This window comes from Nymphalis io, chromosome 20, assembly GCF_905147045.1.
Source record: "Nymphalis io chromosome 20, ilAglIoxx1.1, whole genome shotgun sequence".
In the NCBI taxonomy this organism is placed as follows: Eukaryota; Metazoa; Arthropoda; class Insecta; order Lepidoptera; family Nymphalidae; genus Nymphalis; species Nymphalis io.
Window position 1 is genome coordinate 10,625,542 of NC_065907.1, and position 72,089 is coordinate 10,697,630.

The 72,089-nt window shown below is 36.7% G+C and overlaps 2 protein-coding genes across 2 annotated transcripts in view; one reads left to right on the plus strand and one right to left on the minus strand.

Moving 5' to 3' along the window:
- Window positions 1-317: 317 nt before the first annotated feature.
- Window positions 318-21,050, minus strand: LOC126776408 (homeobox protein Hox-D8-like). Its single transcript, XM_050498907.1, has 3 exons — window positions 20,603-21,050; window positions 1,775-1,950; window positions 318-443 (listed from the first exon to the last, which is right to left on the minus strand). The coding sequence occupies exons 1-3, from the start codon at window positions 21,048-21,050 to the stop codon at window positions 318-320; spliced, it is 750 nt and encodes a 249-aa protein (XP_050354864.1).
- A 21,328-nt stretch (window positions 21,051-42,378) lies between these two features.
- Window positions 42,379-72,089, plus strand: part of LOC126776352 (homeobox protein mls-2) — an 88,113-nt gene continuing 58,402 nt past the window's right edge. Inside the window, exons 1-3 of the mRNA XM_050498814.1 lie at window positions 42,379-42,637; window positions 53,773-54,716; window positions 70,939-71,171. Coding sequence (XP_050354771.1) covers window positions 53,924-54,716; window positions 70,939-71,171 — 1,026 coding nt within the window. The 5' untranslated portion in view covers window positions 42,379-42,637; window positions 53,773-53,923. The remainder of the gene's footprint in view (window positions 42,638-53,772; window positions 54,717-70,938; window positions 71,172-72,089) is intronic.

Below are 72,089 nucleotides of genomic sequence, written 5' to 3' on the forward strand. Positions count from 1 at the left end.
CTTACTATTTACTTTATTGTATACCACAAAGAGAAAAGTAAGGTATTTGCATTTGTTATGAAATTGTTTTAAGAGTTTCATTTAATATTATCAGCGACTAATATTCTACATTTTTATTATTTATTTATTTTTCTAATATCAATTGCTATCTAATTGCTTTAGCACAAACGGTACGCAATATTGCATCTTTTTTTTGTCATACCCAAATTATTTTAAGTGAAGAGTTTAATTTGTTGTTCTTTATTGACGCTTTTGATGGGATCCAAAGATAACAAAAAAGTTCATAATTTTGTAGTTTTTTTATTTATTTAGTTATATCAGTCTTCATCGGCTATTTGCACTTCGTCATCAGATTCATCAGCTGTGGGTGGACTGCCAGCGTCCGCTGCTTCGGGTGTCGTGCGTCTCCATTTCGCTCGTCGATTTTGAAACCATGTTTTTACCTAAAAACAAATTTACTTCTATAATATTTAATTTATTATATCCATATAACAGTTGAGCTTATCACTAGTAGAGATAATAATTAAGGCACGAGTAAATAAAGTAGCAATAACGTAACTGTCAATATTTAATAATGTTTTAAATATTAATCCATAATTAATATTATGCTTAAACTAATAGGCCACTAATTTTAAATGTCTTTAATGTAGGGGCGTTGATGGCAGAGGTTTAGTATACCTAATAAAGTAGTATCCTTCATTGAACATCAAAATTTCTTAGTACCAAATTTCGTCTAAATCAATTCAATGGCTTAGCCGTGAAAGCGTAACAAACAGACAGACGAAGTTACTTTCGATTTATAGTATTAATATGGATAGCAATCCGGGTAACATATCAAGATATATTTGCATATTAATCCTCAGTACAATTCATTCATATTTAGAATATGTAAAAAAAATTGATCGAATCCGGGGAAACACGTATTATCTTGTATTTAATTTGTTTAAATCTTAATCTAATAAAATAATAACTTAATATAATAAAAATTGAATGTTGAAATAATGTTGCTGTAGTGGTTGTATAGATGTACTAATTAAGCTGACCCGAGAGCTGGTTTTTTTTTCTTAATAGGAAGGCGTACGAGCAAATGGGCCACCTGATGATAAGTGGTCACCAACGCCTATAGACATTGGCATTGTAAGAAATGATAATCATCGTATACATCACCAATGGGACACCAACCTTGGGAACTAAGATGTTATGTTCCTTGTGCCTGTAATTACACTGGCTCACTCACCCTCCAAACCGGAACACAACAATACCAAGTACTGCTGTTTTGCGGTAGAATATCTGATTAGTGGGTGGTACCTACCCAGACGAGCTTTCACAAAGCCCTACCACCAGTAAATAGCTGGAATCGTGATTCAACAAAAAATACTAGCAAGAAGATTAAGAAAAACTACTAATATATCTATTTTCCTCTCCAATTAAGCGTTTATCTTGTATAAGGGATATGAACGACAATGGCTCGACGACTTTGACAGCACTATGCCTGTGTACCGTTGAGTAAATTTTTTACAAGTTAACATAATTTTTTCCTGTCCGTCTGTTTGTTCGGAGTAATCTTCAAAAAGTAAAATTTAATAATGTTAATAATATAAGGAGTGGATGTGTATATATACACCGAAATTGGTGGAGTCTATTAAAAGTTATTACAACTTAAAGTTGCCGTATACATTAATTTCATGTATAATACAAAAACGCGGAAAAAATCGCGGGGCAATGTTAATATATTCATTAAACTACTCAGATATATAGTACGTGTAATGCGAACCTGTCGATCGCTAAGTCTTAATGAGGCAGCTAGCGCTCTACGCTCGTCAGGACTGAGGTATTTGCTGGCGCCGAAACGACGCTCCAAGGCGCCGGTCTGAGCTGCACTAAACCTCACTTGCCCACCCTTCCGTCGCCCCCCTACTCCCCACCAGGGGCTACAGCATGAAGGTGGAACTGTAACAAATATTCATATGAACATCTCATTTTTTTTTAAATAACAATACCTTGTTATTGATCGGACAGCAATCAATTTTTTTTTGGAGTTCACGACTTCTCTAAGATTTTTTTTGGCCAAGAAGGAATACTTACATTTGCGCTTAAATGAATGTATGAATGTTCGTAACAATGTAGATCACTCTTATACAACCAGAGAGAGTAACAGAGATTATATAAAGTCAATGCCTTTTTTATTGCTGGAAAAACGCATTACGCCTTTCCCCCCTGGGAACAATGGGGGGGTAAGTAGAGTTCACCGGTATCCGACGCACCGAGTGCGCCCCGAACATCGGAATACCCACTAAAAAACCAGCGTACCCTTTCCTTCTTAACGAGGAGCGACACGAGATCGCTAAGTGCCACAAACATATTTGTAGCTTGGTTATTAATTAATTTGAATCTATTAAAAAAAAATCGATACGATTGATTACATAACACAATAAATACATGATTATAATCGCATGGAGTTGGTTTTCATTGATTTCAGTACAGGATATATACATTTCGTTATATATAGTTGACAATTTATTTAATTTTACAGAATATAACGACAATTTATTGTAGCCTTTTAACCGCTTTAACGATTCGCGCCATCTTTTCGTATTGTATGTTAATGGTATGCTGATTCTGCGCACTAACCTACTATGTCTGGCTTAGACCAGACATAGTCCTTTACTGATTGAATCAGTTTCAAATTCATTGGATGAATTTTTGCTTATGAAAATATATAATAATAACCAAAAATAGCTAAAACGTTTTTCACGAATGAGTCATTATTATATACACTATATCACACTATATCATGAAATTAATTCATTATTGAAATAAAAATGATTCATTATTGTTATAAATTATACAAATACAAAAGGATTTTCTTTCGTCGATAGAGTATCTCAATAATTATCAGCTCAGGTATTCCCACAGTACTATCAGAAGCAATTTATTCAGTAAGAATGAATTAATCTAAATATAATTATTTTACGAGTTAAAAGTTTGTTATAAATATACACGTGTCAGCCCTAACCTCGGCAAAGCAGTTCTCAATTATCGATACACAATAAATATTGATAATCCAAATGAAAGTGCTCATTTCTAAAATGTAATAAAGTTATTTTATTCATTATGTACCTTTGATACAACGTAATACGGGCGATAAGTGATTGCAATTGATATTTTTTAATCGTTTTTGTACATTTAGATTGCCCTATTTATAAACTAAGATAGCTATCAGTATTTGATTGATGATACAATCGATTGATAATGTTACTTGTGTTTTTTATTACTTTAATATCTCGAAAATTCATTAAATCATATATAAAAATAATATTTTTCCTTATAAGTGAATTGTAAAGGCTTATAGAGAAAATAATCAGTTCAAATTGCGGATGACACGTTTGTTGATATGATTAATTACATAATACTTGTAATTTAAAAGTGATCGCGTAACAGTTTTGATTAATTATGTATTCATCAAGTTTTTTATATAATTTAAAGAGTATGCTCCTATCCTCGGCATTTTACGATTAGGTAATAAAAACAACAAAATAAATTAAAAACATTAAAAACAGATTATAACTAAAGAAGTGAAGTTCAAACCAAGGAATAGAATTCTGCTTATATACACTTGCAGATATTCATGTTTTATTAAATTTGTTATTACATACATTCGGAACGCGTTTACCTATCACCTAACATCCTAATTAATTAGGATAGGATGGAAACAGCTGAAGGAAGCTTGTGTGTCCCAAGACACGCTGATCATAGGAAAACTAACTTAAATGATAGATAATAAATAGATAATAAGTTAGATATAGTATGTAAAAAAGTATATTAGATCTAGTATCAGCAATACACATTTTTTTATAGAATAGGAAGGCGGACGAGCATATGGGCCACCTGATGGTAAGTGGTCATCAACGCCCATAGACATTGGCATTGTAAGAAATGTTAACCATCGCTTACATAGCCAATGCGCCACCAACCTTGGGAACTAAGATGTTATGTCCCTTGTGCCTGTAATTACACTGGCTCACTCACCCTTCAAACTGGAATACAACAATACCAAGTACTGCTTTTTTGCGGTAGAATATTTGATAAGTGAGTAGTATCTACCCAGACGGGCTTGCACAAAGCCCTACCAGTACATTCGGCACATCTGCATCTTCAATGAGGTAATCCCAATTGCAATAAATAGATAAGTTTATGTTTCTATTCTGTCGCAATAATGCAACGATGTAGAATCTTAGTTAATTGGACCAAATCGATTTCTATTGATCTGAACTTTAATCCACTATCAATAGACAGAACAAACACTGAAATGCTCGCCATCCATCAGCTTATATACTATAAAGCTATGCTCGCGTCATTTTGGAGTCACACTTTTAAGTCTATGTTGACTTGAAAACGTTTATAAGTTATATCACCGTATTCAAAAACATGACAAAATAAGTACCCGTAAGCAAGTCGGTATTCTTTTCTCTTAGCCGATACGCTCTTCGCAGAGCGGTCGTGGTCGTCATGAAGTAGTGGCTGATGTTATTCTTTTCAGGATGTTACACCTCTCTCCCTGTTAAGGCTCTCTTGCGAAGGTTGCAAAGAGCCATAGCGGTGAGGGTGATACGCGGATATCGTACGTCGTAGACGGCGGCGACACTTCTCGCGTGGAGGTGCTGCAAATCAGGACTCTCGCCCAGCAAGCACCGATTCGCAGGTGGGAGAAGGATCTGAGGTCCCCATCAGCAGGTCTGGCGAAAGTGGAGACGATCCGCCCCCAGTTGAGTCGCTGGGTAGCCAGAAAAGGCAGCACACTGACCTTCAGACTGACTCAGGTGCTTACCCGACATGGGTGCTTCAGTAAGTACCTGTACGGAATAGTCAGGCGGGTGATAACGCCCTCCTGCTACGATTGTGGTGCGCCTACAGACACGGCGTGCCACTCTCTGATGGATTGTGCCGCTTGGGGGCCTCAGCGCCTTTCCCTGGCGACCTTAATCGGCGGAGACCTCTCGCTGCCAAGCGTGATAAACGCCTTGCTTGGTAGCGAGAGGTGCTGGATGGAGATGGTATCCTTCTGCGAAAATGTCATGTCACAGAAGATATATTAAATAAAAAAAAATTCTTGTAATATATTATGTAGTACAATTTCATATCCCAGATTATAAATATCGCAAATATATAATCTCTAGTACGACTTTGCTCCCATTGGCCCAAGTAATTCAGTTAAGGCAATATATCGTATATTGACAATAATCCTTTCGAATCAAACTGATATTTTTTTATTTTTTTTAATATTTGCAAAGATAATAATATATATATGTTATCTATTTTATATATAAAACTACTTGATTTAGAAGATAAGTAAAAATATGAGTTGTCGTTTGACAAAGTTACTTATCGCGTTGTAATCAGGAAATAATCATTTATTGACTGTTGACATAAAACACAAGGTAACTGGCAATAAGCTGATCTAATTAATTACAAAACCAATAAATCCAATTATATCACGAGGTTCTTGTGTCTTTCGCTCATAAATATATGAGTGATAAAATGAGTTCATTTCCGTAAGTTGAATTTTATAAATAGCTGTTTTTTTTCCCTGGATTCACACAGAAGCAATTATTCCGTTTGCAATGGCACTTTTACTTTATGATAAGTCTTAAATGTTCAGGATGGAAGGCTATATAGTATGTAGAAATAGGGGAATATCTACGGCATTGGCCATGATCTGCTAAATTAAAAGAACGAATAACAGAAGTCACAAATGTACGTCAATCAATTACATTTTTTTAATTTTTAACATAATTTATTAAATTTATTTGTTGAAACTATGTACAGTAATTTTTTATAATATAAAAAATTAAAATTAAAAAAAATACACATTACTAATTTATAGCAACAACACGCCGTTTAAAAGATTGCCCTGTGGATTGTACCCAAGACGCTGGCACTATTGCCACTCTGCACCGCTATACTCAATCTTTGGGCTAAATAAACGCTAGCTCTTGGGTCACCAGATGTAGTCAATCAATTAAAAAATTGATGTATGTCTAATAACACAGGACTTCTTTGGTATGAAACTTGGACAATCTTTTATGATATGATTTAAATGTAAATCTGTTACGCATTTTGTTCGTAAAAACGAAACAAACAGAGATACTTGTCCGATACACGATCGGTCTACTGATGGTAGAGGTTTGTGCAAGCTGTCTGGGTAGGTACCACCCACTCATCAGATATTCTACCGCGAAACAGCAGTACTTGGCATTGTTGTGTTCTGGTTTGAACGGTGAGTTAGCCAGTGTAATTACAGACACAAGAAGAATAACATCTTAGTTCCCAAGGTTGGTGGCGCATTGGTGATGTAAGCGATGGTTAACATTTATTACAATGCCAATGTCTAAGGGCGTTGGTGAACACTTACCATATGCGTGTCCGCCTTCCTGTTCTATAAAAAATACAAAGTTTAATAATATTTGTAGATTCAAAGCATTCCTTAATTATAATCATCTATAATTATCTATTTTGATATGTATCAAAAAAAAAAAAAATTCCAATGTGTCATAAGCAATAGTTGACATTTCCACTGTATTTTTTAACTGCTTACGTTATAACAAACCTAATTATGAGTATTTCGATGCTAGATGGCGATAAGTTATCATTTAAAAAAATATATATATTGCTTGTGAAACTTCACTTATGTAGCTACGATAGACTACGATCTTATCTTAACATATTTAGTTCTATGTAATTGTTTTTAATTAATTGGAATTACTTGTATCAATTATTTCTCGAATAACATTATGCGGTCACGGTGATATAAAAATTTAAGTTAAAATACATATAAATAAAAAAAGCTTCCTACTTGTAACAAAAGTTATATTTTTCGCGTCACTAACTTTACATAAATAAAACGTTTATTCATATTAATTGTAAAGTAGTGTTGACCTTAAAATGTAGCTCTTAATTTTTTCAAATCGACTTGGAGTTTATTAAAAAAAATATTTTTTGTAATTAATAATTAGATTATAATGAGTTTTTATTTCAAATAAATGACTGAACCTTATTACTGTTAGAAAAATTATAATTATTTTATGTTATAGGTCAGCGAACGGACAAATAGGCCACCCGACGGTAAGTGGTCACCTATTATACACATTAGCGAAGTAAAAAATATTGACTATTCCTTAAACCGCCAATACGCCATCAACCTTAAGAACTGAGATTTTATGTCCCTTGTGTCTGTAGTTATACTGGCTCACTCACCTTTCAAAACGGAACGCAACAAAACTAAGTATTGCTGTGGAGCAATAGAATATCTAATGTTATCTACCCAGACGGACTTGCACAAAGTCCTACCACCCAGTGAAAAGTTATAACGATTTTTTTAAATTTCTATTTAATTTAAATAATTATATAAAACAAAGCGTTACACCCGAGATGGCCCAGTGGAATATGTGGACATGAAGCGGAAACCGTTGGATCAAACCTAGACAATATATTATATATGTTATATACATATTGATATATAATATAACTTAAATCCAACTATAAGTGTGAAAACTAGTAAATAACCATACTATTATATATAAAATGATGTATGTAAGTTATCAAGATAATCTAATAACATTTAATATTTTTAATGTTAGTATTATTTCTGTATCTCTTAAAATCAATTAGTTTTCATTGTCACAAATACTAATTATATTGAACACGAATTTACAATTACATTTTGATAAATTACACTTTCAAATTGTGATGTATTTCTTATTTATATATATTTTTTGTAAGTTATCAGATTATGATCGTCAACCAGACATAATTTATTATTTGTACAGCGATAATTTTGAATGGTTTACTTATCTTATGAGTAACATAGCCATTTACTTCCAAAATCGTTTAAATAGGTTTTTTTATATAGATTAGATTCTTTGATATTCAATTTACTTTATACGAAATTTGAAGTCAATACTGTACATATACAAGTGTGTAATCGTAATCTAAATATGCTTGCGGTGCTAGGTGGTATGCCAGTTAAACGGAGCAGTAGCTTGAATGCTAGTTAGCGACATGAGCAAGTAACGGCATGGTTTTACTAGTGGTAGGGTTTTGTGCAAGCCCGTCGGGGTAGGTACCACCCAATCATCAGATATTCTACCTCAAAACAGCAGTACTTGGTATTGTTGTGTTCCGGTTTGAAGGGTGAGTAAGCCAGTGTGATTACAGGCACAAGGGACATAACATATTAGTTCCCAAGATTGTTAGCGCGAAGTGCGATGTAAGCGATGGTTAACATTTTTTACAATGTCAATGTCCATGGACGTTGGTGACCGTTTAACATTAGGTGGCCTATATGCCGCCTACCTATACCATAAAAAGATGGTCTTGTGGCCGCAGATCCCGAGACCTAGGTTTAAACCCCTGGTCGGGTATTCAACTGTGCGTGCACTGGCATGTGTATATCTCATTATCCTCTATTCAAGTGGTCAGCCACCAATCACCAGCATTTTAAATCATGTACAATATTACATTAAATTAACATTACTACCGGTTTCGAATGTAGATTCTACCGAGGCCATCCGACAAGAAACTCAGTGGTTAGGCTTTTCTACCAATTAAATTACATTAATGGCATCATCATCATCATCCTTTTGTCGTCCAATCCTGGACATAGGTCTCTCCAATGGCACGCCATTAAGCTCAATCTCAGCTCTCAATCTGCATCCGCTGCCAGCCACCTTGCGTATATCGTCACTTCACCTAGCTGGAGGGCGTCCTACGCTACGTTTGCCAAGGCGTGGTCTAACATTAATGTAAAACAAGTAAATGATTATTGTTTGGGAACTCAAAAAAGTAAGGAACACACCACCACTGTATGCAAACTCCTTTATTCTCCTCAATTTTTATTCACACCGATACAAATCGCTACCGAGTATAAGGTCTAAGAAAAATAACTTGACAGCGCGATTTAACTGGCATACAGCGCCATCTATTATTGCCTTAAGGAACTAAAATAAAATTAATATATTAAATGAACAAGCTCTTATATATATAATATATCGAATCGAATATATATATCGAGGGTATTCTCTGAATATTCTCATATTGTGTTCGGTGAGATTATTGTATGTATAAGTCGTGCCATCTCTCCGATTGAACATCCCCCGCTCCCCGCAACGACCCCCTCCGGTGCCAGTTGTACTCGCCGCGTCCTCCGACGTCGGCTTGAGGAAACGGCCGGTGCTAGTTGCCAGGAGTCTGCCTGCTCAAGTGAAGAGAAGCGCACGAATAGATCCTGCACTTTTTTGGTTACCAAAAAATCCTGCAGGATCAACAAAACCAAGGAAAGCTGAAGAACAGAGATACCGGTGTGCACGGACCGAACTTCCGCTCGCGGGCGCTTAGCTGGGCCTCCCCTAGGGGTCTCACCTGGCTTGGTTGCACGCGCCGAGGTCGTGGTGCCCGTGCAGACACATCGAGAGCAGCAATCCGACACCACCATCATGTCTGAAGGGGGGGAGCCCCCCCCCCTTAGGCCAACGCAAGCGTTGCCGAGGCAGGTCCGGCATCGCGCGGTCAGTTGTTCGAAGAGACATCTTCGACAACTCGACCGTGCCTGTCGCCCTCACCCCCGCCGCCGCCCCGCGTATACGCATAATACACGCTGAGACCGGTGGAGAGGACGTCCACCGGGCTGCTGAAGCAGACTTCGCCGCCACTGTAGCTGAGTCTACAGCAGGCGCGGAAGGAGCCAAGCGCCCGAGACCGGACTCTTCGCCGGAGTCAATGGAAGGGGAGGACAAACGCCCCAAGACCGATGTTTCCACTGCATCACCGCCGTACGGATCGCCGCAGGATTCGGCATCCTCATCGCGCGCGGCATCGCCTACAACGGGCGAAGCAAGCGAAAAAGGACGGCCAAAGGAATTACCACCGTCGCGATCCCCCTCCCCGATGGAGGGGGGGTCGCAAGACACCTGGCCGCGTGACTCGACGAGCTACGCGGCACTGCCATCGACGGTCGAGGAGAGGACAGCCTCCCGTCCCACTTCACCGCAACCGGGGCCGTCAGGGGTCACCTATGCGGCGGCCGCTGCCGCTCCAGCGTCGCCCAGGAGTCGAGCCCCTGCACCGGTACCAGCCCCAAGAGCGACGCCTCGTTCTAGCTACCCGCCGATTACGGCGGAACGCCTACCGAACTGGACGAGGCACTTCGAGGTGCTTAAAAACAAACTAGGACACGCCCCGAACGCACGCCCTTTGGGAAAGGGAGTGCGCTTCTTGCCCGGATCCGCGGAGGAATTTCGGGTCATTCAGCGTCATCTGACTGAGGCTATGAACCAGGATAAGACTATATCCTGGTTCTGTTACAGCCCAGCCGCGGAACTGCCAACTAAGGTGGCCATTAGGGGGCTGCCACTCGACACACCCCCGGAAGAGGTGATCGCCGCCCTGCGCAGTTTAGGGTTCCCTGCGCAGAGCGCGAAGGCGATTCCAGGCGGAAGAGGTCGACATGGGTGCACCTACTTCGTCCAGCTGGTGCACCTGAAGGAGCAGGAGCTCACGTCTCTATACAAGACTACTGAGCTCCTGTGCATGCCCGGCCTGCTGATTGAAGCCTGGAGAGGCGCGAAGAGCCCTCCACAATGTCACCGCTGCCAGGCATTTGGCCACTCCTCGGCCAATTGCCACAGGCAACAAAAGTGCGTTCGCTGCGCCGGCGAACACCTGGCACGGGACTGCCCGAGACCTCTTTCTGAACCACCGACGTGCGCAAACTGCGCTAAGGCGCATACAGCAAAGGACCGGAGGTGCCCGGTCTTTAAGAAAGAAGCACGAAGGAGGGGCATTAACGTGCCCGCCCCTCACCCGAACGGACCGAGAGCACAGCCAAAGGGGGACAGGGAGCGTGTCCCCCTGGTAGCACCTAAGCAGGTGGTCGGTCGCCCTATCGTCGCAGAACCCAAAGCGACGATAGTAGTCGACCAGCGAACGAAGCAGCCACCTCCTGCGAAGAAAGCCACGGAGGTGCGAGCTAAGCTTGCGCCCCCAACAACACTGGCGCCTCCAGCCAACCAGCCGACGGCCAGGGACCAACCTATAAAGGTGCCTAGCAGAAATAGGAGAAGGAAGAGGGCAGCTAGGCCTCCCAGGACTGAGCCTGCGGCGGCATCGACGCCGCAGCCCAGGAAGGCAGCGACGGAGCCAAAGTCCGCTCCGGCTGCCGCCACGCGGCCGGTGGTGAGGCAAGAAGTGCCTCCCCCTGTGCAGATGACAACCTCGGCCAGTGCGAAAGGCCTGGACACCACCATCATCGTCCGGGTCTTCATGGAGGCACTGACGGCGATCCTGGTCGCCTATACACAGGGCCAGGACATAATACCTGCCATCTCAGCTGGAATAGCCGCTCTTGCGAAGCTCAATTCCAGCTGAGAATACTATATTGGAACCCAGGTGGCATACGTGGCCATATCCGGGAGCTGACCCTACTCGCCCAGTCGCAGGATATTCACGTAATCCTCCTGGGCGAGACGAAGCTCTCGGCTGAGATCGAGCTCCGAATCCCGAACTTCTTCGTGTATCGGCGAGATGAAGTCTCTCCCCGGGGCTGCCCATTCAGAGGAACTGCAGCCCTGGTGAGGAGGGATATTATACACGAAGAACTTGCACATGCACCTTTTGTGAGCCTACGTACGCAGGGGGTGCGTGTGCATGCTGGTGAGACGGAGCTGCTGCTGTATGCCGCCTACAAGCCACCCGGACAGGTTTTCTGCAGCACCGATGTCCAATCGCTTATCGACTCGCCGATGCCTACACTGATCGTGGGTGATCTGAACGCGAAGCACCACGCTTGGGGCTCGCGCGTCATCACCCAGGCGGGTAGGCAACTGCTTGAGGATAGCGAACGACAGGGTTACGGTGTGTTGGGTCCAGGAGCGCCGACCCACATACCGACTAACCCTTCGTACCAGCCGGACGTCCTGGACATCGTGCTGCACCACCGACTAGACGCACCCATCGATGTTGAGGTGAATTACGACCTCAACACACAGCACCTGCCGATTGTGGTCACAATCGCCCTCCAGCGCGACTTTACAGTGCCCCGCTCCCCTCGTTTGCGGGTCGACTGGGGGCGCTACTCCTCAGAGCTCTCGGAGTTTGAGCTCACGGTCCCGATCGCGACGACTGAAGATGTGGAAGGAGCTGCTTCTAAAATTTCTGAGGCGATCCAGAAAGCCAAAGAAGCAGCCACCTCTCAAGGAAGCACACCGAGAAGTCGTCAGGACCAGCTGCCGAGCTCGCTCCGAGTGAAACTGAGGAAGAAACGAGTTCTTCGCCGACTGTGGGCGCGAACGCGCTGCCCGAGGGTGAAGCGTGACCTCAATAGGATTGCAGAGGAAGTGTCGCGTGCGCTCGTGGCTCTCGAGGATGACTACTGGGAGGCCACCATCGATCGAGCATCCGAGCACGACACTACGTTGTACCACCTCTGCAAACAGCTTACCGGACATGACTCGCCTGTCTACCAGCTCCTAGATCGAGCGGGTAACAGAAGATATTCCGCCAGCGACAGAGCAGAGATCCTGGCGGAACATTTGGAGGGTCAATTCACCCCCAACCCACCGGACTTATCAAAGATCGATGTCGTCCATCATCACGCGGCGATCCAGAGGCAAGTGGAGGTATTCCTGTCGGCCCCAATCCCGCCGCTCCAGGGAGACGATTATATCTCTCTGTCCGAGCTGCGGAAGGCCGTCTTCCGATTACCGAAGAGGAAGGCGCCAGGCCCCGACGGAATTACCAACGCCGCGTTGATGCAGCTACCCACCAACTGCCTCGTAGCGCTCGCGAGTGCTTTTAACGGGATACTCCGGACCGGACACTTCCCCGAGGCGTGGAAGAGAGGGAAGGTTATCGCCCTCCCTAAACCCGGGAAGGATCGTCGCTTCCCGGCAAGCTATCGGCCTATCACGCTACTCTCGCACATCGCCAAGCTGTTCGAGCGTCTGTTGCTGCGGAGACTCGCGCCTCATCTGCCCCTGCGCGAGGAGCAGTTCGGATTCCGCAGCGACCATTCAACGACGCTCCAGCTGGCGAGAGTTCTTAGCCACTTAGCCAGTGAGCGAAACAAAGGGCATCCCACCGTCGGGGTCTTTCTCGACATGGAGAAGGCCTTCGACCGGGTGTGGCATGCCGGACTCCTGGCTAAGCTCTTGAACACCTCGGCGCCTCTCGCGTATGTGCGAGTAGTGGCGTCGTTTTTGGAAGGCCGAAGCTTCTATGTCTCGGTGGAAGGCGCGGACTCTCAGCCGCGCCCCATTCGAGCCGGAGTACCCCAGGGTAGCTGCCTGTCACCGCGTCTATACGCGGTGTACACGGACGACATCCCTACCCTCCGCGACCATCTGCGTGAGGGTGAAGAGGATGTGATGCTGGCCCTGTACGCGGACGACAGCGCATTCTTTTCGTCGTCCTACCACCAGATCGTCGCAATAAACAAGATGCAACGAGTGTTGGATCTTATACCGGATTGGCTAGACAAGTGGAGGATGGCTGTCAACGTCGATAAGACGGCCGCTCTGCTTGTCGGTGCTGACAAGCCGATGCGTCGGCTCACCTTTCGAGGCCAGGACGTGGGATGGCAGACCTCAGTCTGCTACCTGGGGTGTCACTTGGACCGCAGGCTGCGCATGATACCCACCGTTAACAAGGTGGTGAGTCATGCCGCGGCTGCCCGGTCTAAGCTGCACACCCTCTTCACGTCGCGGCTTCCACTAATGACCAGACTGAGGGTCTACGGTGCCTACGTCCGCTCGCGCCTGACGTATGCGGCCCCCGCCTGGTACGCACTCTGCTCAGCGTACCAGAAGCGGAGGATTCAGATCCAACAGAACCGATGCCTACGCTTGATTGTAGGAGCTCCGAGGTACGTCAGAAATGATGTCATCCATAGAGACACCAGGACGCCCACCGTGGAGGAGTTCGTCCGCAAGCTCGCTCGCTCGCTATTTGCTAAGGCAGATAGCAGTGCGAGCGTACACCTCCACGGTATAGCACCACTTCATGCCAGACCACCTGAGGGGCGTCCGTTACCTCGTGAGCTCCTATTGTCGCCGACCATCAGCGCCGATGCAGGCATCGGTGAAGAGGACGACGACGATCTGGAGACGCGGTAGGACGACATAACTAGTGAACAAGATTACCATTGAAGAAAGATAGCCACTGGGTCACAACGACCCTGGCCCTATGGGCCTAAATGAATCGACACGACGGATGAACCGTCGGGGAGGACCATCCCGGGTAGGGGGGGCAACCCCGAGGCCCGTACCCAGACTGGCCTAGGCCAGCCAGGAGGACCATTGATTGATTAAATGAACAAACATTCCGCCCACCAAGGACTTGTCCTTCAAGTTACAATAAACATACAATACAAAAATAACATACTTGGAAGGTGTAATAAGTAGCAAACTTAACTACAAAACTAACACAATCAACCAAACAGCTAGTACATAGAAGATATGACTCAAAAAATTGAGACATTCATTTAACTCATTTTAATTACAGTATTTCTTTACACACACAACAAAAGTAAAGTTAAGAAAAAAAAAATACAACTCAAAAAAAAATCTAATGAAAACAAAACGCAAAGAAAATAAAACTATAGTAACATAAACAAACATTGAATACATTGGAAATTATAACCGCCCACCGTGACAATATCATATTTATTTTGTTAAAACACTAACTTTATGAAGTGGACGTTTAATATATCCATTTTTACATTTTACGGCAACGACTCTTGTGATATCATCACGGCCAGGATGTTTTTTAACAATTTTTCCTAAGAGCCATTTAGAGGGTGGCAAAAAATCGTCTCTTAACACTACTACATCATTGATGTCAGGCTCTGGGTTTTTCTTATTCCACTTATATCTATTAGCTAAAGTTAACAAATATTCTTTCGACCACCTTTTCCAAAAATCGTTAACCATTTTTTGAGTTAAATGCCATCTTTCCAGACCAGTACATTTTTTATCAGAATAATCAAAATCAGTGGTGTCAGTGGAAGTAGGTCATTAATGTCGTCGCAAAGTATGGATAAAGGACGCGAGTTTAGACAAGCCTCCACCTGTGTCAGTACTGTAGATAATTCTTCGTAAGTCAGCGTGCTATCACCAATAACTTTACGTAAATGCGTTTTGACAGACCTTACACATGCCTCCCAGAGGCCTCCGAAATTTGGAGCATGAGGTGGAATAAAGTGCCACCTTGTATTCTCGAAGGTCAGCAAACGTGATATCTCACTCGGTAACTCAGAACGTGCGTTGTGGAACATTTCATTTAGTTGTTTCTCGGCTCCAACAAAATTTGTACCGTTGTCACTGTAAAGATCTTGACAGTGACCACGTCTCGAGACAAAGCGTCGAAAAGCAGCAATAAATGCCTTTGCACTCATATCCGTAACCACTTCTAAATGAATGGCCCGAGTAACCATGCAAATAAATAAACATATGTATGCTTTATATGACTTAGCACCTCGTCCAGGAGAAAATCTTATATTTATGGGACCAGCATAATCAACTCCAGCGGATTTGAATGCGTGCAATACATTTATTCGGTTTATATTTGAATTACGCAAATATGACCGTTTCACAATTTCGTTCTCGTCTTAATTGGATATCCATTCCACTTCGCCGGAATAAGCACATCCTGTCTATTCTGTACTGTGTGTTGTTTAACCCTGTTACACCCCCTTACTTGAAGGAGAAATTTTTATTTTTAGGGAATCCTGGGGAAGTTCTTCGTTCTGTGAAGAGATGGATTTTAAGGGTGCCTGAACATAAGTCATCTTTTTATAATAATTCTTTTACAGTTCAGGCTATTAATCTCTGGAATGACCTTCCTTTAAATCCATAGATATTTTTAAAAAACTTGTAAAAGATCACTTTTTGTCTCAAATGCCTCATCACCATTAATTTTTTTTATTTTTAATTTTTTTTTCTTTTTTTCTTGTTATGTTTGTGGACTTATCGTTTTTATCCGTTCTTATTGTTTATAGTATGTATTACATTTTTTTATTTTTTTTCTTCAGCCTTTTGCCGTCCACTGCTGGACGAAAGCCTTTTTTTTTTTTTTTTTCGGGGAGGAAAGGCATTTATACCTGGCGCCCGGTCCGGGGGGACCGGGACGGGTATGTGGGACTCACGGGGCAGAAGGCCACTACCCACCCAAAACCTCCCCGGATTTCCGCCAATCCGCAAGGCGGCGGGGTCACGGGAACGTTGTGACTTACAACCGCAACCCCGCCAGCGGTCGTCGCCATAAGGCGACCCATCTCGAGAGCGCGCCAGTATGTTAGGGCGCGCCTCCCTCCTCTCTGTGTCTCCGTCCTGTTACGTGACGGACTCCCCCGAGTCCGCCACTGGAGGCTGGGCGTCAGGGCTTGAAGCCCCGCGGCGGATCAACAGACTGGCTCCGCCGCCAACCACACCTTAACTCTGCGGCAGCGTCCGGCCTGCGAAGGCACGTCGCCGTCGAAGAGATCTCGTCCTTCGTTGCGGGAGCGAGTCCACGTCGTCCTCCCGCTCCCGCTCTGCCTCCTCCTTTTGCGACATGACGCATGCGCTGAACCGGGACACTGCCGCCCAGATCTCTTCGCTTCCGGCCATCTTCTCGACGACGGCCGGAAGCGACAGGTCTCCACCTACGGCCGTGGATAGGACCGCGCGAGGCTCCACCCAAGCCGGGCACTCTACGCGCGTGTGTTCCGCCGTATCCACGGCTCCTCCGCCACAATGGTGGCACTCCACCGTCGCCTCCCTACCGACCATCTCACACAGGTACCGGCCAAAACAACCGTACCGGTCAAAAGCTGTGTGAGGTGATACGTGGGTGGGCCATGCTTGCGCTCGACCCACTTCCTTAGCACCGGCCGAATGGCCGCAACGAGGTCCCGGCTAGCACCCGGGACACCCAGTCTCTCCGACCACTCGGCGAATACCCTTTCGCGGGCCTCCTCCCGCCATATCCGAACCTCACGTGGGTGGGGCCGGTTCTCCCCCTCCGCTCTCACTGCCGCCTTGATCCGCCAATAGACCCTCGAATTAGCTTCGGCCTCGAGGTCCCATGGCGGGCTTCCCGCGAGCAGGCACGCCGCGGTGTACGACACCGTGCGGTACGCCCGAGCCGCTCTGAGCGCCATCGCTCGCTGTGGACGTCGCAGCGAGGCGACGTTACGGGCGCTCAGAGCGTCCGTCCGTATCGGCGCCCCGTAGAGCGCCATCGAGCGCACGACGCCGGTGTACAGGCGCCTGCAGGAGCCTCCTGGCCCACCCACGTTCGGGAGGATCCTCCCTAGCGCCCCGGCTGCAGCCACCAACTTTGGGGCCAAGCGCCGGAAGTGCTCTTCGAACTTCCACCTGCCGTCGAGCACGATTCCCAGGTACTTCATAGTCGACCCGACGGCGATGGAAGTTCCGCCCACTGTTATCGCCGCCCCCGGAGGTGGCGCGTTCCGAGGCTTGTGAAAGACGAGGGCCTCGGATTTGTGTAGGGCCACCTCGAGGCCCAGCGCGCGGATTCGGTGGACCACGTGCGCCACCCCAGCCGTGGCGCGATAGGCCGCCTCCCGGTATGAACTGCCGCGGGCCGACACGAGGGTGTCGTCAGCGTAGCACGTGACGCTGACCCCCCGCAACGTGGCCCCACGCAGCACCCAGTCGTAGCTGATGCACCACAGGAGCGGTCCTAGTACCGACCCCTGCGGAACACCGCATGACAACGACCTGACGGCCCATCCGTCCGCAGTCGGGAAGGCCACCGCCCTGCCCGAGAAGTAATCGGCCACGGTACGCCGCAGGTAGCCCGGCACACCGTGGAACCGCAGGGCCTCCATCACCGTTTCCCAGGGCAGGGTGTTGAAGGCATTGGAAATATCCAGCGACACTGCCAACACAACCCCGCCCCGAGACACCTCCTCCTCGGCCAGGCCCCTCACCCTGGCGATCGCGTCGAGCGTCGAGCGGCCGGGACGGAACCCGTATTGCCGCTCGTCGAGTCCCGGCTCCATACTGCCGACGAGACGGGCAGCGAGCACCCGCTCGAAGAGCTTGCTCACCTCGTCGAGCAACACGATCGGGCGGTAGGCTGACGGCTGATCGGACGGACGCCCGTCCTTGCGGATCAGAACGAGCGTGCCCGTTTTCCACCGTCGCGGGAACCTACCCTGAGACAGGCATGCGGTGAAGAGGCGCCGCATGCTCTCGCCGAGTTCCTCCGACGCGATCTTCAGGGCTCGACCAGGGATTCCGTCGGGCCCAGGGGCTGTCTTTTTCGACCCTAGTCTGATGACAGCCGCCTGCAGTTCCGCTTCAGTGATCGGAATCACCGGTCCCCCGTCGAGCTGGACGAAAGCCTCCCCCATAGAACGCCAACCATCCCGTATACAATGTATTACATTGTATACTTGTAATTTTATATGTATTGATAATATAATTTATTTATTGATATATATTATGTGTATTTTATATTTACATTTATTTATTAGTTTGTTTTAATCATACATTAATATTATCTTATTTATTATTAGAGCACCACCTACCTCATGTCCTATGAGCTATCACTTACTCCGTTGGTTGCCTGGAAGAGATCGCTATGTATAAGGTCGCCAAAATTGTACGCTACTTTAATTTAGGCTGTATCCATGTTTTGTATTTTTTTTATCTCTTTGTGGTATACAATAAAGTATAAAGTAAAGTAGTTACTCTTTTCCAACATTTTAAATATAAAGTTATATCAAACAAATACAATTAAATTTATGTATATCCTACTTGAAACTCTATACTAACTTTACATGTTGCTATTGTAAGTAATCAAATTATGTAATTTAACTTAAAGTAACCAACGGTTCACGATTAAAATAATTATAAATAATAATAACATCAACTGATTTAAACAAGTCAATCAAAGACGTTTAAAAAGCAATTAATTATTCCGAGATAAAGATTTCAGGTAGGTACAAAATGATAACTAATATTAATTCACTAGTAAAACTCGTGTCTTTTGTCGTTTCGATTTTGTGTGTTATATAGTTATATATTATATATAATGGTTTACATAGCGTGATTAATTTTCTGATATAAAATAAGGAATCATTAGGATAGGATTCTTCAACACCAATTTCGTCGTTGTGTTTTTGGACAGACTATAACTGAATATAAAATAAAAACTGAAAATATTTAAATTAATTAAACAAAATTAGACCTTTGTTTTTTTTATTGTATTAAGTTGGTAGACGGGCAAATAGTCCTCCTGATGGTAAATACGTTGATGTACGAAATATTAACCACTCCGTACAACAACGCGCCACCAATTTTGGGAACTAAGATGCCATGTCCCTTATGCCTGTAGCTTTTTTTTTATAGAATAGGAAGATGGACTAGCATATGGGCCACCTGATGGTAAGTGGTCACCAACGCCCATAGACATTGGCGTTGTAAGAAATGTTCACCATCGCTTACATCAACAATGCGCTACCAACCTTGGGAACTAAGATGTTTTGCCTGTAATTACACTAGATCATTCACCCTTCAAACCGGAACACAACAACAGTATACATTGCTGTTTGGCGGTAGACCATCTAATGAGCGGGGATTACCTACCCAGACGGGCTCGGACAAAGCCCTACCACCAAGTAAAAAATGACGTCGAATTAATCATACGTAATCACTGGTCCCTGGCACCTTATATACGCATAGGGATTGATAATAAAACACATATTGTTTATTAATATGTAGGTTTAAATTGATCAATGTTCTATTGTAAACGAATATATATTTTATGGTTGATATTTTAATGATATCGGGGATATCTCAGTCAGTACACGTTGAGCTTAAACGAAGATATCTGATCAAGGAAAACTGATTTTTATGTGTAGAATATGTATTTATGAATTCATTCACCACTGACCAGGAGATGCATATCACGATGAAACATATACGTAACCTGCATCAATCGGATGAAATACTGCCGCATATGTCCACTAATATACAAATAACAGTTATTGAGTCTTTGCTTTTAAAAAAAAATATTTGTATCTAATATAGAATGATGACATAGTTGGAGTTAGTTTTATATAATAGTATCAATTAACAATTTTGAAGTGATGGGATCTATCCAAAGCTAAGCCCACCAGAAGAAAACGTTTTATTGACAACAAAAAACACACACGTTAATTTTGTTTGTATTTGTTTACATATCAATTTATTAAGGGCAAATCATATTTGAGTATCTTGAAAGTAATTCCCATTAATTTAAGCAATAATAGCATTAAATATAGTATTAAATAACACAATAAAACAAAAATAAGAAACATCCAATAAATGTCTTACAATGAGACCTTTTCTCTTTATTCTACCGCGTTGCTCTGATGATATTTTCATGTAGGTTTTCTCATGTTTACTTACACTGCTTAGCACGAGTTGATTTATAAATAAAATTACATCACGTAAAAGGTTTCGGATCCTAACAAATTAAGATGACATAATTAAACATTTTAACATTTGTTAATAAAGAACGAATGTCGGCTTAATTAATAAATACGATTTGAACTAACCTCTTTCGAATCCATATGGCTGTCGTAAACTATACGGACTCGATACGAATCTATTGACGGCCAGCTGGTTTCGCAATATCTGATCCGACTTCAACATGTGATCACTGTAGAAGTTCATTGGGTGTCTCGTGTCAATAGGGTATCCTGTTTTCATTCTATAAGTCGGCCATGGGACATTAGCCTTTATCGGTGTCGGTTGTAGAGGATATGTATTCCTTCTTTGTTCCAAATTCACTTTCATTTTCGTCAATTCGAGTTCCTTCTGAACTTCCGTAATAACGTTAAATTTTGTTTGCAGCTCGTCATGTTTACTCTGATTTTTTATTTCTTCTTTGTCACTACACCTCAGAGGTTCCTTTCGCTCATTGTTCAATTGTTTGTTAGTTTTTCTCGTGTCATTTAAAATGTCATCGATTAAAAACGATTTTTTCTGACGGCACGCGCACATATCAACGGTATACTTGGTACTGCCCAAATCATTATCAATCATATTGATAGAAGCGCTGTAATTGATAGCTACTTGTTTAATGGATATAACTAATCTATTCGTTACTGATAGGCAATGGTGTTGCGATTTATAAAATATCTGCAAGCAATTGTATGTCTTCTATTAATAGAATCAGGGTTGATTTTTACATGGACATAATCACTAGCATTATGTTAAGTTTTGTGACTTACGGTATTTATTGTTCGGGCTTTTAAGGTTGTATTGACAGGTAAAGATTAGGTCATTAGGCGTTGAAGTGTTGTAATGCACAGGATATACGTGGATTATTAAAGGCTGTCACTCGTGTTGTAAGTATTAGTGTTATCTTGAATAGACGAATTGGTATAGATTATGAGCAATATTTTAGTTGACATGGCTCAGTTGAGTGAACGAGTCAACTTTAATCGGAGATCTAAGGAGGCGCCACTGAAATTTTCATGCTTTATTTGTGTTTATAATTTATCTCGTACCCGGTAATGGAAAACATTATGTAGAAACGCGTGTGTCTGATGAAATACTGCTTCTTATTATGTATCACACTGGAGCCGTGGTGGAATAAGATAAGACCTTTTTGAGGTCCCAGCATCAAGACACTTACGATATGCTACTTTCTTCTTTTTAATTATATATTATTTTTGCTTTTGTTATATTTTATAATAAAGCGGGTTTACGACGGCACTTATTAGAATAGCAACACCACACAACGTGATGTATATCATGTAGGTTGGTCGGTTGTCAGACGTCAAGTGTGAAAAATATAAGACGGGTGCCTATTTTATTATGTAGCCGACTGATGGAAATATAAAATATAAAGGAGTATGTCAGTAGCACGTGTGATCGTTTGTCTAGCGTCCCCCTTGGTCTCTTGGTCTCTTGCTCTCAGGACAGCGCCAGCGCCGGACGTGCGCACTGACTGATTTAATAAAATCAACATATTGGACGACAATGGCGGTCATTAAAATGGCAATCCATTTGAATCCGCGACATATATATAGTTTATTTATTAATAATATACATATCAAATTACCGATTGAGTTGATTTTAATGACCCTTCAGACATTTTTCCTTGATTTTGATTACATAGAATATTCTTTTGTATTTGTAATTTAGATAAAATATTATTAGGAGTTTCTTATACTTCAAGGAGTAAGTTTATTAAAAAATCCCGAGAGTTAATAAAATTACCTTTGTAATTTAAAAATACAAAAAAGGGTTATTTCATTTTCTTTTTCTTCCTTTGTGTAACCTTTAAATTAGAAAATATATTGTCTTGATTCTAAAATATACTTTTGATATTCTTGGATAATAGTTAAGATTCATCTGAGATTTACTGGTAGTAGAGCTTTGTGCAAGCTCGTCTGGGTAGGTACCACTCACTCATCGGATATTCTACCGCAAAACAGCAGTACTTGGTATTGTTGTTTTCCGGTTTGAAGGGTGAGTGAGCCAGTGTAATTACAGGCACAAGGGACATAACATCTTAGTTCCCAAGGTTGGTGGCACCGGCGGTCTTTGGTAAAGATCTAAGCGTTTACACTGAGCTATCTCGTCTATATATGATATTTCATATATAAAAATCTGGTTATATTTTTATGGAAACACTGAATAATGTAAACGCATAAAGAGTTAAACGTTGCTTAAATGGTAACATTTTAATAAATTGTTTTTGTACGCAATAACAACGTCATGAATGCGGAATCCGTCTGCCTTGGCGAGGATTTGGTTTAACCACAGATGTAACATGTTTAGAGAACGCTAAATAAAAAAAGGGTATTCTGTATTTTATAGCTACATATTGACAAAAATACTATTTTTGGTGTTTCGCTTTTTTAATAGTTTATCATTTTAACGCAACTAATAATCTCTTCTTCTCCCTTAATGATATATAAGTTCATTTTATATTAATCTTTCTATCACATATGTATGTTAGTTAACCTACAAAATAAAAGTTACAAGTTATTACTTTGTTAGTAAACGAAAACCAAGACAAGATATACACTATGATTTTTTTCGAAACGTTGTTTTAAGATTCGCCGAATTTTGAGAAATTTATGTTTTATATATTTTTTTCTACTTTTGTTAAATTCAATTGTTATGTAAGCTCTGAAACTAAATATTAATTACTCTGTGTCCCCTCTAGTAGTATCTCTCAAACGGATTCCACTCGAAAAACAAAAGGGGTGAACTTGCAACCAACCTACCCTGTAATTAATGGCGGGAGTTTTTCTACCTTTTGTTACGGAAGGGCGGCTAATTGTCTCTAATTAATTGGGGCTGCGTATTTTTAACCCCCCGTCTTTATTCCCTTTGTCTATATACAGTTAGTGACTTTGGATATATATGATTATTATTTCACGCAGATGTTATCCATATTACATTTAGTTAAGGGTGATTTTCCCGTGATGTATAATTGTGATAATTTTCGTGGTGACGAGTTGTTATTCTTCAAACAAGGGTCGAAATGGTAGAGTTAGCTCCAATTCATGATTTAGGAGGCCTAATTGGATTTTTATTGTTTTGTTTGAATGTTTGTTTGTTTTTGATGGATTCAAAGTGCTGTATTGATAGCTTTCATTGTAAATAGTGAGGAATTGTGATTCTTATGATACGATTATCCGGTTTAAAGACTTAGATTTTATTGACGTTATTTAAAACGCTCGAATATTGTTTCAAATTCAACTTTTACGTTAGTCATTGTAAATATTTTAATTGGTACTAACATTATTGTCATTTACTGTGTTAATAACGGTAAAGAAAATTGTAAGAAAACTGATTGAACACAAATGAACCAAAATTTTCACATATATTTCTATTTACCTGCTTCAGCTACCAGAATAGTCTGAGGGCCAAGGCTAAGACAGAATGTCTTCCAGTTTTAAAAGTGCCTGCCTTCATTTACAGGCTATTTATTTGATGGAAACCTTAATTTTATCCAAAATAAGTAGCTATCGTTAAGTAGTTAAGGTATAAGAAGATCAGATTGAACAAACAATTAACTTGGTGCATTATTGTTGAGATAAGTAATAACGTAAGAACAAGATACCAACTATTTGACATTGGCGAAATGGTTCACGGGCTGCTTAGTGCTTAAATGATTCAGGACCCTTGGACTTAAGGGAAAATATTCCCATTTCCAGCACAAGTTATACGATTAAGAAGGGATATAGGAACGTTAGTGATAATTGAATAGTAATATCTATACATATGAACATAAAATTGAAGTGTATGTCTGTGATTTCAAAGTTAATAACTGTTTGAGAGTTAAACAACCGTTTTTTTTAAATTTTAGACTTATGCTGCTAGCAAATAATTTAAATATTTTGTGTGTATAATTCAAATAAGCATTATGTACGTTAAAATGGCACATTTTAAAGGATTTTCGTCACAAATCGAACCACGCTAGCGAAGTCGCGGGTTTTGCTAGTTAAAAACAATTCGTCTATTGGAGACCGAGGCTTGCAACATTAGCAGATATAATATGTACAGCGTAATAATGCGACATAGAATGACATGGAAATCTAATTACTTAAGCTAACAATTAATTAAGGTACACACAACACATGAAACTATATCATTATTTGTGGATACATATGCTGTAATGATCGGCAAAATATCTAAATTTGTAAGGAAATGTGATACTCACAACATTCGTACAAGGTACAAACACAAACTAATCACGGACTCCCGTTAGTCCGGTAAAGAACAACAGAAAGCTATCTTGTAAAAAAACATTTATAAGCGAACGTTTATAATATCCTTAGTACTTGTTATACAAATAACCCACGAAGGATAGTGGGTTCCAGTCTTGTACTAAAATAAAACTAATAACAAAATTGTTAGTACCTTTTTTAATGTTAATTTTACTTATAATGTTATATTATACATAAGCTTACCAGTTTGTAATCCATGTATTAATCTTATGTTTATATTTTCGTTTTAATAAATTCGTAATTGTATTATATTACATAAAAATTTTGTGAGTTTATAAATGACTAGTTTCCGCCAGCGGTTTCGAACGCATGTATTAGGTGCCTTATGTCATTTTTTGTATCCCTAAAAACGTGTATGCAAAACTTCATAATGACGGGTTGAGCGTAACAAACTCACTTTCACATATACAATATCAGTAAGGATAGCATTATATGGAAATAAAATAAAAATAAAACAAAAAATAAAATTTTAAACAATTACAAAAAAATAAAATAAAACAAAAGCTCGGTTCTTCACGGGTCAGGGCATTTTCTCTTCCGAACCGCAAGACTCTTTGACTATCAATAAGTGAGTGTATTGCTTTAAATATTGAATAAAGAAATTTGTGCAATAATAAGATAGTTATTTATTTACTGGTACGGACTAAGATTAGTGAACGTGTGCCTCTTCTTACACTGGCTCACTCACCTTTCAAACTGGAACACAATAATACTAAGAACTGCTATTTGGCGATGGAATATATGATGTGTGTGTTATACCTACCCAGACGGCCTTACACGAAGCCGTCATTAAATTATCTTTATGAATTCAATCTTGTTCATATATATTTTATACATGTTATAATACACATACATTTAAAGTATATAAAGTATCAATTAAATATTCGATATAAATTATAAACACAAATTAAGCACACGAAAACATAGTGGACTATGAACCCGCAATCTTCAGTTACAATTCACGTGTATATGGCCACAGGACCATCTCTCTTCGATTTCGCCATCATAAAGTATAGATAATTTAAAATTTAATTATTTATATGAACCTATTATCTTCATAAAATATAGCCAAAATTCCGATGTGACGTAATAAGCTATTGTTCATTGAGAACAAATAAAAAACCTCTCATTCATCAATTCCGAATAACATTGTCGAATAAGTTATCTAGTCTCGAAAGGAAAACAAATCGATTACTTTCATATTACACATTACATTAGCCAACATAAACAATTAAGAAATAGGAATGAAAAAAGGTTAAACTCCCAAATTAATTTATAACATTCTATATCCATTACGTATTTCATAGGGCATTGTTCCATCCTTATGAGCTTTAAAGAGCAATGGATGGCTAACAATTTATTGTTACAATTAAGTTACAATGCGGTGAACAGCGGGTGAGTCGATATAATGGGCGATTACTTAAGAGTCGGCTGACAGCCCTAAGGGATTATAGTGATTGATAAATTGTCATATCGATATCGATACTGTATATAATTATTTTTCATTTAAAAGTAAATATTTAAGAAGAAACCCTCGTGTTAACTATTCATCAAAAATATACTATATTTTTTGCTTTTAAAGTAGAACTTTGCTCATTAATTATTGCGGTCAGATATTTGGTGGAAAATGAAATATATAAGATACATCCGTTTCTTAAAAGTATATGCATAATGTATTAAATGTTCTCTTTTTGATACCTTTTTTTTATTTCTTTTTGTAATGAAAAAACGGATCATTATTTTACGAGATTTTTTTTATTGATAAAAGTAATACTATGTTATTACTGCTTATATTCTAATACTACAACTACTTATATCCTATCCTAATAAGTAGCGAAGGACGCCCTCCAGTCAGATGATTGGAAGCAGCGACGGTACACAACTGGATGTGAAAGGTGGAAAACGCTGGGAGCTTTGGTGCACTTGGAAGAGGCCTATGTCCAGCAGTGGTGTTTGGCTAATAATGATGATGATGTTAGTAATAGTATTTTTACTGCTGGTTTTTTTTATTTTTTTTTTAATGTAGGATAAAGTATCAGTCTTTAAATATTCCATAGCTAGGCTAAAGAGGTCTTCTCCTGTTGGATAGGAGGTACGGGGCTTGTCTCATCACGCACCTTCAATGGCTGATTGCAGGCTTATTCGCAATGTTTTCCGAGATGAATTTTATGTACTGTCACGGGGTTCCCGTGTGTTCGGAGTTCGTTCCACCAAGACCGTTACATTAATAAAACTCTTCATAAAGATTATAAAATTTACAAAATCAAAAAAAAATCAGGGAGTGGGCCGTTGACAGTATCTGGTCAATTAAGTTAACATGAATACAATACAATATTATAAGTGAGTAAGCTGTAAGTGAGCTGGCATCGGTTAAAATTAAGTGATAGATTTAAATAGATAAGCAGGATAGTGTAAACCCTGAACGCATTGTCACAATGAGTGAGCAAATAAATAAAAGCAGTGCGAAGCAAAAAGCACCAACAGCAACAGCAGGCCACAGGACAAGTAGCCTCTCCTTCATAAAACAGCAGAGCCTCCAACAGCTCCAAATCAGCAGCAATTCCTCGGTTGAGTCCACCGAACAATATTATATTACTTTGTATGCAATATACAAAGTATATATAAAATTTTAAAAAAATAAACACTTCCGGTGAACAAAACAACTTATTACCTATCTTGCATGAACACTAAGAAGGTCCTAAGAATGCTTTAGACACAAGTGCAAAGAAAAATAAGTTATTAAACCTAAGTAATAACCTAGACAATTATTGCTTAATTAGCAATAAAATAATATTAGAAAGCAAGAACTATATTTAAATTAATGAAACAAAGCTTTAAAGCAATTCGAATCACATTAGGATTCGACCCAGGTCACCTAGTACATTGACAAAGTCTATGTTCAGTTTTTGAATAAAATATGAAGAAAAAAGGCATTATATGACTTATATTGCACGTGGCACGGTTTTGATACAAAGACTGGAATTAAATGAAGAATTGATTAAATACTACTCAAATAACAAATAATATGCCTCGACTAAACGAATACAATGTGTTTTACTTACGGTTTGGTAACCCGAACCTGTCAAATAAGTTTTACAAAGTAGATGACGTAGGTAACCCTCCGTTAGTATAATTTTGTATATAATCTGAAAATAATTTAAAAACCAATATACGAAATGTACAAACAATATATTCAATACCAATAATCCACTATATTCAACGAATATACTTACGAAAAGGAATATATTTAATCATTTAAAACTGACAGGCGTTGGTAGGCGACCGGCGCCTGATCAACGATCCAAAGGACCCCCGAACGGCGAACAACGTAGTGCTGCCATCTCTCAAACAATATAGATAATAAATGTCGAAACAATGAATGCCGATTCCCTCGTGAGCTCCTACAGTCGCCGACCATCAGCGCCGATGCGGGCATCGGTGAAGAGGACGACGACGATCTGGAGACACGGTAGGACGACATCACCCGTGAATAATAGAATACCAATGAAGACAGCCGCTGGGTCACAACGACCCTGGCCCTATAGGCCAAAACGAAAGGACACGACGGATGAACCGTCGGGGAGGACCATCCCGGGTAGGGGGGGCAACCCCGAGGCCCGTACCCAGACTGGCCTAGGCCAGCCAGGAGGACCATTGATTGAATGCCGATTCGATAACCGTAATTTATTTTATAAACCGGTTAGATTAGGTAAAATAAATACAATATTTTAATAAAATTAAAATATTGAAAAATTAAAATTTTTAGGGTTATAGTACACATATTTAAAATCAATCCAAAGCGATAATAAAATAATAAGAACCGATAACAGTTCTAATAACTTTATAATTTTAAATAGCAAATATTATCATAATATCTTTATGAGCACGTCACTAAGACTATCTTGCAAAGCATTGTATTGATTTTGAGTCTATTTTTATTCGGACGGCCCACCTGGGTTGCATAAGCCGTCGAGTTCAGATGTCATCCAATATCAAGTGTACCCTCACATACAATAACGACGTATCAACATAGACGGGTTACATTCGTACAGATAATATGACATGTTCCCTTTATTGTGCTATTGGAATAACTACTTTATGACAATAGAGATATAGATAAATATCATATGTTATTGGTTTATATATTACAGTTGGGTTTTATGCAATGTATTATTCTTTGAGTACGTGCTTAAATGTTAAATGTTCTAATAGCTTGATCTTTTTATTTGTTTTGTTTTGGGTTCGAAGTTTCAATGGTGTGTCTTATGGAGTTGCAGTTTGTTGCTTATATCTTGGTTAACTGCCTCGTTGATCTAGTGGCTAGATGTAAGGCCGCGGAGGTCCTGGGTTTATATACCAGTTCGGGCCACTAAAAAAGTTATTGGGTTTTTCTGTCGAAAATTCTCAATGGCCCGGAGTCTGGAAATTACCCATCGGATTATGAGAGTTCGGGAAGAGAGCACCTCTATTTGTGCACACACTTGTGCACTATAATATGCCCTGCGCATTTGTGTAATCTCTCTTGCGCCGTGGCCAAAATCGGTCTGGAGGACCCCCTTATTAGTTAAAATTTTAAATTGTGAGGAAGTAATATACTCAGACGTAACCCAGTATATAAACTATTACTGTGCAAAGTTTCATTAAAATTAATTCAGTGTTTTTTGATTAAACCTTTTTTTAAAACACAGACATCATTAAATAGCAAGCTGCATTGGTTTTTTAGGAAGGAAGCTGATCAAAGTGGCCCTCTGGGTCTGAACATCCTAAGGTAAACTTAAAATTATTCTTTTCTCCTCTTGAGGAAGACTTATTTATTTATTTTTATTTAATTATTTTAAGGACCACTAGTAGCTACTACATGTTTTAATGACAAATGTAAAACAATTTAGTGAAAATAGCTAACATGTGAAGCTTTTTAAAGTAGCCACAACAATTACAATATTTGTTTTAAAAATACATTAACACATAATTATAGCAACATGAGTAGAAAGATTAAAAAAAAAAAAAAAAAGTCCAAATTGGTACAAATTAAAGATCATAAAAAAATAAACATGCACTTAATAAAATTAAAATTAATAACACAAATAGTTTGAAATTGATATAGGTACAAATTAAAATTAAATAATTCATTAAATTCATGCAAAGTTTACGTTACAAAAAAATTACTAAAAATATACTAATTAATACAAAATAAAATTAAGATAACATTATTTATTATTTATTTATTTTTTTATTATTTATTTGCATCTCTCAACAATTCTAGCGCCCGTTTACGATAAATCATGGCAGAGTCATTAAAAATATCTAGATCTTGACAAAAACCATTGTACAACCGTGATGATCTAGGCATTGGTGCATTACATCCTAATTTCGTTTTTGATATTCTGACATCAAAAGTGCCCAGAAAACTACGAACATTGCGCCTTGGAATACGATAGTATATCTTTTCAAGTAAGTAAGTACAGTCGATCTCGTTACGAATTATCTTAAATAGGAAAGAGAGATCTAATAATTGTCTGCGTACAGAGAGACTATCCATATTAAAGTCTTTCAAGAGCCAAGGTCCTAAGTGTGACCCTTGAGGAACCCCGGAGCAGGCTTTATATAGACTCGAGCTAAAACCTTTTAAGACAACAAATTGTTGTCTATTGTATAAATATGATTTGAACCACTCAAGCATATTACCATTGAATCCGTACTTGCTTAGTTTTAAGAGTAAAATATCGTGCGAAATTTTGTCGAAAGCCTTGGTTAAATCGGTATAAATTGCGTCAACTTGCTTGTGGTTATCAATAGCTGGCACAATGAATTGACTGTACGAAACAAGATTTGATGTTGTAGATCGACCCTTTATAAAGCCATGCTGGTTATTATTATTCATTTGCTTTACATGACATTCTAGATATGGGTAAACTATTGCTTCAAATACTTTGGCAAAAGTGGAAAGTATGGAAATCGGTCTATAATTCTCAATGCACTCACTACCCTTGGACTTATATACTGGTACGATCCTAGCTATTTTCCACTTATCGGGAAAAACACCTGAGCGAAGTGATTCGTTGTATAATAAATATAAAGGGAAACTTAGTACCCATGCACATTTAGAAATAAATATAGGAGGGATATTATCATAACCTGTCCCTTTAGTTGTATCAAGTCTTTATAAGTATTGATAAATCTGTCTTCTATCTGTCTTGACTTGTAACCTTTCCCAAAACGCTTTTCCAATGTAAACCATTTTACTGGTGGTAGGGCTTTGTGCAAGCTCGTCTGAGTAGGTACCACCCACTCATCATATATTCTAACGCAAAACAGCAGTACTTGGTATTGTTGTGTTCCAGTTTGAAGGGTGAGTGAGCCAGTGTAATTACAGTCACAAGGGATATAACATCTTAGTTTCCAAGGTTAGCGGTGCATTGGCGATGTAAGCGATGGTTAACATTTCTTACAAATCCAATGTCTATGGGCGACTTACCATCAGGTGGCCTATATGCTCAACTGCCTACCTATACTATAAAAAAACATTCGTAAACCACATTACCACTCGATTTCCTAAAGACGTTCTGTTTAAGCACCTAAAACGAGATGAATTATAAGCTCTACTTATCTACAAAAAGTGTTTCTTAAAACTAGTAGGGTAAACTTGAAAAACAAACTTTTTTATATTTCACATTGTAATTAATTATTTATGTACTTGTGGAAACTGTATTGGTCGATGTTTTATCTTCATATTTCTTTATGTAAATGTGTTATATTGTACTGTTTGTTTTCTAAATAAAATAAAATAAATATTTCTCTCAAATCGATAGAACCGTTTCCTAGACGCAAAAACATTTTATATATATACAAGAATTGCTCATTTAACATGATAAGATTATCTTTAAATATTTTAATTAAATTGAATTAACTCTGCGCATAAAAATGAACAATCCATTTGTCCGTCTTATAACGGTTTTAGAAACTAATAAGCTATCATTATAAATCCCATCGAACAGTAAAACGCCCCCACAATAGTAAATCAATGCACTCAAGCATAGATTATCGTAAAATAATAATATTGGTCGTAATGCAGGCCTTATTGTATAGGTAGGGTGAGTGGGCTCCGACTCAAATGTTTGAACGATTTTATTTCGCCCTATAAACTTGAACGGTTTTAGGCAAAAAACACAATTGCGATCACAATTGGTTCCGTAGTTTTAAAATAAATTAATGAATAAAATAAATATTATAAATATAAAAAATATGCCCATGTATGATGTAATCATGTAAGATGTTATTTATCAAACTGCATTCAAGTAAATATTTAAAAATAATTATATCGATTTTCTACGTAAATCATTATTATCCTTTTTTAAAATAACATAAAAATATGTTGATTTGATTACGGATAACTATACTGGTGGTAGGGCTTTGTGCAAGCTCGTCTGGGTAGGTACCACCCACTCATCAAATATTCTACCGCAAAACAGCAATACTTGATATTTTTGTGTTCCGTTTTGAAGGGTGAGTAAGCCAGTGTAATTACAGGCACAAGGGACATAAAATCTTAGTTCCCAAGGTTGGTGGCGCATTGGATATGTAAGCGATGGTTGACATTTCTTACAATGCCAATGTCTAAGAGAGTTGGTGACCACTTACCATCAGGTGGCCCATATGCTCGTCCGCCTTCCTATTCTATAAAAAAAAAAAAATATTATCGTGGTAGCTGTTTCGTGCGGTTTTACTTTCAAAAAAATACTGTTCCACCTCCGTGGGTCGTAGCTGCATGTAAGTCTTCTAGTCTAGTCTTAATAAAGACTATTTTTAATCGGATTGCCAGTTTCTGATAATAGCGCGCTCAATCAAACAAACAAGCATGTCAGCTTTGTATAATATACGTATTTTATTACCATTATAAAGAAAAATCGTGCATAATGTATTCTCTATATAATTTAGTAGGGGGCTTACGGTGATTATATTTTGCATGACGTTTTGGCGTCTGCCATGATAATATCGGATTGTTAACTACATTCAAATTCGACACCAACAACGCGAAAGTAATAAATATAATAAATATATAGTTATATACAAATATAATGTATATTTTGTTTGATTAAATTGACCTTTGTTGTGCTGTTGACATGTATGTTATAACCAAATAAATCCAAGAAGGTATCTCCTGCGATTCCGACACTATTTTGAACGAAATATAACTGATATTTTTTCAGCCACAGTACACGTTTATTATATAACTTTCAATGTTTTTTATAATGGATACTGAAAAACATACATTAAATACACTGAACAACATCAATTTTCCAACTTATATCTGTTTATAAAGAGGATTTTATTATTTTCTTAACGAACCCTGTTCGAAGCAAGGGTCGCACTAATTTTATAGCCCACTAGGCCGCTACCTGCATTCTTCATAAACGGCGACAGCCTTTTACTACCAATTAAGCTAAATGATCGATGGATTTTCCTGGTGATATTTTAAACCTTGTACATATGATAATAAGATACATTTCGTGAACATAATTATTTAATAGGTTGCCAGTTTATAAATATACAGACATGTAGAAAATATCATTAGACTATTTAGTCATTAAGCAAAATTTGCTTTTTTTTATAAAATAAAAAGTAGGGCTAGCAAATGGGCCACGTAATGGTAATTGATCACCTCGCCCATAAAAATTGACGCTGTAAGAAATATTAATCATCGCTTACATCGCCAGTGCGCCACCAACGTTGGGAACTAAGTTATATCCCTTATGCTTTTAGTTATATTGGCTCTCACCCTTTAAACAGGAACACAACAATACTAAGGATTGCTGTTTGGTGGTAAAATATCTGATGAGTGGGTGGTACCTACCCAGACGGGCTTGCATACAAACAAGTTAAATGACTCCTTAAAATGGCAATATCTGCTTTTGCCTTTTGGTTAAGCGGTTGGGCTTTGTCGGGTGTTTATCCATTAATCACTTATTCTACCATTTGTAATACCTTTCCACCAAAATATTATTTTAATATTTTTTTTATTTACACAAATAATTCTTACATATTTTAAAAACTCAATATACAAAGTCTTTTAGGTTAAATTATAATATCTTAATTTTGGTTCACTAATTTAACAAACAAAATAATTATATTAATTATTAGTTTTCGCTCGCGGTTTCGCCCCCGTTTTTGGATGGGAGTGCAGGTGTCACATATAAAAGGTATGTCCTATGTTCTTCTTTGAAGTTCAAGCCTCACACCAAACTTCATCAAAATCGGTACAGTGATTTAGCCATGAAAGCGTAACAAATAAACAGACAGACGTAGTTATTTTCGCATTTATAATATTAGTATAGATAATAAAACTTAAAGTTAATTATAATTGTATCACAAATATTATATATATATATATATATATATATATATATATATATATATATTATATATATATACAGTAACAGCCTGTTAATGTCCCACTGCTGGGCTAAGGCCTCCTCTCCCTTTTGAGGAGAAGGTTTGAGCTTATTCCACCACGCTGCTCCAATGCGGGTTGGTAGAATACACATGTGGCAGAATTTCAATGAAATTAGACACATGCAGGTTTCCTCACGATGTTTTCCTTCACCGTTAAGCACGAGATGAATTATAAACACAAATTAAGCACATGAAAATTCAGTGGTGCTTGCCCGGGTTTGAACCCACGACCATCGGTTAAGATTCACGCGTTCTTACCACTAGGCCATCTCGGCTTTTATTTTATATATATATATATATATATAATATTTAACAAGTCTTTCGTACGCGATGATCCCAAATCATGAAACCGAACAAAAACATCACGATGAAGATATCCTCGGTTACTTTTTACGCGAGTTTTTTGTCGAGAGGCGATTAAGAGACGGAATTTTTAATTGCTCGCTCTTAATTGTTCGAAAGGTTCATTTTGGACGTTTTAAAATAAGTTATGCGCTGTTTAGCCGGCGGCTAACGTTTTTTTTTTATGTTTTCATTCGGTTTGATAGACAGACATGTCAATAAAGGCATCAATATACCTTTATTACTCTATATATGAGATTTTTGTTAGGATGGAACAGATATATTTTTATCTGCTATAAAATCAGGAAGTTGGAAGAAGAAGAAAAAATAACAATTGCAGGGAAAAGATTGACAAACACAGCTCTCTCAAATAGAATGGAATGGAATGTAATAAGGAGTCCCTTGCCAAAGTTTGGCCAACAGACCAAGTTGTTAATGTTGACTCTTAATTAAGTCAAATGCATATTGTTTTCTATGTCATAGAAAAAAAATGTTTGAAGGGTTAGAGCGAAATGTTGATTTGTTGGCTTCGGTGGAATATGGATGGTATTTTCGTCGATTCTATGGGCCTATATTATAGATGCTTAATTTTAAACCATAGTATATATACTTACCTATAACTTCAACAAGCTCTTTACCAAAGTATGATCATTTTATTATAAAAAAAGACAAACATAGTTAGTTTTATTATATTAAAGTTAATTCATATTTATTCACACAATGTCATTGTTTCCGTGAGATGGCAATAATATGTACTTTTTATATTATGAGTGAGTAATAAAAGAACAAATCTCTATTGTTTCACGGTAAACTTGCTGAACCGATTTTGATGTTATTCGCAATGCAGAGTTTGAAGTCTAAGAAAGAACGTATTTTATTTCTTTATATAATACTCCATAAAAAGCTACTAAAAACTCATTAACGATCGTTTTCTTGTGAAATTAATGTTTTAATGTAAGAAGTGATGAGAGTCTGTCCATATGTTGCAATGTCACATAAATAAATAAACAAACACTTAGTAATTAATGTGATCACGTTTTAATTATAAGTCAAAGTCAAAATGTTTATTCAATATAGAAGCGTCACACTTGCCCATTGATTTTCAAAAGTCTATAACTGGTTGGAAACAAATACCACTGACCCGAGAAGAACCGGCGAAAGAAACTCAGCGGGACGTTTTTTATCAAATATCAGGTATGATTTACAATATTGTTACTAAAAATATGATATAATTTTATTTCAAAATGGAGGCAATCGTTATATTTCCATCATCTAAAAAGTAGTTTTCCTTTTTTAACAAAAGCGTGCATAAGCGATCCTACTAAATTTCACAATTGAATATATTTGAACGTTTCCTGGGATCCTGATGTTAAAGCGTTTACATACCACAATAGAGTTACTAACCTTGTGTCGGATAGTATAATACTGTTGGTATAAATACTGGTGGTAGGGCTTTGTGCAAGCCAGTCTGGGTAGGTACCACCTACTCATCAGATATTCTACCGCAAAACAGCAGTATTTGTCATTGTTGTGTTCCGGTTTGCCAGTGTGATTACAGGCACAAGGGCCAGAACGTCTTAGTTTCCAAGATTGGTGGTGCATTGGCGATGTAAGCGATGGTTAATATTTCTTACAATGCCACTATCTATCGGCGTGGGTGACCACTTACCATCAGGTGGCCCATATGCTCGTCCGCCAGCCTCTATTATAAAATAAAAAAGCATTAGTTATAAATTTCGACCACTCATTAATATGCTCGTCTCACCTCTGTTGTGCCGTCGACGTATATCCGTATGTACACTATATGTATTAACAATACTATTAACTTAAGTTATTTTTTATTGTCAATTTTATTGCCTCGTTAAGTGTCGGCTTCTCGGAACCCGAGTAGCATATTACCCATTACGTTCTGACGGAAACCGCATAATTATATGTTGAATTCATTAACAATACTACGTGCATATCAAACACACCTTGTATACAATAAGATATAACCTAAGCTGGATGATTAAGTTGAATTGAATTCCGCTTGCATTCTTAGAAGAGTAACTATTTAAATTTCTGAAATTGATACTGTGGTTGAGTGAGTGAGTGGATGAGTGTAATAGTTCGTTAAAACCCCTACTACTAGGCTTCCTTTTAAATGGCTTAGAGTTTATTTCATTGAACTAAACAGCGGTAAAAACATACGTAGCAGAATTTCATGTGACAAATGTATGTATGTTTTCTTACGGTATTTTTTTAGGGCAGATCACCACATCGATTAAATTCTAATTAATATAAATAAGGAAGGCACGTCAAAAGAAGATACTTTATATCTTAAAATCAGATTTAGACCCAGTTTAGGACATTGTATTCGCTACTGGGCGATAATTTTAAATTTAATCTGGTGATTGTATTATAACTTCTAAATTGGTGATAAGATTTTGTGCAAGCTCGTCTGGGTACCACTATCAAATATTCTACTGCAAAACTTAGGTACTACTGTTTTTTGTTGTGATCTGGTTTGAAGGGCGAGTGTGCCAGTGTAAATACAGTACGAGGGACATAACATTTTAGTTCTCAAAGTTAGTGGTGCACCGGCGATGTAAGGGATGGTTAATATTTCTCACAATGCCAATGTCTATGGGCAGTGGTAATAACATACCATCAGGGATCCCATTTGCCTGCCCACTATCTACTCTAAAAAAATTGCTCAATATTGTTTTACAGATGATTAAAATAGATTTAAATCATTAAACAATTTACAATTAATAATATAATTATATCAAATCGTAAGTACACTTTATTCTTTTTTAATATTTTTTTTATCATTTTTTATTTTTTGACATAATCAACGTTGGTATATAAAATTAAAATTGAGCGTATTACAGTTTATGTAATACGTGCCGTTTCAGTTTCTTAAAATAACTTGTTTGTTAAATGCGTAGATCGTAGCCTGTAGCACGTGGCGCTACGTCGTAGACCCAGGATTGGGTAATACTTTGCGTTACTTTATATTTAAACTTTCGTTTATTTATTTTGCACAATAAATTATTTTATAACGTTTTTAATATATTTTATCAATGAATATAATTTATAAGAACTCGTTGGAAATAGATCGCTCGCAGATTAAATATTTTTATTCTTTATTTATATAATATTTTATTTTAAATTCGAGTAAATAATATAAATGTTTTAAATATATTTGGAACTCATTGGTAAATGTATTTAATATATATTCTGTTATAGTTTTTTTGTTTCTAAATTTCGGCACAAAATATATATAAATACAACTTAAATTATATTAAAATAATATTGTTAACTGGATTTAACAAGTGGTATTGCTCGCGTTTATATATCGGAAGTAGATATAAGTCGACTTATTGCTTTGCCGTTGCTTTAAAGAACAAGCCAAGAACAACATTAACACAAAATAATAGTAGAGAGAAACAAAACAATAAATGCAAGATCATGCAGTTATTTATCATAAAAATTATAAACACAATGAGAGCTGAGGCAATTAATGCGACACTATAACACTAAGCTGTGATAAAAATACAATACATACAAACCGACGGGGCTCCTAATTAAAAGCGTGTACTCCGCGAACTGGCGCTTAATTACTGTTACGACGTATTACTCACAGGATGTTCTAAATATCACAATTTTAACAACGCGAACATATCACACGAACACTTACTAAATGAAAAAGGTATTTTTTTTATTAATAATTACATTTTATATATTTTTTTTGGGGGGAAAATTTAGTATCGATTATGCATTTGTGTACACCCTATATACATGTTATGTATACGTTGATGATGTACGCTTAATACAACGTACGTTAATATGTCAAATGAATACATAGTATTAACAATACGATGTGATGGCAACGCACACAATTAGGGTTGCTGGAAGTACGCTGCATTACGGTGCGATGACTTTCTCGTTTAATGAATTGTTTTCGATTACAAAATATGAAATAATGATTGAATTTTTTAAATGACATGTTTTTTAATAGTAACAGAACCTTATATTTTTATTATTTACATTTAAAAACGAATCAATAAAAGAAATTTGCTTCCTATTTATCTATCTCTGAGTGTCTCAAGATTTGATTTTAACAAATTTTCTCATAAATATAATATTATTTTGATTACATTTATAAAAACAAAAAAAAAATCGCATTGAAAAAGTAACAATAACTATCTAAACAAAGTCATAAAGGATTAAATCTAATCCAAGCCGTATAATATCTAAATTTATCATTTAATAAGCACTTTATCGCGGTACTTATTATATTAAATACGATGATTATATCATGCATCGGAGCCGTGACAATCGTTTCAGGACTAATATTTAAGAAAGTATAGATATAACCTGTAGTCTTTATTTTTCAGGGCTACATTACTTAATGCACATCCATTAAATGGTTTCCTATTGACAGTATTTAAAGAAATCAATCTGTTTTCATAGACCGGGAAAATTAATTGTACAAATGTAATGTCCTAGAGTTGGTTAAAACAGTAATGCAGGACATTTATTATTTAAAGAAGGAACTACACTCAAAGAACAGAAATAAAAAAATATATAAAAATACATATTTCGTTACGAAATATTTAACGACTCACCGTTATCATTTGAACGAAAAATACTCACGTCCGACACAAGACACCTTGCTCGTGTGAGTGCCCGTGTTGGTGTGCGTGCTGTAATAGAGCGATGACGTGATTTCCTGCGCTGAGTTATTGCTACTGTACCGGCGCTAAATGCTCTGCGCGCTGTGACTTTGTAATGCGGTACCTTTTCTCGGATTGGCATGGTTATGCCGATACTGTAACTAAGGCAATTAGTACGGGTGAACTGTTTGCTTGCATTTTTAATAGTCTTTGAAGCTTTTTAATTTGTAATGTTTTAATGTTTTTGGTACCTGCCATGGTTTATTTTTTTAATACCACGTACAGACGTCTTATTATTTTATTATGTGTATAAACGAAGATATACATAGATAGTGATGATATTAATTATAAAATTACCTTATTGATAGAGCCCGATAATTAAAATGCATTTTTTTTTCGTACATAACATATAAATATTTTATATAATTTCTGATAATGTTATATTATGATTGTATTAATTAATCAAATTATGATATGTTTTTTAAATTTTTAGTTGATGTTATATAAGTTTACGACTGTGGGCAGATAATATCGCATCAACCAATGTGTTAAGATTATGTTATGTTTTGTGTCTGTGATACGGTTCAGAGGAATATGTATAATAGTCAATATAAATATGGTAATTTTTTTTTACTTTTGAATAAACATATATATATAATAAATGGCTGTCGTATTTGTAAAGACTTTTAGTTATTTAGTTATTTGTACTTGTTGGTAAGTGGTCACGGTAGCCCATAGACACTGCCATTGTACACTTACACAGCCGTCATTATGGAATCTAAGATGTTATATTGTGCCTGTGAATATAGTGGCTCACTCACCCCACAAACTGGAACACGGAAATACAAATATTTTTGCTGGTGATAGAGTAAGTGATCAATGGGTATACACCTCCGCAAAGATCAACCGATTTATGAAAGGCAGAAGCAGAAATTGATATTTTAAGGAGACATTTAACTTGGTTTTTTGTACAAGCTCGTCTGCGTAGGAACCAGCCGCTCATCATAATCATATTCTACCACCAAACAGCGATACTTGAGCCAGTGTAATTACAGATACAAGGGACATAAGTTTTTAGATCTCAAGGTTGGTGGCGCTTTAATTTTGTAAGCGATGGTTACGATCCATCACCAACGATCAGGTGGCACATTTGCCAGTTTATCTACCCATTATAATCTAGCATGGGCTCCACTAAGCTTGAGGATAGATAGTTAAAATGTACGTGATAATATTATTCTGACTGCCTGCTCTAGTGATTATATATAGGCCGCAGATTCCGAGGTCCAGGCTTCAAATCACAGGTCGGGCCCATAAAAAATATTGGGTTTTTCTGTCGAAAATTTTCAGCAGCAATCCCTAGTCTGGAATTTGGAAATGTCTACATTTCCATGTCTCGAAAAGCACGTAAAGCCGTTGGTCGTGTCGTATTGGCGTGCCATCAGATTATGAGAGTGCGCCTATGTTTGCGCACACACTTGTGCACTATAATCTGTCCTGCACAGTTTGCTAATTTTTAAACATAGTAATTGAATTGCGAAGGTGGTTTTAAAAAATATGATAAACATAATTACTTCTACCTCGTGGATTGGTTCGGTATCTGAATATTGATAATACCGATTGGTCATTCTTTATATATAGAAACGATAAATTGTCGTTATTCCATGTATGTCTAAAGACAATGTTTGTAAAAAAATGTTTGACTCAAATATAATAATTTTGTTGATTTGGCGAATGGACAAATGGACTACCCGGTTACACAACAATTCCTACTGAGTATTGCTATTTGGCAGTAGAATAGTGTAGAATACAGTGGGTAGTACTGACCCAGATGGGCTTGCACTTTTGTGCAAGCCCATGTAAATGCGTTTGATATATACAATCATTGGTGCATTTATTAGTGATATTGTAACTTTTGAAGATTGAAATAATATTCATACAGTATATATCCTTATCAAGACGCTGGTTGCTCGAATATGATGACCGATAGGCGATAAATCGAATCAAAATATATTTTTTAAATTTACTTTTACAAGTACTTTTGAATAAAACGCTACTACTTGGAATGTAGATTCTACCGACAAGAACTGGCAAGAAACTCAACTCATTAATAAAGACAAGCCTTAACAAAATCTGTATAAAAAGGAAAATCACAAATGGTATCCATAGATGACGCTGATATTTTATTAATACATATTATGAATATTCATATATTTTCGTTGTTTATTAATTTAAACCATTTATTTTGCTACACACATACATTACATAGATTATACAGAAGAAAAATAATTAAATTTAAAGAATACAGTGTAGGTAGCAAGGGGTTCATCTCAGTATAAGCTGTGCTAATGCACAGCACTGATTTTCAGATGGCCCCTGACTATTGGGTAAAAATAAACAAATGCGCGCACACAACAATAAATAAATGAAATTATAAGAACAAAAAACTAAAACTAAAAAGCCCTTATCCTTGAGAAAAAAAAACATATTACACAAAAAGAAAAACATCACAAGGAACTTAGACATAAGATAGACAGACAGACAGACAGACTTAGACATAAGACAATAAAAATGAATATGATAAATACTAAGTCTATGAGGTAGTATGACTGACACTATATTTGGAGGTTGTTACTCTGACTTTTGTTTATTTAAAAATAATACCGTCAAATGTTTTTTCCAAGTTAATAGTATTATTAATAATGACTTGTAAACTTCGAATTCAATGAAGTATTTGTAATCAATCCAATTAATAAAAAACTTTATATCTCATGATATAAGTATGTACATACTTTTCGTAAATGTCTCATTTCATATAAATGATTATGTTGATAATGACGATAAATTCAATTCGGTACTTATTTTTACAACGACGGATAAATATGGCAGATATAAAGCATTAAGCGAATGATAAATAGATAATTATTAAAGATATATATTTATGGTTCATTGATATATTAGAAAAACACGTTTAAATATAGAAATTTAAATTCCAATATAATTTAATTAATTTCTAAGCCATAACACCGTGGACGTCGCGTTAAGGTTACACCATCCGCGCAACGAGGGGTGGAGAAGGCAACAACTCATAAAATTAAGCGATTTGGATGTGAGTTAGTCTAACTGTGAGGATCGTCGCGTTAACAGCTCCGCACACACGCGCGGTCCGCTCGGAGCACGCTCGGAACGCTTTCGGTTACCAATCGGTTCCTCGAACGCCATTGTTACCAACAATGCGTTGACACTACGTTCGGAAGTGGCATAATTGACTCGAATTGTTTCACTGATTGTTTTTAACGAACGTTTTTGTTTTTTTTTTAATCTGTGACCTTTTTATTGAGTTATTTTTTTTGTGTTGTGTGATTGATACGGATATCGGACCGGTCAGGTGAGCAATAAAACATAATTATAAGGTTTTTAATTAAGCCGCGATGGAATTATGTTAACGAGACGTAGATTATCGTAATGTAACTTTTATCTCTTTTTTTATTAATGTGAAGGTTCTTTTTGATGTTTATATTGGACTGTATTTATAAGTTTTAGGGATTTGGACTAAAATAATTGTTATCAGCTAATCGTTTTGATTGATTGTTGTTTAATGTTTTTTTATAATTATTATTTATCATAACACTTAAATCTTGATTAATATTGTCTCGACATTTCTTTTTCTATTTTTGAATGAATTACTTTTTAATATCCGTTGTTGTTTTTTGTTAGACTATCAAGTTTTTATATTTATTTAAATGTAAAGATAGTATTTTTTATCTAATAGAGATTTTTATAGAAAATAAATATTTAATTTAAGACAGGACAATGCTTTCCTTTGTTTTCATTCGTCCTATATCAATCATAATATTATCCATAGTTATAATTTATTCGAAACAATCTTAAATCAAATAATTACGGGGTTTTACACTTTCAAATATGCAAGATAACTATGTTTTATTTAATTTCATTTAGTCTATGTGTTATAATTGAAGACGGCGAAAAACGCAACTGATACTTACAATTATCGAACTTAATTACTAATTAAACAATTGCAAGCAATTTCATCGAATAATTAATAATAAATCAATTAAGTAAATGACATTAATTTACACAAAATAAAAAACGTTGAGTTAGACTAGCAATTAAATATTTATATAATATGAATTATCTTGCTTTACAAAATTGAATATCCGAACATTATTTCGGAACGTACCTAGTTAAAAGAAATATAGTTGTCATTTAATGATTTTAGTTTACGCAATTCTTAATTTGTATCCAAAAAAAGATTTAGTAGTTATCATGTTACGGACAATAAACAGACAATTATCCCATTAATAGGTAATATTTGTATTTTATTTATTAGGAGGCTCTAGATTTTTAAAGTTGATGAATAATTTTATGAGTTTTTATTCTCGTTACAATTCGTTATTTCAATATCCAGAATGGTGTGTGCAAAATTCAAAATGAGTGTCAGTTATTAAGCTGATAGTTTTGTTTATATGCGTATTTTAAAAGAAGATTAAATTAGTAAATAACATTAAATGTAACAATAGAGTCAAATTATGTATATATAATAAATATACATAAAGCTTTTAGTGTAATATCAATTACAATAATAGTTGGAAATATTATTCGTAAATTTAATTTTTATATAAGAAACTTAGCTAATCAAATTAACAATTACAAGATTATATATATCAAGAAGGAAATAAATCAATATTTTTAACATTAATATAATTTTGTAAAAATTTGTAATTTGCTAGCCCATAAACGATTTTTAACAAGATATCAAGCTATGAAAAGCCATTAAGAAATAAAAAGTCGCAGGTTCGATCCCGGCGTGACCTCTTATAATATTTAGAAGTTATATCCTCATTTTTAAAACTAGCTTCACTCTTATGTGGCAAAAGTTATTGAATATACTTAATAATAAAAAATAAAAAAAATTAATGATTTTCACTAATATTTTTTAAATTATAAAATTGTATTTATTGTAAAAATATAATCTAATTAAATATTTAATGAAGAATAAGTTCGTTAAAGACGGTCTACTTACTAAGTGTTATCCTTAAATAATAACATTTGATTGACGAGAAATCAATTAATAATTAATGTTTTTTTTTATTTGTTATTTTCTTACCGATAGCTGAATTGTATTAATATCAAATAAATAAAACGCATATTTTTCGCTATATATAAATAAGAATACATTTATAACAAATATATAAGTATTGTTATTTTTATGTGTTTATTTTAAAGTATTTTTTTACTTAGTAACAATTATTTTACAAAATAAATATAAAATTAATTTATGTTATAATATTTTTACAATTATGTAAAAAATATTGTTAAAAAATGGCGTAAAATAGAATTGCATTGAAATATGCAACAAGAGACACGCATTGAGAGATAACGCATTGATGATACAACTTGTTGTGAAAGCCTTCATGTTGATGCGCACGCATTACTCACAGGGTTACAATATTGTCATAAATGCGTAAAATACTATTAATATTGGTGGGATTTCGTTAAATTAGACAAAGCATGTTTTTTATATTGTGGGCCAATTGATAGAACACGTCGTTTCAAATTGAAAGTCGTTTTTAATTTTACATACATTTTGTACAGACGGTATCTGACAGAAACTAGTAATGTATGAATAATTTTTGTTTTGTCGACGGTACTTATTTTATTATTAGTAATAAAATCAAGACTCGAAGGGCGAATGACTGACAAAGTACATTTTCGTATTGCGTTCAGTATGTGCATATTATTTCTATTGCAATCATTTAATTATTTCTTGTTGCTGTGGTATAATATCGTCATTTATTATTATATATTAGTCATTTAACCGTGATGACTGTGTTTAGAAGACGAGAAACTTAACCGATGATTCTAATTTAAAACCCTGGCAAGCAGCACTGAGTTTTATGTGCTTAATTTGTGTTGATAAATCTCGTGTTCGACACTGAAGGAAAACATAGTAAGGATACCAGTCGTGGCATGGCATTTTGTAATGCCTATATAAAAAATAAAACTACTAAATCAAGAATACACACAAACCTTTACTTTCGGAGAAGATTTTAGTATATAATATTATTGTATAAGTATTTGCGTTTCGTAGTTTAATCCGCTTTAAAATTTACGTGACAAACGTGACTTTAATGTTCTTGTAAATAACTTCTTGCAAATAAATTCAAAAGAATATATAAAATAAAAGAACATTAAAAAAACGTGTATATTAGTCATGAGATAGAAACCAATAGCATTGCAAATATTGTTTGTATTTCCTGAGAACTTTCCGAGTTTTATTCTGGGCAACTGTAAGGCTTTAAATAGTTAGTACAAGCTTGTAAATGTAGCTTGCCGTGTTCAGAAAGGACTCGGAAGCATTCGAAAATGTCATATTGCAAGGATAAAAAGTGTTATATAACTGCTTTATATTTTCTAGGGTTGTGTTATATTACAAAATTAAAAAAAAAAAGAAATCTCGTTTGAAAAAACAATATTTGTAATCTACTTCGTAGCAGGGCTTTGTCCCAGCCTGTCTGGGTAGGTACCACCCATATTTAACCGACAGATATCTTAGTATTGTTGTGTTTCGGTTGGAGTGTTAGTGAGCTAATATAATTATAGGCACCAGGAACAAAACATGTTAGTTTTCAAGTTTGTTGGCGCATTGGCGATCTAAGGGATGATTAGTATTTCTTACTGCACCACTGTTTATGGGCGCTGGTAACCACTTACCATTGGCCCATTTGCACGTCCGCCTATTTGCTAACTAGTTAGGCGCGCTCTTAAGAGGCTTGTGAGACATATGCGAGCTCTTATTGCTCTCTTACTACGTACATATTAAGTTGCATAGAAAACAAGTAGTTACAGAACGCGTAATGCATAAATCTTTAAACATTTATATCTTTATTAAATTTTTTAATCATCATTTATTTAAGCATTCGTTTCTATGTGGCGTGTTCTCGATATTGACTCTAGTTAGACACCGAGATAAAACGCTAAAAGGGTACTTTTCCAATGCACTTTAAGTCAGGTATCCTGAGTGCATCTGAGACCTAGTCTAATTCTGGAGGGAACCTCTCAATAGCCAACAGACAACCGTGCTGTAAGACTTCTTGTATATATATAATTTATTCATTTTTTTTCGTTTAATACACAAACTGTACATGATAATTAGCTGGGTATATAAAGGCAATGCCCTGACTGAGTCATAGACTTCAAATTTGAAATGAACTCTATTTTTGGTCTCGTGACATCTTTCTGTGATGATTGATTGATGGAATTACAATATTTTATCAACACATTTGCTCATCTGCCGTTATAAACCAAATAAAAAAAATATCACACATAATATTTTTTGCAAAGGTTTTCGTTTGACTATCAAATATCTCAATATAGCACGAGATAAGTTAGTGTAGCCAGTCCCGGATTTATGCTCAGGCCTATACTATAAAAAAAAAAATAATATCCTCCAGACCGATTTCGGCCACGGCAGTCAATCTCAAGAGAGATCAGCTAACTACGCAGGAGATATTACAGTGCACAAGTGTGTGCGCAAACATAGGTGCACTCTCTATTCCCTAACTCTCATAATCCGTTGGGACGGCGGTCGACGGACGACCGGAAAGAGTTCAGATGCAGGACCACCGGCTTTACGTGCTTTCCGAGGCACGGGAGTGTACACACTTCCAACTTCGAGACTCCGGGCTGCTACTGAGAATATTCTAACAGAAAAAACTCAATAACTTTTTAGTGGCCCGAGCTGGGAATTGAACCCAGGACCTCCGGGTCTGCGGTCTTACATCAAGCCACTATAACAACGAGGCACTCGTATAAAAAATATATATAATTGGGAACAGTGTTTAGGGGCCGCGGATCTCCAAGTCCGGGCCTGTGTGTAACATTATTGCCGCTACACAACGTTTAGTAAGACCGTTGATGTTTAATCAAAAATATTAAGAATAATCCCGTCTTATTGCCTCCGTTTTTCGCCCGGAGAATCGGAATTACGTTTCAACAGGAAAATGCTAAAATCTTGCCTCCATTCCGCGAGGTCATCATTTGAACTGAAGCTATATTGAATGTTAACTGTAGGTGTATAATAATAATGGTATTTAGTTAAGTTGATGTACTACTACTGAATATAACCAAAATCGTCTCACTGAAACACAAGTTGTCGCTTTTTATATTTGAATTTTTTTTTTTTTTAATTTCTTTTTTGTTTGTACCTACACTTTAGAACACACTTTAGAATATATATTTTTTTAGTAAATTTAAAAATGTTTATAGTCATTTAACGATAACATTTTCTTATTATACATTCAATCGTATATAGTATATAATACATATGTAGCTGATTATATAGTTTCGTTTGAGAATGCGTAACTACCAAGTTCCTCGGTTCATTCTAATGAGGATCTATACACAAAATCGATCATAACTTTATATTCAAACCAATCCTCTTTATTAGTAACAGGCTGTGAATGTCCCACTGCTGTGTTAAGGCCTCCTCTCTTTTATTTTAGGAGAAGGTTTTTGGAGCTTATTCCACCACGCTGCTCCAATACGGGTTGGTGGAATACACACGTGACAGAATTTCAGTGAAATTAGACACATGCAAGTTTCCTCACGCTGTTTTCCTTCACGGTCACGAGATGAATTCAAATTAAACACATGAAAATTCAGTGGTGCTTGCCCGGGCTTGAACCCACGATCATCGGTTAAGATTCACGCGTTCTAACCACTAGGCCATCTCGGCTTTTATTTACTACATTCAAAAAATTAAAACATCGTGAGGAAACCTGCATGTGGCATAATTTCAATGAAATAAGACATGTGTATTCCACCAACCCGCATTGGAGCAGCGTGGTGGAATAAGCTCCAAACACTCTCCTCAAAAGGGAGAGGAGGCTTTAGCTCAGCAGTGGGACATTCACAGGCTGTTACTGTTACTGTGAATGAAAAATGAAAATATTTACAATAGAGTAGAGTTTGCGGTTAAGGCAATTAGTTGATATTATATTTGAACTGCGCATTATTTATAGTTGGGTAATATTAAAACGAAATTGAATTTTCTTGTAAAACATAAACATGACACAAATACAAACGTAATATTCCAAAGAATGTACAACAAATTTAAATATACGCTAAATTATGCCTTATATATAAACGATAGGTATTATTTCCCTATGATTGTATTATTCATATATATTTTACATTACAAGAAGTATCTTAATGACGTCAATAGAAATCAAATGTAAGCATAATAATTTAAAACTATATGGATTTAGTAATACTAACTAAGCGATACTGACCGTTGTGTTGGCAGATTATATTATGCTAGATCGATTATGATAGAATCATATTACCTTTAATTATAAAAATGCCGCCCCGAGACATTCCTAGGTTATTAAATGTTGGCCTTTGGACAGTGTAACTACAAACACAAAAGACATAACATCCCTGTTCTCAAGACGGGCGGTGCATTGGCGATAAGAGTGATTGTAAATATTTCTTGTAATGATAATATTTATGGGCGGTGGTGACCACTTAACATTAGGTGGCCCACTTGCCAGTCTACCTACGTTACACAATAAAAAAAGAATAAATGGTGACTCCAAAAATAATAATAAGTCTATATGTTATTATTTGAAACGGAACTCTTACTTCCCCTCGACGTCATGTTTAAGAGGTTTTACTTTAGAATAATACTGGTCACCCAGGGACTAACTAAACGTCCGATGTATTCAAAATTACACTGGCTTACATAACTTTGTAAAAGAATGCATAAAATTAAAAAAATACTAACTGTTTAAAATAAAATATGGTGAAGGCTAGTTGTAGAACTCAATTGAAGCTAGTCAACTGGACACGAGAAATGTTATTTTATGTAAGAGTGTGCATAAACACAGATGTACTCTATATTACCTCACTCTAATAATCCGACGGCAAACCGACACGATTATAGATAGCTTAGTCTAATGAATAACGGATTAATGTGCTTTCTGAGGCATGGAAGTGAAAGTCCAGGATCCCGGTTTCCGCAGCCTCGTAGTCTTAGCTAAACGAGATGGTCACATTATGAAGGTTAAGACAGACAGTAACAGCCTGTTAATGTCCCACTGCTGGGCTAAGGCCTCCTCTCCCTTTTGAGGAGACGGTTTGGAGCATATTCCACCACGCTGCTCCAATGTGGGTTGGTAGAATACACATGTGGCAGAATTTCAATGAAATTAGACACATACAGGTTTCCTCACGATGTTTTCCTTCACCGTTAAGCACGAGATGAATTATAAACACAAATTAAGCACATGAAAATTCAGTGGTGCTTGCCCGGGTTTGAACCCACGATCATCGGTTAAGATTCACGCGTTCCTACCCTTAAAATAATTCTGTCACTGACCTAAGAAAGAGATGAAGACCTTGCATTTCTTCTTCTTTTGAACTTAAAGCTAATGGAAGTCAAAATTGACTTACAACTGTGACACTGACCTATTCTCTCACAATTTGAACCGAAACACAGCACTGCTAACTATTGTTGCTCATTAGAGTATGTGGTAACTATGTCGTACGTACCAAGACGAGCTTGCAATAAAACCCGACCACCTCTTAAATTCATTGGCCTATTTCAATACAAGAAACAAACCTTAAAAACCAATTTTCATGTGATATTATAATAACTCTTTAATATTATGCAATTGATTATTAAAAAACATTCCATCTAACTACTTATATATCCATTGTTATTTTACTTACAAAGTACCGAGAACTTCACCGTCAAACGAAGCGCCATTTTTTTACGAATTATTTAATGTCTCGATTCTAGAGTGACATTACGTCAATGAAATGTCAAAGTATTTGGCTTTACTGCTATTATAATTGGCATAGGCTTATTGTAAATAACTCGATTTATTAACAGATTATAAAACCAATAAGTCATCGAACGCTCGATATATCGGTATTATAATTTTAATCGATAGACCTTACTAAGTTGCGGAAGTACGCGACGTGTGTGGCCCTTTGATATCAGCGATAAATTTAAAATACGGTCGTTACCGAAGCCACAGCAATTAACAGCCCTAACCCCTGGTAATAGGGTCGTTAATTCACATAAAAGAAATTCAAACGGCAAATTAGTTTTGATGTGATAATAATTTTAATATTAGTCGTCGGAAGCTACGACTGGCGAATCAGGAACGCGTCGGGCAATTTTCAAAGCGTCCAGTTTCGTTGTAACATTTCCTGTATTATTTTTTTCTTAATATATTTAAATTATTATTTGATTTTGTCATTTCTCTGATCATAAGTATATTTGAACCGGACATCTGGCTTATGAATCTGATACAAATAGAATAATTGCGTTATTAGTTTTATAATTCTAAAAGCCGTTTATTTTTTGATGTGATGAACACATTAAATATCCGACATTCGTTCTACTCTTTTGATTTATTTTTTTGTTTTGGCAAACAGTTTCAATTTGTTTATTTATAGTTGATTGATTATTTCGGTTTTCTTTTCATCTCGCTGGTTTCGGCGTCATAACTATTTTGTTACAATAATTAAATCGTTTAAAAATTAATTAATGTTGAAGCTATTAATGATTTTCATGTAATGACTATTGATAAAATAATCAAGGTGACATAGAGTTTATAAATAAAAAAAAATCTTATATTGACATTTTAATTTTTTTTTTTTACAATTAAAGTTTTTTAATCGGTAAATTATTAATTGAGGTAAATACATAATACATTTATTTATTTAACTAGTACGGACATTGTCCAATTACACCAATTAAGATAACAATAACACACCTATAAGCAATTACAATAATAATTAAACCTAATTAGTAATTTGACTAGACGTACGATATTCTTACAAAAACCGATTAATTAAGGCAAACATATAATAATTACATTCTAGAATACATACAATTATTGATTAATTAATTTCATTAAAAATATATCTAATATTTACATTTGTAACCGGCGGTAGTTTTATATTTAATTCATATCGTAAAATGACAATACAAAATTGATTTCGATTTGATTAATGTTATTGCTATAGATTAATTGTAATAAATTAAGCATTTCAAAATTCAGAGATGTATGCTCGGGTTTGAACTCGGACTAATCGGTTCACGTCTTCTAACCACAGGACCATCTCGGCTTCTGATTTTAATATATTTTATAATATTTTTTAAATAGATGAAGGGAAATTATGTAAATAATAATATGTAAATGTACTCGAACAATACACTCGCTGAACGTCGTATTTATTGTAGAATGTTCACAAGCGACATAGAAAATACTATAGGCATTTAATTTTCATCTGTCGGAATGTATCGGTTTCGGTTCGAGTATGCGAACTGTGATATGATGCCTCCCTCTGACAGCTTTGTTTCAATTTAACGATAGGGTTGCCACAAACGAAAAAGAATATTATTTTAATAATTGGAACATAAATACACTCTTTCAAGTTTTACAATCATTTGTCAATTATATCATGATTATACTGAACTAGAAACACGGGTTAGAATTCTGTTTCTATTTTTGTGAGCTTCATTTCAATATTTGCCGCTATTGTGAATTTTATTTACATAGCATAAAGGTTGATCGGCAGAGAATGACTAGATGGCGTTACGTCTGCCGTCCGTACCGTGCATTTGTAGATGATATAATTTATTAAATACACATATTGATGGATAACATATAAATATACACTAAAAGAAATGAAACTTATATCCTTATTATTATAAAATAAATTTTAGATATTAATGGTTTATTAAAGTGATCAAATATCACACTTAAGTAAATTCAAAGTATTGTAAAAAATAAACATTTTAACGATTCATTGACATTTAATTTTTTTAATGTTTGTAATAAAATTGGTAAAGATTTATTGTATTTGCAACATTTATAACGAAACAGAGCGGGATTTCATACAAAGATATTAATATATTTTATAGTAATGACATTTAAAATATTATATGTCAATTGATGTCAATGACAAAACACCTCGAGATTTGATATTGTCTGTCATATAAACATCAAAATACATTTTATTAAAGTAGGCTTTTACAAGGAGTTTTTAATGACCATTTTACAAGCTTTTAAATGTAAAGCTACAACTGGTTCGGAATGTATATCAAAAGCGAACAAAAAAGTTAAATTTTTTTTCCGGTTAAATATTAGCATGTCCTTGTTAATATATTATATAAACTTTTTATCATCTGCTTAATTTTGAAATAAGTACGATTAGTAAGATAAATACTAAATACAATTGGAGGTCATTTTAAAAGCTTTTAATGTCAAATAAGGATTAACGGAGAGCCATCGAGATCAATGCACATAGAATACAAAACATAGCAAAAGAATTGTATATATTTAATATGTTAATAATACGTCAATGATTATATTATGTATTTATATATGAGTGCATTTCTCAATGTTTTTATGTGACTACGTTCAATTTGTTTGTTGTTCCTTTTCTCTCGTATTTGTCAATTGGTCCTCTGCCCAAAGGTTACCTTGTAGAGATCGCTGTAGCGATAAGACCTGTTGCATCTCATGCAACTGTCTATATTTATTCTATGTACCTATGTGACATTAATAATATGTTAGTCAATTAAGTGATACGCTATGTTCGAAAATGTTACAAAGTTGGCGGTAAGGTTTTGGATGTCTCTTTGATAGTTTCCGTATTATAAACTTAACTTTTAGTGCCAATTTATGCGTATAAGGTACTGGTAATTGATTTTTTTTATAAAAGTAGTATCAGCCTGTTCATATCTCACTGTCTTATCCTAAGACCTCATTTCCCGTCGAGGAGGCGTATTAGAGCTTTTATACACATATGTCATATTTTTATCCAACACACGCTGTTTTCCTTTAATTTTTGTTTTACCCGCATTTGTGCATTACGTATCTAACTACGAGGCCATATTAGCTCTTTTAACAATTTAATTGCTTAATATTAAAATTAAACTGAAAACTAAGTATAAAGCGCCAACCCTGCGCACGTCCAATAAAAATCAATCAGCGCTTACCGATGATAGTTACATGTTACACGTTTTTGTGTGAGTGCGATCGGGGGTTAGGGGGTAGAGGTGACTATGACGAGGGGTAAACCGGGTAAACGTGAGCCTAGATAGAGCACGACGAGGGGTAAGCGAATAAAACGTATAACCTTTTATATACGATTCTCTTTCTATAACTCATATTTGAATTTATTACAATATTGCAGTCTCAATTTTTATATATTTCATATTTCTCATACATACACGTATATTCTAAAGAAGGATAGAAAATTGAACGGAAGTGTAATCTAGTATCCGCTTGTCGTAACATATTGATCTAAAAATCCTTATTAATGTTTCAGACAGCGTATTTCCATTGTGTAAAAGCTTACATATAATAAGGGAACGTATTGAATAGACACTTGCAGTTAAGTTTAAAATAGACCGAGCAGAACCCTGGTCGATCGAAACACTCACTCAATTAGACTCAAATCGTCCGTTTGTTACAGGAAGCGGTGAAAACATTCAACGACTTCAAAGCCGCATTCGACATCAAACGACCCAACTAGCGTCAATCCCGAGTGGCTATTAAACGCTAATTCAATCATAAAAACAAACATGAGAGTCTATTTCCGTACGATTCGCGGTTGAAACTTACACATGAGCGAACAAGACGTCGAATGCAAACAAGATACATCGAAAGAGTCCGGAGAGATGCAAACTGTAGTGTCCAATTACGCAACGCCGAATTTGATTAGACAGGCAGACAGACTGATCGACGTTCACAGCTATAACACTGACGCCTCGTACACTGAGTACCAATACGGGGAAGAGGTCGACAGACTGAGTCCTGAAATACAAGATGAAAAGATCAATGTTGATGATGAAGATAAAGAGGAGGAACTGGTTATAGCTGATGATGATGAATTTGAGAAAAATGAGAGTTCAGAACCAAGAGATGATTCGGATAGTGCCGCTAAAGCTAACGATACTCATAATATAAGTGACTGTGTTAATAAAGAAGAAGTTATCGAGCCGTCTTGGCATCCCCACGTGTACGGGAAACCGCCGAAAAAACCAACGCCCCATACAATAGAATATATTTTAGGATTATCGAAAAATGGTGACGCGCCCAAAGAAGAACCGAAGCGTTCGACGGTAAGTCAACTGATGAACGTCAAACGAAATTTCGATAGCAAAAAGAACTTTTCGTATCAAGAGAAAAGTACGCAAGTGCCAAGAGACCTTACGGATCGGAAGTTTAATATAAGTGTACATAAGAACAAGCTGCAGGAACAGTTACTCCAGCGAGGTGTTAGAACTAGTGAGAGTGAATACGAGAATGTGCAGTTCGCGTTTAAGACTGACGATCAACCACTGAATCTGTCTGTGCCGAAATCAAAAGACTCGCCTGTGTGGAGTTCCGGAGCTGATGACGACAAATTAATAAAAGGTCAGTATCAATTAAAACTAAACTCTAACTGGATGTTACTTTCCCTATTTTTATTTGCTAAAGTACAATGATAAAATACATCATCCATTATCCCGATTGTCCTCCAATCCCGTATAAAACCTGAGTTTCTGTTCAAGGTTGACCGTTAGATAATGCCTTGTCTAATAAACGAAAACTACCTACTCGTATTACCATATTCGAAAATTACACTATATAAAACTAGCAAAATGTACCGTATTATTATTGTGAAATCATTAATTATTACTACTATGGATAGAGTGACAAAAAAAACTAATTAGTTTCAATATTATCTTTCATTTTATGAACGGTTTATGATTTATCGAATTTAACTTAAAACCTCGATGCAAACGTAAAGTATTATTCTCATAATCTATATAGAATTTTAATTTATTTCACTCATTTATTTTTATGTATTCAGAAGAATTAAATAGGGTTTACTTGCGGCTTACATTCGTATCAATCCGCTTTTATATTTGAATTAAATATTGTATAATAACTTATTGCAATTATAAATGTTACCCTGTATAAGTATTCCCTTTGAAGTAATAAATTGCTGTACTTATTGAGTCGATCGTTTGAAACGATTAACTCGGATGAAGCCGACATAAGCATTTAATAGGTCATCGATTGATCGCAAACGAAGCCTTTAAAGCGGTCGTATTCATAAAGCCATAATATATAAACATAAACAATATGCTTCGAGCAATTACTCTTCCCGACATCGATATAACCATCAAAAATCCCACACACGCTGACAAATAAACAAGCGATTCCACGAAGTTTGTGGTTGAGAGGTTACCATTAACTAAACTATCCGAAACGACATATTTACACTACGGTCTCGATCGAAAAAGTGACCTTTGGTCCTAATTTGAAAGTTCATATTCCATCGTTACTGTATATATTTAAGACTTTTTTAATTCTAAAATCGGAACTATAAACCGTTGCAGTTGTAAATCACAGTCAATTAGTTGAAAGTGCTCGGTGCGGTGCGCTTATATTTTGGGCCGTGTAATGATATTAATATATACTGAATGCATGTGCACGTGCTTTGTTTGAGAGAATTGTTTATGCGATGTAATTAGCCATATTGATTGCTCGTTTGTTGCGTTTGTTGGCTCTATCGTTGTATCATCGAGACACGATTGAATAATAGGTTCGTAACTATATTATTATTTGTTTATCTTTTAAGTACCTAATTATTATTAATTTTAAAGTTTAGAGTTCTGTAGAGATTCCGATTTAATTTTAGTACTTATCTATTTTCCGAATATTAATTGTTATTCTTGACAAGTTGAAAATCACGTTCGAATATATAATCAATAAGATACAAATGCACATAAAAATAATCGATTTAATTCAGCAAATTGACTTACAAACCCTACTTTTGCCGCTCTATCACAAACAATATACTTTACGACAATCAATAATGGATTCCTGTATCTAAAACAGTGGCCGCAAAACGATCAGCAAGCCATTCGTAAATGACCGTTATTTCAACTACATAAGGTTCAACAGGGTTGCTGACCCTCTAAAAGCAGAAATAGCCCCTATTCTAATCTCAAGTCGCGCTTGCATTTATAATGTAGCGTTTTAATCGAGCTCAATGCGCGACAACCTTTAAATAACTGTCTTAGACCAATATTGTACGCAATTTTCGTCCTTAATCACTGTTAATAATGTCTTGATTGGTGTTTATGAGCTATTATTTATGTTTGCGGGATGTAATTTGAACGTCCAAGCAATAAGCTATCGGGCGATGCAGCTGCGTCCGTCACTAGGGCTGCCAATTTATATTTAGATAATAAATATATTCGGATTATTTGCGAGTACTGATGCTGGTTTATTACGTCAATCGACCCTAGTTATGTTATGTTGATGAATTCGTCTTGTCATTTGATAAGATGCTAAGATGTAACGCTCTCACAAATTACGTCATGCATTCGTTTCAAAATATCTATGTTACAACTAAAAAATCACAAATAATTCTTATATCGAGTTATATTTAAAATTGATTTTATGTTTAATAAATATAAACTCTAGTTATTTAGTCTATAAAATTTAGTTTTCCTTATTATTTATTAAAATGATAATAATAATTGACAGATAGTTAACAGCCCTTTGGTGAATACATGTTTTGTTAAGTTTTTTATCATAGCTATTATTCGTTTTAGAGAAATTTATATAAATGTGTGTATATATAAATTAATTATTTAAAGTTCCGATTGACACCCCTAAATCCATTCCATTGGATTTGCGAACCATCTTAGGCCTGATGTTAGTGCGTTTGTCTTGCTTAGCACGAACTACTTATTTCGATTATTTTTTATCGAAGCGTAGAGTATTAAATAAATAACGGTATTTATTCTAAAGATAAATCGATATCTCAAAACGAACAACTTTTGACTTTATTTTCTTAGGAAAAGGTCTAATTTATATTTTATTAATATTATTGTTTAAAGTTGGTCAACAAAGGTCTTACTATATTTACAATATTTAACTTCTCCCCACTATATTTTAGATTCACTTGTAAACCGCTTACGAAATCTATTTCTAAATAAAAACAAATACAAAATAATTTCGTATCATTGTTTCCGGTAGTAACAGAACCGATTTATTTCTCCGCTAAGCTTTCAACTAATTATTAAATTTAAATTCATCTTTTTCTCATTTTACAATAAAAAAAATATATAATTATTATAATCAAATATCAAAGATATATAATAAAGAAAAAGTGACAGCCCTAATATATTTGATAGCTTTTACCAGCCAGTAAGTTTAGCGATGGTTAATGTGTCCACTTGTTTAGACTGGACTTAGAACTGTGTTACAGACTACTGCGATTTTTTCTTTTATTTTTATTCTTTAGGGTTGTAAATGAAAAATAAATTGAGAAAATATCAGTAACTTGCTGCTACAGAATCTTCACCGTTATTTGTACTATACAGAGTTTACTAAACACCAGGCAGGCAATTTTAAATTTTTATTCAAAATTCAGTGGTACTTGCCTAAGTTTGAAGCTGTATTCATCGATTAGGATTCACGCTATCTAACCACTGGTGCCACGTCGGCTCTTTGCGGTCCACCTGCGTTCATTTTGCAGATATAACATAGGATAAAAAATATCGATATTATCACGGATGCGACACTTAATTGTTTTGGGGGAATTTCGAAGAATACTCAGAATAAGTATTTAGTGGTTATAATTACCTAACCTTAATAATATAGAAACCTTTAGGTAGATAAAAAAAATGTACGTAAACTTTAAGTTGTTACAACTTTTGATAGACACAGCCGTTTATAATAATATAAAGATAATAATAAATTAAAATAAAACATATATTTACATTTGTTTTACCCGACAAAAATAGAAATAATAGTTGTTTTGATTTTGGTAATTCCCAAAAATCAATTTTAACTTTAAATAGCACCTTTTTCTAAATGAAAGACAGACATTTTAATTTTATTTATTATTACATCGACAATATTTTGTTGCTAAACTTTGTAATTTGACAAGTAATAATAATAATTGTTTGTAATAAATGTATCTGAATATTGCGCAAAGTGAGTTATTGCGAGGCTGAGTGCAAGTTAAAAATACAGTACTTGTCTGAAAGCTCTATATTTGATCGAAACACTTAAGCCGTCCCGAGGGCTTTCAGCGAGCTTTAATCTTCGAGCTTCGAACCGCATAAATCAGTGAATTAAGTGACTGCTATTAATGACGAATGCTCTTACCATTTGTTAGATGACATTTCGTGTCCGGTTTATATGACAGTTGTTGTTGTATATTGTTGTTGTTGTATTGTTGTGCTTAGCATCTGTGACTATTCATATAAATTTAGCCACCGTACCCTATTTCAATCGAAGAAGGAGTATATTTAAATAAACCTTAGATTTACGTATTCCAAACTTTTTGCTATTAGTTTTATACACTACAAACAATCCTTGTTTAATTTACCTTTATTTGTAATATAACACTATTCCACTTAACTAGTCATAACCATTTTAATTTAACTTCCAAAGTTGCGATTACAACTTCGCGGACATTCAAAACGCCATGTTTTTGCTAATTCATAATAAATATATCTATATATTATTCAAGATTCCAACCAATCCTATAGCGTCATTTCAATGTCAAAGTTGTTTAATCGTCTTCACTCCTATTATGATTGGAACATATCTCTAAAAATGGATAAATATTTTTTATTTATAACACGCATTCATTAACGCAAATTCGATATCGGTGTTATTATCACTAACTACAAATTAGGAAAATAAACATATTATTTTATCAAATTTAATTATATATTGGTGGCATTGCGTTGGTAATGCGCACTGAACATATTCTACCGTTAAACATAAGTTCTATTTGAAGTGCAAATGAAACAGTTTATAAGTAAGGGATATAACATCAAAATTGTAATTCAACGAAGAAGTGTTACGGCATTATTGACGCTATTCGACGCGATCATGATTTGTACATTAATTATTTAATAAATAACTAAGTAATTAAATATTATTAATAATAATAAAATAATAATATCCTGGGACATTCTTCACACAAGGCCATCTGATCCCAAATTAAGCTTGTACAAAGCTTGTGCTATGGGAACCAGACAACTGATATACTTAACTACATATACTACTTTTCTTTTGTAAATACATACAATTATATAGAAAATTACACCCAGACTCAGGACAAACAGACATGTTCATGCACACAAATGTCACTCCTGGGGGATCGAACACACAACCTTCGGCGTGAAAAGGCAAGTATCTACCAACCACGCCAACCGGCTCGTCAAAATATTATATATAGGATATTTTTATCATATAAAATGGATATGTTGTAATCAAAGACCTTGACAAAATAAGTAAACTAATAAACAATAGCAGTAATGTAAATAATTCGCATTCGCAAACGCTAAAGTTCTGAATGATTACAAGAATATACTAATACATAATATTTGTACAGATGTTCTGATTATAACAAACTCGAAACTCACCGCACAACACGATCGCGAAATGACAGAAAGTGATATTCGACATTGACGATATAATTATAATATTTAAATGATACAATCCTACAATTTATTAATCGATACATTTCACGAGTGAGATAGGAAACGAATAGAACTGCTGGAATTTAATAGTTTATCTATGATGTGTTTAAAAAGAATTTCTTGATCCTTAGTTTGGATTAAGAAACCTTAAAGCTTGCTTACGGCGGTAAAATACTGATTAAGACACTTAAAGTGTAATGCGATTTGATATTAAATCGTGTTAAAACATGTTAGTGAAGAGTTCACGTGCTTTCATTTAACAGAAGAACCCAACTGCTTCAGCCACTGATCAATTATTCAACCGACAAACAGTAAACCTAGCTGTGGTTCGAAGTGAATAATTTTAACTTTGCCTATTAATAAAAGCCGAGATGGCCCAGTGGTAAGAATACGTGAATCATAACCGATGATCGTGGGTTTAAGCCGGGTTTAAGCCAGCACCACTGAATTTTCATGTGCTTAATTTGTTATTATAATTCATCTCGTGCTTGACGGTAAAGGAAAACATCGCGAGGAAACCTGAATGTGTCAAATTTTACTGAAATTCGACACACATGTATTCCACCAGCCCGCATTGGAGCAGCGTGTTGGAATAAGCTCCAAACCTTCTCCTCAAAAAGGGAGAAGAGGCCTTAGCCCAGCAGTGTTACTGTTACTGTTATTAAAAAATGGTACCATGACTAAGTATTTTATTTGAGAATTACGTAGTCAATATAAAAATCAATCAATATATTATTTATTCAAGTATTCAGGAGAAAAAGCACAAGAGGTGAACCGACAAGAAACAGCATTTAATTTTGCATTCGGTTTTTTTTTAATTATCTTAGTAACTTATCCATTATGTATCACGCTCGTCGTTAATTTCACTTTCGACAGACACTTATCTATATATGACCTCTGTATACTTTCCTATTTGTAACTATTAAAAAGATCATACTTGGGTCTGCGTAGTTGGCTTATCTCTCTCGAGATTTACCGCCGTGGCCGGAATCGGTCTGGAGGACTTTATTATTTCTTGGGCTAAGCTTTTGTATGAATAATATTATTTTTATTCTCGTTAATATTTGCTTCAGAGTTATGGTCAAGTGTCAAGGTGTCAGTAATAATAATAATTTCCAGCCCACCGATTTCGGCCACGGCAGTCAATCTCAAGAGAGATTAGCCAACTGCGCAGGATATATTATAGTGCACAAGTGAATGCGCAAACACAGGTGCACTTTCTATTCCCTAACTCTCATATTCCGATGGGACGGCAATCCGACACGACCGGAAAGAGTTCAGGCGCAGGACCAACGGCTTTACGTGTTTTCCGAGGCACGGGAGTGTACACACGTCAAGACTCCGGGCTGTTATTGAGAATTTTTGGCAGAAAAACTCAAGAACTTTTGATTGGCCCGGGTCCTCGGCCTTACATCTAGCCACTAGAACAACGGGGCAGTCGAAGTCAGTAGGGCAATGGCTGAATAATCAGAAAAACAAAAGGGTCGATTTTTTACCCAAACATTCACACAAAGTGTTTCTTATTTCGCATGTGGACAGGCAAGGTGTGGAACGACCTTCCGGCATCTGCCTACCTTAGAACAAGAGCCAAGCATTTAGTTAATAAAAAAAACAATCAGAGATTTTTGGTTGTTGATTACAGCAGCTTACACACATCGCAACATTATAAATAACAATATATGTTAACCAATTTGTTAAGGTATACTACAAACACAGTTTGTAAACCATTTTATTCCAAGAATAAAATATAATATTTTTCTTTAAAATCCACGCACATACGGATTATATGATCAATATTTGTTTCATTTATACAATTATAATATTTTTTAGTATATGCATTGTTATTTATTGACTGAAATGTATGTATGTTTTACTGAGAGAGTGTACCCAGTCCTTGATCAAACACCGAATGCAATCACCGATCTTCTCAACGAGATGTTTTAAAACTACAAGCGAGCAATTAAACGGGACATAACTATCAATACTAAAGACGTCTAATTGCTCAATATAAATAACTCTCACTTCAATCACCATTTACTTTTCTCAACAGCTATAAATCTTATGTAAAGCATCCTTTGATCCTGTGGTCGCCTTTATTGCCGTTGTTTTGTGAATAGCTCCAAATATTTATTTACGCTGCAGACTTAACGATCAACTAATCTCATGATTGTGAAAATATATTTTGTATGCATTAAAATAATGACTCGTTATATCAAAGCGGGATAAATATATACCGTGTTTTTTTGTCCCATTTTTACGGGCGGCTATCTCGTGTTGGGAGAACGTACTGTTTTATCTTTAACAAAGTCGACCTACTACTAATATTGTTAGACGTTTGATGAGCATTTTGTAATAAAACTTTTTATGAGGCTTATTGGATAAATCGATTGACAGCAAGCCGGTTGCGTCTTAACTTAAACGAGTCTCTTAACTTACTTTATAATTTTATTATTGGTAAGTAGTTTTACCCGCGGATGACGAGGGTTAAGGAGGTGTAACGTGTATGCATAATTTCATAATGATGACGTTTAGTAGTTAATATGTGAATGCATAACAAACAAACAAACTCACTTTCACCTTTATAAAATTAGTTTAATAAATTTTAATCCCATGTCAAAAATCCATCGATAAATAAGACGTATTACTCAACACAAGATTATATAAATGATAAAAAGCGTGTTAATATTTGTTTATTTCCTAGCAGGATATGTATAAATTTAATTGTATTTGATTGACTGTAATTAAAGTTGTGGAAAAGAGTAACTACTGAGTATCTTACCGGTTTTGCTTGGTAGAATCTACATTCTGAACCGGTGGTAGCATTACATTTGTTTTCGTATTGTAACATGAATCATCATGTTACAATACGTTAAAACGTAATGTTAAAAATTTTATGAGCCTACTTGAATAAAGAATATTGAGATTTTTTTAAAACACACGCTTATGTCTATAACCTGAGATGGACATTGGACCATCCACTGGACTAGAACGCGTGAATTACAAGCGATAATTGCGGGTTCAAACCCAAGCAAGCACCACAAAATTTTCATCTGCAAACGAGTCGGATTGCCTTCCTTTTTTTTTTCGCTGGAAAAACGCATTTACGCGTTTCCCCCACATGAGGTGGGGGGGTATGTGGGGCTCGCCGGCACTGAAGGCGCCGGAATACCCACTAAAAAACCAGCGGTACCCACTCCGTCTTGTCGAAGGGGCGTCACGGGATCGCTTGCGCATCCTACCGTGACGCACCGACGGTTGGCCCGCTCAAGCGGCCTCCATTCTTAAGGGGTTCTCGGGGTACTGAGTACCCCCCTAACCCCAGCGGCACTTACGGTGGGGGAAGAAGGTGAGCATAGCGTCGACGCCTCCTCCCGGGTCTTCTTCGGCGGAGCGAATCAGCGGCGGCTGACCTCGCCTCTCGCTCTCGCTCCGCGACCTCCTTCTGCAACATAACACACTCGCAAAAAGAGACCATCTCCATCCAACACCTCTCGCTGCCAAGCATAGCATTAATCACGCTCGGCAGCGAGATGTCTCCGCCAACTATCGCCGCTAGGGTATGCCTCTGGGGCCCCCACGCAGCACACTCCATCAAAGTGTGATGTGCCGTGTCCAGTGGCGCACCACACTCTTGGTAGTAGGGTGATATCTCCCGCCTCGCTATCCCGTGCAGGTATTTACCGAAGCAGCCGTGCCCAGTAAGCACCTGCGTCAGTCTAAACGTAAGTGTGCCGCTCCTTCTTGTTAACCAGCGATTAAAGTGGGGGCGGATCGCCTCCACTGTCGCCAGGCCTGCTGATGGGGATCTCAGATCCTCCTCCCATCTGCGAATGAGAGCTTGTTGGGCTACAGACCTAATTCGCCCCACCTCCGCTGATCCTAGACGGTCGCCATTCGCCCTGGCTTCCACCCGAAATCGATGCACTTCCGCGAGTACCTCGGCTTGGAGTTCCCAGGGCGGATCACTCGCAAAAGTGTCGCCGCCGTCCATGACACCGTACGGTAACCTCGTACCGCTCTCACCGCTATAACTCTCTGCGGTCTCCTCAGAAGAGCTCTATTAAGAGCGGTGAGAGCGTCTACCCATATGGGTGCACCATATAGCGCCATGGAGCGCAGTACACCGGCGTATAATCGCCGGCATGGTGATTCCGGCCCTCCCACATTAGGTAGGAGGCGGCCTAATGAGTTTCGGGCTCAATTGGACAAAGTGCTGCCTGAAGCTCCATCTTCCGTCCAGGATCAGACCCAGATACCTCATCTGGGCCTTCACCTTTATCACTGTCCCTTGGACTGTGATACACGCTCCACGAGGGGGACCCCGACGTGGACCGTGGAATAAGAGGGCCTCCGTTTTAGAGATTCAAGCCCAACATTTCTATCCGGTCCATCGTGAGCGACGTTCCAAATTCGGCCAGGATGGCCGCTTCTTCGAAATTTCGCCCCGTCGCCGTGAGTAGAGTGTCGTCCGCGTAGCACAACAGCCCCATCCCGGGAAGGACAGGTGCCCGCAGGAGCCAGTCAAAGCCGACGTTCCACAGGATTGGGCCGAGAATGGACCCCTGTGGAATGCCACAGCCTATCTGACGTCGAACAATTCGCCCATCGCTCCCCTCCCAGAGGACCATCCGATCCTGGAGATATGCCCCAAGAAGCCTCCTAAGATAGGAAGGCACCCCATGATATTGAAGCGCCTCTCTTATTGTCTCGAAAGGAAAACTGTTGAAGGCGTTCGCCACGTCCAGCGATACTGCCAGGACCACGTCCCCTCGGGCCACCGCCTCCATGGTCCAGGTCTTTAGGGCGTTCAGGGCGTCGATGGTTGATCGACCCGCCCTGAACCCGTATTGAGCCTCTGAGAGACCCGGTCCCACTTCCTCGAGATGCTGAACAAGACGGGCAGCGAGAATTTTCTCGAAGAGTTTGCCCGTCTCATTCAGCAGTACAATTGGCCTGTATGCCGAAGGAGATTTTTTTTTTTTTATATAGAATAGGAAGGCGGACGAGCATATGGGCCACCTGATGGTAAGTGGTCACCAACGCTCTTAGACATTGGCATTGTAAGAAATGTCAACCATCGCTTACATATCCAATGCGCCACCAACCTTGGGAACTAAGATTTTATGTCCCTTGTGCCTGTAATTACACTGGCTCACTCACCCTTCAAACCGGAACACAACAATATCAAGTATTGCTGTTTTGCGGTAGAATATCTGATGAGTGGGTGGTACCTACCCAGACGAGCTTGCACAAAGCCCTACCACCAGTAAATTCTAGAGATTAAAGATTCTAGAGGACGCCCCACCTTCGGCAACAGGACCAGCTTGCCCTCTTTCCATGGCTTTGGGAATTGCCCGCTGGATAGACACTTGTCAAATAGTTCCCGAAGCCTGCCACCTAGGTGTTCCAGAGCGTCTCGCAGAACACGTCCTGGCACCCCATCCGGACCCGGCGCAGTGGTTCTGACCCTCAGACGATCAAGGGCCATCTCCATCTCTCGCTCCGTGATTTGTGGTGGAGCCACAATTTCTTCTTCGATCACAGAGCGAGGAGCCATTCGTGGAGGGACATGCTCACCCGGAAGGGGGAAAAGCTCCCCAACCAGGCGCAGGAGAGGCTCCGGCGGCATCGTTTCCGTCACCGGAGCGCCGTGGGTGCTAACTTTTCCTCGCACTCCTCGGTACGGGCGCCCCCATGGATCCCTATTCAGGTCAGCCAACATCTCCTCCCTCAGCTTTTATCAGCAGCCGGATTGCCTTCCTATTGAATAACGAGATTGAGGGAATAAAGAGATATCTTTTTAGTATTCTTTGATATGGCCTGAGTTCAATCCAAAAAAACATTATTCGGTAATTTAAAAATAATAATAAAATATATTTCAAAACAAATATATATCGAAAATTTAATATATATAAAAAAATCCAACTCGGACCATTTCTTATAAATTAAAGTAAAAGAAGTCATAATGATCTATTATGATAGGGTTAGGGTGACCACATAAGAAAGAAGTTCGAGGAAGTACTGACACACATGGCGATATTGTTTATTCGATAAACAATCTCAGGAGACGATACATTTCCGCTGTAAAGTCGCCAGCGGCTGCGGAGCATCTTAGAAGCTAATTTTTATGCTTTAATTTATTCATCCCATGTTTATTTAGACAATTGCTTAACACCGCGGTACGCCTCACAGTTTTATTGACGTTTTTAATAGTCTTTTTTATGTATTGCCACGTTAATGTACCTGGTGTCCGTATGCCGTTTTATTTCGTGTTTATATTCAGTCAATTATCGTTAAGCCGATGTTCTTAATAAACAATTGTAATATTTATTTCTTGTCGGTGCTTATCGGTGGAAGCGCTTGATGATTCATAAGTACTCGGAAAAGTATATTTGAATAAAAATATTTTGATTGATTTGATATTTAAAAAAGTTACCATCGTTAGTTATTTTTCTGTGTATTTGATATTTATTGTTTTTATTTGATTTCTTTTGTAAAATTAACTTTGATAAATCAGAAATAATATTGTATTAAATGATTTATTGATTTTTCAAAAATTATTTTTCTTGTGACACCAATCTTGATCTTATGTAAATTTTATTTAAACCATATTACATATAAATGAAATAAGAATATACGAACAGCTATAATAGTACAGCTATCTATTGTTTTTCGTCAATAAGAGAATTTTTTATTTATTGAATGTTAAGTTAGCCTATAATTGATACATATTTTGTTACAATATTTTTATTCATGCAATATTTTTCTTAACATAACGTTGGCTTCCTATTTGTTAAAATAAAATAAAATAAATCATAGCTCGTGTTAAGTTTGTATTATATAACTTTTAAAATATTTTTAGGGCCTCGATTCTAATTGTCGTGTCTGCCTCGAGAGAAATGAAATTATTTGTATGTTTCCCGAAATCAATTGCAACAGAGCATTTTTTGTTTTGTGAACCAATGAACAAAATGAAAATGAATAAAAAAAAGTTAAAACCTCTTTCACACTACAGTCTTCACTTTTATAAATGTGCATTTCGCATTGTTTAATCGCTTTAAATAAGAGCCGAGATGGTCTGTCGGTTAAAATACATGAATCGTAAGCGAATATTGTGGGTACTAATACGGGCGCGCACCACACACTTCATGTTCTATTTATGTTTATAATTTATTTTGTGCTTTACGATAAATGAAAGTGAGGTTGGCATATACGTCGGATGAACATCTACCACATCTGTACCCACCAACCCGCATTAGAGCAGCGTGGTGTATTAAGACAGCAAGATATTAACTACTTGTTACTATAATTATTTTAACTAAATATGAGAGCTAAAATCTTATCGTATTTTCATGATGTAACAAGACACAATTCCGAGTATTGTAATGTATATCAGTGCGCTGTGTGGGCGACGTGTGATTCTTAAACTGCTCCCGTCAGCGAATTGCGTATGCGTCGCAGTGTCAGGCGGAGCGATTTATTACTACAAACTCTAATTCACATAGACTTTAACAAGCGCTTTTAAATTGTCATTTTACAGAAATACTCTATATTGTAAAGCTACCACCAGTACCGAGAAGAACCGGCAAGAAACTCAGTAGTTACTCTTTCCAACATTTGAAAAACAATGTTAACATGATAAATATTAAAGTTATTACATAAGTCATTATGTAATAACTTTAATATTTTAACACACACTCTTGTCGGTTCTGTTAATATATAAAATAAATGAAAAAACATAGAAATTAACTTATATAATAATAATAATAATAATGTCCTACCATTACCGACTTCGGCCACGGCGGTCAATCTCAAGAGAGATTAGCCAACTACGCAGGAGATATTATAGTGCTCAAGTGTTGTGCGCAAACACAGGTGCACTCTCTATTCCCTAACTCTCATATTCCGATGGGACGGCAATCTGACACGACCGGAAAGAGTTCAGGCAAAGGACCAACGGCTTTACGTGCTTTCCGAGGCACGGGATTGTTCCAACTTCCAGACTCCGGGCTGCTACTGAGAATTTTCTGGCAGAAAAATTCAATAACTTTTTATTGGCCCGACCAGGGATTTGAACCCAGGACCTCCGGGTCTGCGGCCTTACATTAAGCCACTAGACCAACGAGGCAGTCAATTATTATAATTAACTTATATACTTAATAGCTATTATATAAACTATTATATAAATAAGGATTTCCATGCGATCATTTTTTTTTTATTTTAATAAATTAAACATAATACAAAACTATTATTTTTACAAGTATAAATAACTTACGTTGCTCGGAAAATCGAACTAACGATGTTTCATAAACTTTTTATATGAGTGAACTTTCAATATTTAGGTTCCTATACTTATATGTGTTTTGTTGTACAAGTAGATGCGTCGACTGTTAGAAAATATGTTTACGTAAAATAAATAAATGTTGATATTAGTTTTCATTTTAACATAATATCACTATCATTTTAAACATTTTTTTTATATTTATACGATAACAGTGCTTAGAAGTGTAATCAAATGAAGATTTTCCAATTGAATTAGAACAATAATTATTTAATTAAAAATTAAAAGAGCGGGAAGCGTTGCTAGCGTGTCCACAGAGCTACAATAAAATTGCCAACGACAATCATTATGTTTTTCTCACGTAACGCGTCGCGTTCTCGACGCCATTTATTATTAAAAGAGGCGCCTGTATTCGTGCCTGTTATTGTTTTATTGAAGTCATTTGTTGTCATTATGTATTCTAATTATAATATTCAAGTTCTTATTGACTTATTACTTATTTTGACAATATTGTACAAATAACTACTCAATAAAAATATATACTACTTTTTAAACACTAATCCACGAAAAAAATAAAGCAAAAAAAATGTTCAAAAGGTGTGCTTAATGTTCAAAGATAAATCTTGTAACGTGACGTAACTAATTAATAAAAAAATGGTGTGAGTGACGAGGTAATCACGAGAATTGATGTGTAAACATGTGAGCTCATGTACCGATCTCACGCACACATTAACGCACTTACAATAACAAATCTTACGCTGACGACATCTGACGGTCGAAATTTTAGGCTTACTCGTCCGAAGCTCGAAATCTCAGTTAGTTAACCCCTACCGCGTATCGAGCGCTAAGATGCTTACACATCAATACAATTAACATACGTTTTTTTATTACGACTTTTCGGCGCGAAGACGTAAACTGTCAAACTTTAGACTGCGTTGTCGTTGTAACTGTGTCTATTATTTAAATAAAAAAAAATATCCCTTGTCTCTCTTCCTCAATTAAATTGTAATTTTAAGCATCGTATAAGTAATTTATTAAAAGTATTAAAGTTTTTATTATTTTAATGACAAGCTATAAAAGTCTGTTATATTTTGATAACAGTTTCATCAAAAAATACGAAACGAGTACAACAACATGCCGTCTTCAATTACGTTTTTAATAACCGTAATTAAACACACAATGTCTTGGCAAAGGTAACGAACTTGTCCGACATTATTATAGAAGTATGAAATAGATGTTATTTATAAAGACGAATTAGAAAATAACAAATATATTCTTATAAAATCTTTTCACTCTCAATCACTTTTATTTAGGTTTTGTCAGTAAATATTAAATCGATAATAAAATTATAAAATATATGTACAATATGGCAATATTCAATTGGTTTTTATTTGCTAAAGCCTTGAATTGATGAATCTTCACGCAGTTCTGGATATATCATAGTCTCATCTTTCAACTTAAAACCAATGACCTACCAGCCATTTCTACCTTTGAGGTACTACCGGAAAAGGGCAAGCATTCTCCCAAGGGTCTCCCTTACCCGGCCTTTCCGGTAACAACTGTAGAAGGTTTCAACACTATTTAGAAACAAAAAGTATAAAAATGGACCATTCGGTTTCATACATCACGTGGATAAAATTAGGTAAGTTCGCAAAAGTTTCATTTTGCAATGTGTAGTTACAGTTATTATATTATAGTCTGTGTCGTGTAGTTATTTAAAATTCACAAACAATGTTTATTATTTACAGAATTCGAAATTTAAAATGCTAACAACGTACGATGGGATTTAATTAAAACAGTTCTTCAATTAACATTCTTAGTTATGATCCAGTTTTTGTAGTATTTATTATTAATAGTATTTATTAAGTATTTATTTTATGTAGCTGAAACAAACTGTCAGTTATAATGAGCGAGCCTTGGATGACATTTTAATATCGGTTTGATACGCGATTTGTAAACAAATTGACAACGTTGGTTTTGAGTGAATTTTTTTTAGCAAGTTACGTGAAATTTATAGGGCTGGTTCATTTTTCCCAGAGAATCGGAATTGCGATTCTAAGGGATAATGCTGCTAGCATTCTTTCCACCATTTCGCGCGGTAACGATTTATACAGTAACTATTTTCAATTTTGATTTGTATATATTTAAGGCTTTAATGTGATTTATGTGTGATGTGTGAGTATATGAGATGTGTGAGTGATATCTCTTTATGAGAACAGTAAAACAAACATCTCTAAAGACTATTCTTCTAGCTTTATTAAATATAAACTATGACATATTTATGCGCACTTTTATCCCGTGAAGCCGTTAATTACTTTCATAACTAATAATATCCGTCACAGATTTTAGTATGAATGAGCCTACATCCCCGGGGTCGTATTTTACACTCATGCGACATCTCCTCAGCATATTTGTCTCCGAGCCAAATATTTTAATTGCCGTCGAAGTCAGGCTAAAAGGGCGGATTGATTGCGAACGGTCGTGAGCGACGCGTCTCTTCAGTGCGCGATTTATCGACTGTTTACAGAGGTTAATTACGGCTGTTTCGCGTGCTTCGTGAATAGGGGTGTCGGTGCTTATAATTTTGAATTAGTGTTATGGTATGCAGTTAATATTATTTATTTTAATTTATACGTCTTAACTTTATTTCGATTCTTAGAAATGGTTTAAAATACATTTATTATATAGCCCTTTGATTTAATAGGTAAACCTTTTCTAATAATCGATTTCCAATTGTATCTTTATAATATACATTTTTTTTTGTTAAAAATAATAAAAAATATTCAACTACCCGTACCGTTACAGTCACCAGAATCGCTATTAAATGTTTTAGAATCGTTTTTTATCATTGCAGATTCGAAGTTAATGAAACGAAAGAAGTCCACTGAGGATGTCCGCTCCCCCCTCGGAGGAGAGGGGTCGATGACCAGTGAGGAGGGTGAGGAGGTTGGAAGGCGCAAGAAAGCTCGTACCACCTTCACTGGTCGGCAGATCTTCGAGCTAGAGAAGCTGTTCGAGGTGAAGAAGTACCTGTCGTCCGGCGAGAGGGCTGATATGGCGAAACTGCTCAACGTTACAGAGACTCAGGTGAGGTTTATTTAAGCCACGCACGTCGTACATGTACGTCACGCTGAATCTCCAAGATCATTTGGCAAGTTTATAGTTGTTCAATACTACAAGACAATTTACTTTACTTTAATAATTAAATTTGATATATAATTTATCGTTCACCACAAATATACAAATCAGAAACTGCTTAGGACTAAAAAAAATTAACTTCTTGGGTGTAATACAACATACAACAATACAACATACAGCATACAACAAAATTCCGTGATTAAGTATGGACCTTCAATTTTATTACTAAATGAGCTGGATGTGTTCATAACATAATTGTTATTAAATGTTCCGGTTTCGCTTACATTTATCGAGGAATACTCGATGGGCTTCGGAAAGACTTTGGTTTCCATTAGCATGGAGCGAATAGATTAAAATAAAGTCAGCACCGTGATTAATTACAATTATGCTACCTCTAATTTTCAAAGAAAATTGTAAGCAAGCAATTGAAATTTTGTTTTTGATATCGTATTGTATAAATACAAATAATGGAAACAAAAGTTAGTGATTTTCTGCCGAATTGCTAACGGTTGCAAAAATAAATTCCAAACAATTTCTCTAGAAAAAAATACCTTTAAATATAAATTATGTAGTAATTGAAAATTATATCAATAATATCGTTTATTTCTAAAATAAATAAAGTACTGAGTACACATTCCAAGTAATATCTTCGTTAAAATACCACACTTAATGCAGCACCTACACTGTACGGGTTAGTTGGATTTAATGCATGACTAATAACTCGAAGAGTGTACATCTGTCAATAGTATATATTTAAAGCTTAACATATTAGTCTACTAATTACTTAATGGGTCATCACCTCGTCGCCACTTCCAAGAAATCTTACCGAATTAAACGGCCGACTGTGATGCGCGGGCGCAGGTGACA

Coding starts and splice junctions, on each gene's coding strand:
- LOC126776408 (XM_050498907.1), bottom strand. CDS start 21,050: ATGTGCGCGTGCCGTCAGAAAAAATCGTTTTTAATCGATGACATTTTA. Junction 1,951..20,602: donor GCCATATGGATTCGAAAGAG/GTTAGTTCAAAT, acceptor TATTTGTTACAG/TTCCACCTTCATGCTGTAGC. Junction 444..1,774: donor TAAGACTTAGCGATCGACAG/GTTCGCATTACA, acceptor ATTTGTTTTTAG/GTAAAAACATGGTTTCAAAA.